General features: G+C 46.2%; 1 long non-coding RNA gene and 2 pseudogenes across 1 annotated transcript; 2 read left to right on the top strand and 1 right to left on the bottom strand.

Annotated features, from left to right (window-relative positions):
* The first annotated feature begins 23907 nt into the window (after positions 1-23907).
* On the top strand, positions 23908-27130 carry LOC116520279. The gene is made up of 3 exons (XR_004256745.1): positions 23908-24485; positions 26733-26952; positions 27089-27130. It is a non-coding gene; the product is annotated as an uncharacterized LOC116520279 (long non-coding RNA).
* A 26-nt stretch (positions 27131-27156) lies between these two features.
* LOC116520274 lies at positions 27157-64063 on the top strand (annotated as a pseudogene).
* Positions 49672-60314, bottom strand: LOC116519871 (annotated as a pseudogene).
* Positions 64064-71725: the final 7662 nt, after the last annotated feature.

The raw sequence follows: 71725 nt of genomic DNA, 5'->3' as shown, positions 1-71725 counted from the left end.
TAAAACTGTTTTAATTCCAGGAACAATGGAGCTGGGAGTTTTCTTTCTTGGTCATTGATGGAGGCACGCCTGACAGACATAGTTTGGAATAGGTTAGAACATTTAGATACCTTGGGGTGGTTTTCCACTCGCAAGGGGCATGGAAGGCACACCTGGATCACACATTGCAAGCAGCCAACAGGTCCTCAAACGCAATTAAACACTTCTTTTATACAGGTGGAGGTCAGTTAGTACCTGCTGCCTTAAAACTTTTCGAGGCAAAAACATTGGCTCAAATTCTTTATGGGGCACAAACAGGAATCCTTGCAAAGAGAGACTTGCTAGAAACCATACAAACTAAATTCCTGCGAGCCATCTTAGCTGCACCCAAAGGAACTCCAAATGCCCAGTTAGGAATTGAGACAGGCATGCCTCAAATTCAGGTAAGAGCCTGGAAGATGATGGTCATTCTTTGGCTTAGAATGCATTTCTTTCCAGAGGGACTGTCCCCACTAGTGTTGACTGACAATTTCCCCTCCCCCTGGAAACTGATTGATCACAAGCTGGGCTCTCATGGGCTCTCACTGGTATTCTCAATGTCCCCAGGCTTTGTTCAAGCAAAGCAAGTAGTAATGAATAGAATGAGGGACATGGAGTTCCAAGAAGAACTAAATAGGTTGCCTCTCCACAGTAGGGACAGAATCAAACAGGGTGTGTTGGAATCAGCAAGATATCTAAATGACCTGATCTCCCCAAAACAAAGAATAGCTTTCTTCAGAGCCAGATTTAACATTCTTCCTTCAGCACTCCTCCAGGGCAGGTATAAGAGAACACCTATAGCAGAACGGGTTTGTACATGTGGTAAAGGAGGCATGTACTATTACACAGGGAGCTACACAGAGCTTGTAGGTCTGCACATATTCTCCCCTTATTAGAGAGATTGCCAGGGAGGGCAGACCATTTTTATCTAGGCTTCCTCCTCCAGGACACTAACCCGGTTACCACGTATGCAGTGGCAAAGTTCTGTGCTGCTGCAATGTCCATAAGAAAAAAATTGGTTACAGAAGTATAATTGTCATCTTGTACCAATTATCTGGACATATCTCTAACAATCTCTGGACCACTGTATTTACTCCCATACTTATCGGCTTCTCACCCACGTAAACCAGGGAGTGACCTGAACAATTTGAGAACATGTGTGTTATTATCCACTTTTAACGTCAATACTTTTTAATTATATTTTAATATCAGTACTTTTTAATATATGGTAAAAAGTAATGTGTATTGCTGGTCTTTGAGAGTAATAAAGATTTATACTCTACGAAATCCAGGATGTTATTCTATGATGTCTGTATAAAAAGGAGCCACACCTTCTCCAAAGGGGAGTTCTTCCCTGCGTATCCTTGGGGTTATGTTGGGAACAACTGACCATCATGTCTTTAAGATTAAATGCTGATTGTTATTCAAGCCTCCCTTTAAGTCTCAGCTTTGGCTCATTGGGACTTGGATGTGTTCTCAAACTTCTATGGGTCTCAAACCTTACATTGTGAATTCACTCCCCCCCGCCTTTCCAGGAGAGTGGTTATGTTAAAAAAAGACTTTTTCTCTCTCTCCACATTTTTGGAACTTAGAGAAATACATAACTTTCTACGAGTTTTCTATCGATCAACTCTCAATGTAAGTCTTTTCACACAAAATAAAAAAATCAAAGTTCTCACCTTTCAACCTGGACAGGCATAAAATACATTTCTCTCTCTCCCTCTCTCTCTCTCCACTTACATATGCCAACAACTTTTCCAGCCCTCCCCCCTCCAGGTATTAGAAATGACAGAGAGACAAAGAGATAGAGACAGCTAAGGCAGCTTCTCTTCTTCCAAAGGGAAAACAAGGCTCTTTCCAACGTCTCTACTCAACATTATTCCTTGAAGCAAAAGAGGGGCTGTCCACTTAATTTCCCATCAGGTGGATGGATTTGGACAACGGACCAGCTTTTCTGCAGGGGGAGTGAAATCAAACTTCATTTAAGAAGTAGGACGTCATCCTCAATGGGACCAGAGGGAGGGGGATTCCTGAAAGACCTGGGATTTTTGAACAGAGGACAATTGATTTGATTTGATTTAATAAATTTATAGGCCGCCCAATCCCGAAGGACTCCGGGCAGCTTACAGAAAATAAATTTTAAAAAGTGAAGAGTTTAAAAAAATGGAGGAAAACAAATTAAAAAACCACATCATGCACCCAGTCTAATCGGGGCTGGACCTCGGTCAAGAGGTCAACAGCCCCAGGCCTGCCGGAATAGCCAGGTTTTGATAGCCTTTCGGAAGGCCATGAGAGTGGGGAGGGTCCGGATCTCTAGGGGTAGTTCATTCCATAGGGTCGGGGCGGCTACAGAGAAGGCCCTCCCCCGGGGAGCCGCCAGCCGACATTGTCTGGCTGACGGCACCTGGAGAAGGCCCACCCTGTGCGATCTTATCGGCCGTTGGGAGGTATGCGGCAGAAGACGGTCTCGCAGATATCCGGGTCCTAGGCCATGTAGGGCTTTAAAGGTAATAACCAGCACCTTGAATCGTGCTTGGAGACCGATAGGGAGCCAGTGCAGCTCACGGAGGATAGGTGTAGTGTGGGTGTATTTTAGTACACCCAGTATCACTCGCGCGGCTGCATTCTGCACTAATTCTGGACCCCTAAGTTGCGGACCCTCTCTGAGGGGAGCAAATTTTCTCCCTCTAGGCTTAGGGTGGGCTACCTGGGCTGTCCTTAGGGGGCAACATCCACAGCCACTCGGTCATGTCAGGATTGAGTGCGAGTTTGTTTTATTATTAAACATTTATAGGCTGCCCTTTTCCCTGAGGGGACTCAGGGCGGCTTACAATAATGGGGGAGGGGAGTGCAGGACAAAACACAAAAGAAAATGTGAGTAACAAATAATTTACAGTAAAAACACAACATTCATTCAACATTCGGGAGGGGCGAAAGTAAAGTCTTATCCCCAGGCCTGACGGGATAGCCAGATCTTGAGGGCTGTGCGGAAGGCCTGGACGGTGGTGAGGGTGCGGATCTCCATGGGGAGATTGTTCCATAGCGTCGGAGCTGCAACTGAGAAGGCTCTCCTTCGCGTAGTCGCCAGTCGGCACTGACTGGCGGATGGAATTCGGAGGAGGCCTACTCTATGCGATCTGATGGGACGAAGGGAGGTAATTGGCAGAAGGCGGTCTCTCAAATAGCCAGATCCACTACCATGGAGCGCTTTATGAGTGGTAAGTAGGACCTTGAAGTGCACCCGGAGATCAACAGTTAGCCAGCGCAGCTCACGGAGGATCGGTGTTCTGTGGGCGAACCGTGGTGCGCCCACAATCACTCACGCGGCTGCATTCTGGACTAGCTGAAGTCGCCGGATGCTCTTCAAGGGCAGCTCCATGTAGAGCACATTGCAGTATTTCAGCCTAGAGATCACAAGGGCTCGAGTGACTGTTGTGAGGGCCTCCCAGTTAAGGTAGGGCCGCAACTGGCGCACCAGGCGAACCTGGGCAAATGCCCCCCTGGTCACAGCTGACAAGTGATGGTCGAAACTCAGCTGTGGGTCCAGGAGGACTCCCAAGTTGCGGACCCTGTCTGAGGGAGATAAATTTTGACCCCCCAGCCTGAGTGATGGAACGTCGGCCGAATTGTTGGGAGGAAAACACAACAGCCAATCGGTCTTGTCCGGGTTGAGTACCAGTTTGTTAGCTCTCATCCAGTCTTTAACAGCCTCCAGACCCCGGTTCATCACGTCCACCGCTTCATTGAGTTGGCACGGGGCGGACAGATACAACTTTGTATCATCCACGTATTGATGGTATTTTATCCCGTGCCTCCGAATGATCTCGCCCAGCGGTTTCATGTATATGTTAAATAGCAGGGGGGATAAGACCGAACCCTGTGGCACCCCATAAGTTAGGGGCCTCGGGGACGATCTCTGCCCCCCCACCGACACCGACTGCGACCTGTCCGAGAGGTAGGAGGAGAACCACTGCAGAACAGTGCCGCCCACCCCCACCTCCCGCAGTCGTCGCAGAAGGATACCATGGTCGATGGTATCGAAAGCCGCTGAGAGGTCAAGGAGAACCAGGATGGACGCATGGCCTCCATCTCTGGCTCTCCAGAGATCATCAGTCAATGCGACCAAAGCGGTTTCTGTGCTGTAACCGGGCCTGAAGCCGGACTGGAAGGGGTCAAGATAGTTAGCTTCCTCCAAGGTACGCTGAAGCTGGAAGGCCACTCCCATCCAGACCCTAACAGCTTCCAGGCACTGGCACATCACTTCCACCGCTACCATGAGTTGGCATGGGGCGGAAAGATACAACTGTGTGTCGTCTGTGTACTGGTGGTGTTTAATCCCGTGCCGATGAATGATCTCACCCAGTGGCTTCATGTAGGTATTAAATAGGAGGGGGGGACAAGACCGACCCCTGCAGCACCCCATAATTAAGGGGCCTAGGGGTCGACCTCTGCCCCCCAACCAACACCGACTGTGACCTGTTGGAGAGGTAAGAGGAGAACCACCATAGAACGGTGTCTCCCACTCCCACCTCCTCCAGCCGTCGCAGAACGATACCATGGTCGATGGTATCGAAGGCCGCTGAGAGGTCAAGGAGCACCAGGATAGAGGAACGTCCTCTATCCCTGGCCCGCCAGAGATCATCGGTCAGTGCGACCAAGGCGGTTTCAGTGCAGTATCCAGGCCTGAAACCAGACTGAAAAGGGTCTAGGTAATCTGCTTCATCCAAGGTCCGTCGGAGTTGAAGGGCCACCACCTTCTCAAGAACCTTCCCTAGAAAAGGGAGGTTGGAGACCGGACGATAGTTTTTAAGAATAGCTGGGTCCAGAGAAGGCTTCTTGAGGAGGGGTCTTACCAACAGGGGGCATCCCTCAAGTATCATTGCAACCCAAAACGGGTTCCGTCTGAAGGTCTCCCTCCCATGTTCAAAATGTAAACGAAGGTCAACTCTTGGCTTGTTGAGTCTGCAAAAGAGTTGGACTCTTTTGCTCAAGCGCACGAATCGCTGGGAAGCAAGGCAGAAGTTAACCATGGTTAGTTAGTGGTCAACACCCACCCCCCACAGGGAGAAGGTTAAGTGCAATAAATTTAAAGAGATTTCCCTGGAAGAGAGTTTCACAACCCCACCAACTTTAAGATGGGGGGAGGGGGACTGGCTGGGGAATTCTTGGGAGTTGAAGTCCCCCCCTCTTAAAGTTGGTGAAGTTGACAAACGGTGGCCCAGAAGAAGGGGAAAAACTTTGTGATTTTTGATTCGTTTTTCAAAGAAAACTTTGGTATTCAAGCAGACACAGACGGATCCTGTCCTTTTGCAGGCTCCCCCTTACTAGAAGAAACATATGACAATTCTAGGACTTTTTTCCTTTTTGGCAGTAATAGATTCACTTCTTTGGCAGGTTTTAAACTTCCTTTTAAACCTTTGAGATAGAAAAAAGACCTCCCCCACCCCCTTAAAAAACCTGAAGCATCTTTAGCATATTTATATAGAGATATATAGATATAGATATATGTAATAAAGTATAAATTCTTGCATAGAAAATAACTTCTTTTAAAAATGGTTTCCTCTTTTTCTGAGCAGGTAAAGGACAGAGAGCTCCATAAAGCAGATTTGAGTGCATGTCGGGAACATCAGACGATTACATGAAGACCTGAGCTAATCTGATGCTGGAGCCCAGTGAGGCTTAGAGCGGTGGAGGAAGTTCCCTTCTCAGCTGACACAATAAGAACAAGCCAGCTGCAAGGGACCTTAGAGGTCTTCTAGCCCAACCCTCTGCTCAAGCAGCAGATCTCATCCCGAAGGTGCTTTTTCAGGAGGCAACTGGATTTTCTTTGCTTTCACTTCTCACCCAAGAAATGTCCTCCCTTAATAGGACAGAGCAGAAGGGAATTCTTTATTGGCCAAGTGTGACTGGACACACAAGGAATTTGTCTTTGGTGCATCACCTCTCACAGTGTACCTGAAGTAAAATAAAAGGCATCCATCAACATACAACACTTGGTGATAGTCGTAAGTTACTTATAAGCAATCAAATCATACTAAGAAAGAAACAGAACCATCTAAATTGTCAAGATAAAAGCAACATAGTCATCAGTGGGGAGAGACAGTTACCGAGAAGAGTAAGAAGAAGATAGTAATGCAGTCTTAGGAGGAGGTGTGGGAATTTGTTGTTGAGCAGAGTGATGGCAGGTGGGGGAAAGCTGTTCTTGTGTCTAGTTTTCTTGGTGTGCAGTGCCCTATGCACCCCAGAGACAGTAAGCACGGTAGTCAGCCAGCCCCTCCCCACTTTAGCTGCCTTAGCAGCCCCTCCCTCTCCACATCCACCTGCTCCTCCTTTTCAAAGACTGCAGCAGTGGGGGGAAATCCCCTCCAATACTGCCCCCTTCCTAGTTGCAGTTTTCAACCTTTTTGAGCCCTTGGAAACCGTCTCTCTGTGTGTGTGTTTTTCCTCCTACACCCTCTCCCTCTTTGGAGGGGACTCCTGTTGCGGCTGCTGCCTGTGCCACTGTGCCCTGCGACATAGCCCTCCACCCCTGGGTTGGCTCACCGTTGAGCCATTGGGAGCTTTGGATTTTCATATAGTGTTTTGCCCATCTTCTTCCCCGTTTTATTGTCCTCTCTTGTAAGCCACCCAGAGTCATTGGCAGTTGGGCTCCCCTTTGCTTCTCCCAAACTCTCCCCAATTCAGGCAATCAAGTTCTTTTCGGCTCCACACCAAACTTAGTGCCTCAGTTTGGAGAGTAAGATATGAAAATCCTGCGTGGCTTCATGATGCTGAATCCCCAAGGACAGGACCCTCTTTTGCCCATCTTCCAAATGTTGAAGGCTCCAGCAGCTGAAGACCCAGAAAGAATCCAACTTGGAGAATATCAGCGCTGAATGATTTCCTGTTTCTTTTTTCCCCCAACAATGAGACATTGATTTCTATGAGGAAATTCACTAGCAGGAGATTCTCCTCCTTAGCTCCTCTTTAACTGGAGACGGTCTCCTTTTGGGCATGAATTCCAAATTCAGATATCCAGGAAGAAAATGTATCCACGCAGTTGCTGTTTAAAGACACGCTTGTCTCCTCCCCAATTGGGGTCTGAGCCTGGTGTGGAAGCCAATGATGGACCCAGGCAGGAGGGGCAGGTTTTCTGATTGCTTTTTATTGGAGGACTCCAAGGAAAAATGTTCCTGGTCAAAAGGCCAAGAACAAAGGATTAAGAAAGCTTTATACATTTTCACTAAAGGAGAAGGCGGGACAAGGTGAAATAATAAGAAATATCCTCTAAAAAACACTTTAGCAATAATTCTACCATTTGTTCTATTGGTCTCTAGCTGCGCCATTCCTAAGCCTTGGCTAACGAAGGCCCCAGGAGTTCTCTAACAGGTGTTTCATTGGCTGCCGGCCATCTCGATTCCTCACTTTTTGCTGAGCTCTGCAAGTTGTCTAATTCTCCTTACTTTTATCCACTTTCTAGCTACCCATAATTGCTGCAAGCTTTACACATGCATATTTCCTGTTGATAAGCATTCTTTGTTCTTGTGATTATTTCAATTGCTTTTCAGCATTTAGATATTTTTGTGCCTCACTTTTGCCTTTGTGGTATTTGGCAGTTTGAGATATTTTATTTCCTTCCGCTACTGTTCAATAAACTGTTTCTGCATTTTCACTTTACACAAAAATTGTATTAAAAAACCCCTCACTGGCCCTAACCAAGATACTGCTGTTAAAAATTGTCTACCTTTACAAATGCATTTGATGATTAAAATATTAGCTAGGCCTATTTTAAATCAATATATTTCTTGGTGATTATAAAATTATTTCTGTATTCTTCAAACTTTGGGTTTTTTGCTTTAAAAAAAATCTGTTTCCTGTTTTTAACTTTTTCAGTTCCTCTCGTTTTTTTCAATGTTTTGTGGTTATTTGAGTAAATGAAATGAAATGGGACTTTGAATTCTTTATTTACTGCTCTGGACCTGCATTATGTTTGGGTATGAAATTGAATTTTTAGTCCTCTTAATTTAGACTATACTGTTAAGTAGCATATTCCCACAAAACATAAATAATGGCGTTATCTATATGTTTCTTATATTTTGTAAAGAAAAAATGCAGAAAATGTTTTCTATTTCTTGTGCTAGAATTTATTTCAAACTTATCTCCCTTTTTCTTGAGGTTCTCCAACTCAGCTTTTTTGGGTGGAGATAAAGTTCCACCGCAGTTTTAAATCTTTAAATCTGAAAATTATGATGAACCCAAAAAGACAAAACATTCATTTCAGTCCTGGTTTGAATCTGCTAGAAACACAGTAAAAACAACTTACCAGCTCTTAAGAAAAGCACTGAGAAGCAGAGTCGGAGAACAATCTTGTGAGACATTTCAAAGAAACTTTGTCCAACTTTTTCAAAATGTATCGTTGTCCACAGTTATCACTGTAAACAGGCTTCCCCTTTTGTGGGAGGGGAATGGAAACTTCAAAGTCAAGAAATCAGTTTACCACATTTTATTTAGTGATATATTCAATGTATGTAGCTGCCATTAAAATTAGAACATAAACAACCCCCCAATAAGCCCCCCAAATAAAATAACAATAAATTCATTGAAACTATTTTGTTAAAAAATATACAATAGAGTAAGTAAGTAAGTAAGCTATTTATTACGGTCAAAGACCAGCAATATACATTTGTCTTTACACTATATTAAAAATACTAACATTAAAATATAATTAAAAAGTATTGACATTAAAAGTGGATAATAACATTATGGTCCAAAGATTGTTAAAGGAATGTCCAGATAATTGGTACAAGATGGTACTATACTGTAGCCAATTTTTTTCTTATGGACATTGCAGCAGCACAGAACTTTGCCACTGTATACGTGGCAGCCGGGTTATTGTCCTGGAGGAGGAAGCCTAGATAAACATTGTCTGCCCTCCCTGGCAATCTCTCTAATAAGGGGAGAATATGTGCAGACCTACAAGCTCTGTATAGCTCCCAGTGTAATAGAACATGTGAATTATCTTCCACTTCTCCTTTACCACATGTACAAACGCGTTCGGCTATAGGTGTTCTCTTGTACCTGCCCTGGAGGAGTGCTGAAGGAAGAATGTTAAATCTGGCTCTAAAGAAAGCTATTCTTTGTTTTGGGGAGATCAGGTCATTTGGATATTTAGATATCTTCCCGCACTCCCTGTTTGATTCTGTCCCTACTGTGGAGAGGCAACCTATTTATTCTTCTTGGATCTCCATGTCCCTCATTCTATTGATTACTACTTGCTTTGCTTGATCAAAGCCTAGAGACATTAAGAATAATGATGAAAGCCCATAAGAGCCCAGCTTGTGATCAATTGCCTGTTTCCAGGGGGAGGGGAAATAGTCAGTCAACACTAGTGGGGACAGTCCCTCTGGAAAGAAATGCATTTTAAGCCAAGGAACGACCATCATCTTCCAGGCTCTTACCTGAATTTGAGGCATGCCTGTCTCAATTCCTAACTGGGCATTTGGGGTTCCATTGGGAGCAGCTAAGATGGCTCACAGGAATTTAGTTTGTGTGGTTTCTAGCAAGTCTCTCTTTGCAAGGATTCCTGTTTGTGCCCCGTAAAGAATTTGCACCAATGTTTTGGCCTCAAAAAGTTTAAAGGCAGCAGGTACTAACTGACCTCCACCTGTATAAAAGAAATGTTTGCTTGCATTTGAGGACCTAATGGCTACTTGCAATGTGTGATCCAGGTGTGCCTTCCATCAATGTTCCCTCTAATTTTTTTTCAGTGTGAGCGGAAAAGTATAGTGTTTGAGCAGCATATTTTCATGCCTGAGCACCTGATTTTTTTTCACAGATGTCACCTAAGACAACAACAAAATCAGTATTATTTGAAACTCAAAGTTATGTTTATTCAAGGTACCCTTAAGATCCCCCCCACCTTAAGATTCCCCTTCTATGAAATCTATTTTGCATCATTTGTACTAATGCCACATTTGTTTCCAACTTCCAAGTCCAGTTTAAGATACCCTGCTAGCATTAGGCTTTAGCATATAAACAGCTTGGGATCGTGCTATCTGAAGGGCCTCTCCTTCAGATAGCTTGATAGATGGCTATAGATAGTCCACCAAATTTTAAGCTGAACAAGTGTAGGTCCTGTCGTCTGGTTTCTGATAGATCAGAGAGAGATGGGCAAGCAGGTGGCCTATAACTAAGTTTTTGTTAACTTTAAAAAGATGTTACATCAGACTACAATACAAGTAATTAAATGAAGACTAAAATAAGTGTTTTGGCATATTGAGCTTTTTATATTTCTTTCTTATATTGCTTCCTTAGTTGAGAACTTGCTCCTCAGCTTACTTACGCATTAACTGTTTGTTGCTTTTATGGTTTATTCATTCACTGCTCCATCTTCAGTTTTTTTCACAGGGGGCAGGGCTGCCGTTGAAGACGCCAACGAGCCCCTGCCTCCACTAGAATAACTGCTGCCTCCTCCTCCTCCAACAGCAGATAGGCCGGTGATGGGAGTTAAAACACTCCTTTGGCCATAAGTGCAGGCAGGCTGCCAATCTGAACTTTGATCATGTGACTGGGGGACTGTAATGGTTTTAACTTATCTTTGTTGCTGGTGTTAAATAAATTCCACCAATTGTTAGCCAAGGAGCCACTCTAATCCAAGTGATTCTGTCCCTCTTATTGGGACTAGCGGAATTATCTACAGATCACTCCAGGTTTGCCTTTGTTCTGAGTCCACTGAAAGAAGAGGCTACTGAAAGGGATATGCTCCTTATTGAAGGCAAAAATCAATTGCTGAATTATTACCCATATTTCATGCAAAGATTTGTGATGAACTGGAAAGAACAACAACAGTGATTTGGGAAATTCACAAACTAAAGAAAGGTCATTGCAGAGTTGGTATTTATATATTGGATTTCCAGACACTGTCAGGGATATGGAATGGAATAAACTTGCTTTGACCAGTTTTGGAAGAGACTTGCTGACAAATTGAGAAATGAGTTATTGGCATATGAGAGGATTTGGAGAAATTGTTCCAATGTTGTGTTGTAGTTGATGGGCAATTAGAGGAGTTGAGAGACAGAGGAAAGAATAAGAGAAAAGAGCTTTTATAGTTCTCTTCTCTCTAGCTTCCTTAGACTTGAACACCAGAGAAACCATTCAAATAGAAACCGCTGCCCACAGCAGAAACAAACAGCAAGACAAACTTTGGTTTGTATTGCTACTGTAAAGCCCTGATATACATAGCCAAGACTTGCACTGCTAAAATACCAGTTGCTAAGTGCCCACTGCCCACCTGTGGAATTGCAGGCTATGTAGCAAGCAAATGCCTGGATTGCTTCAGAACATTATCTTCAGGAATCTTGGCAGGCTTCTATCCCAACAGCTTGGCAAGAGAGCCCTTATACGATTAAGAAGAGCTCAGGAAATTGACAACAGACTGGTGCATTTTATAATCTGTGTTACTCTTCATGTACTCTCAAGCTTAGAAATACAGGGGTGCTTAAAAATTGTGAACCCATCTGAATTTAAAATATTTCTGCATAAATATGACCTAAAATGTTTAGGTCCTCACTCTTTTAGGGCTCATCCCCTGGTTATTTTAATAAGCGGATTCACTTGAAGATCACTTTATTTTCAGAAGGTCAGCTCTCTATTACTGAATAGAGGGCCTTGTTCTGTGTGGTTATGAAAAATCCTGCAAAAAACATTAAGGAAAATAGTGAAAATCAATATCTTTAAATAAGCTTTATGCAGTTCAGTTAATTGTGATTTTAATTTTATTATTTTTTATTTTACTTTTATTTTCAATTGCTATCAGTCACTTGAGTGATTTATAAATAGAAAAGTGGGATATTTGTTTAATAAATAAATTACATCTTGAACTTCTAGCTTAAGACTATTTATAGAGGCTGGGGAGAGTGACACTTTTGGATGAGGGCTTAGGATTTCAGAGGTGCTGAGAGCAAATGCTTTGTTGGTTGTAGGATGTTGGATATGTGTGGCTGGATGGATGGATCCCCAGCTAAGGAAGCAAGAAGACCAGTATTGGGGAAAGGATGAAAGTTCTGGGAGCTCAGGGTGAGTTACAATGTTCAGGTGGTGATAGGCAGGGGATATTTCGGCAGGAGTCAGAGGGTGAACCAACACATTTGCTGCCAGCGCTGCTGCTGAGGTGAAGCCGGCAAAGCTCCCGCTGGCGCCCCCGCCCATGGCAGCGGCGGTGGTGCCTCCCCCTCCGCTCGGAGCAACTCACCTGGGCTTCGCATTACCCCTGCCACCTCCTCCTCCTCCATGCTTTTGAGAAGCCATGAGGCCTTTTTTCCCTGCTCCTGTCCCCTCCGTCGCCTTTCTACTGGCTCCCGTGGCCTCATGGCTCTTCAAAAGCATGGTGGAGGAGGAAGTGGGAAGGATAACGCGGGGCCCAGCTCGGGTGCTCCGCGTGGAGGGGGAGGCACCACTGCCACGGGCGGGGGTGCCGGTGGGAACTTTGGCAGCTTCACCTCAATTGCAGCATCGGGAGGCAAATCCAGCAGTACTGTTGGAGGAGGAGGCGGCGGCAGCAGATATTCTGGTGGCGGCGCGGGCTTTGGGGATTCATTTCAGGCGCAGCGCCGGGCTAGGATTGGCCACCCACAAAGGACCTCCCCGGGCTTGCTTTGCTAAACACGGGGCGACTGATGATAGTTTGAGCAGCTGCGGCGGGGGCAAACTACCATCAGTCGCTCCGTGCTCATCAAAACAAGTCTGGGGAGGTCCTTTGCGGGCGGCCAGTTCTAGCCAACTGCAAAGGACATCCCCACGTTTGCTTTGAAAGAAATCTCTGCGCGGCAGTTAGAAACTGCTGCGTGGGGTTTTCTTGCCATGTGCATGGCCGCGCAGCTGCGCACCTTAGAGGGAACAGTGCCTTCCATGTCCCTAGCGAGTGGAAAACCACACCAAGGTATCTACATGTTTTAACCTGTTCCAAACTATATCCTTCTATTTGCCAGGAATATTGGCGTGGTCTTTTAGCAAAAACTAAAATTTTTGATTTATCGAAGTTAAGGACCAGATTGTTTTGCCTGCAATAGCCGAGTGTTGCCCTAATTCTCTCTTCAGTCCTATGGGGGTTTGTGAAATGATAGCGGCGTCATCAGCATATAAGAGAATTGGCACTTTGCGTTGTGCTAGGTTAGGAGGATGGAAATCTGGGTTCTGTAAAAGGTCAATCAGGGGATTAATATAGAAGTTGAAGAGGGAGGGGGACAGGATGCAACCCTGCCGTACCCCTTTTTGTACTCTTACTGAGCCAGTTAGACTTCCTTGGGGATTGCACCTCACTTTCAGGGTGGAATTGGCATACAATTTTTGTATGAGGAAGAGGAGGCATTTATCGATCGTGGTGCATTTTACCTTCTCCCAGAGGGTGATCCTGGATATTGAATCGAAGGCCTGTTTAAAATCCAAGAAGGCCACAAAAAGAGAGGATTTTTTTTTTATGTGTGTATTTTTGTACTAAATGGTGGAGTACTAAGATATGATCCACCATAGATCTTCCTTCTCTGAAACCGGCTTGTTCGATTATCCCCGCTGATATTAGCAAATCCTGGAGTTTATAGTTTAGGTGTTTGGCATACAGTTTACTAATAACGCTCAGAAGACTAATGGGTCTATAATTGCCTGGGTCATTTCTATTCCCTTTTTTATAAATTGGTATGATAATTGCTACTCCCCAATCTCTTGGCATATGGCCTGTATTGTCTATAAATGTAAACAGTGGTGTTAAAAGTGGAGCCCACCAACTGGCGTTCTTTTTGATTATTTCTGGCAGGACATTATCAGCCCTGAGTGCCTTATTAGCCTTTAGGGCTCCAATCAACCGGGATATCTCTTCTGGTGTAACGGGGGGCCAGTAAGGAGTTTGGTCCAAACTAGCTTGGCTCTCCTTGGTTACATAGTCAGGATCTGTATAAAGCTCCCTAAAATACTCTTCCCAGGCATGAATCGGAACCTGATTTGTTGGGGGGTAGGTAGGGTGACCAGACGTCCCGCATTTGGCGGGACAGCCACGCTTTTTCATGAATTTTCCCGCGTCCCGCACGGTTCCTTAAAAAACACGCTTTTTTGGCGCTCGCAGCTCCCTCGCTCCCCCCCATCAGCTGCTAGCTCGCTGGGCTGGCTCATCGTTCCGTTCTATCCTACAAATTTAAGCCAGCCCAGCCTGCCGCTCACTGATTGGATTGGCCTGGACTCCAGCCAATCAGTGAGCTGGCTGGGATGGGAAATTTTCAGCACGCCACGTGCTGAAAATTTTCCATCCCAACCAGCTCACTGATTGGCTGGACTCCGTTAGCTGAGCACGCCTGCGCGAGTCTCCATTTCATTTCATCTTTTGGGGTTGCAGCTGCGCTTACTCACTGGTGAGTAATCATGTTATGAATTGGTACGGGTGGGAATCGGGAGGTGCTGGGGGGAGGAGACAGCCCTCCGCTCCTCCTTCTCCCCCTTTGCGGAGTTCATTTCACCTCCTGTGCTGCTCTCCTGCCGCGGCTTCTGTTTCAGTCTGTGCCGCCCGGGAAGAGAGGGAAAAAGAGGAGGTGTGGGACAGATCGTGGGATCGCTGTTTTCTGAGCTTGGTTGGCAAGGATCCCCCACCCCACCACCTCTTGAGGAAAGAGGAGGTGTGGGACAGATCGTGGGATCGCTGTTTTCTGAGCTTGATGGGCAAGGATTTCCCACCCCACCACCTCTTAGGGAAAGAGGAGGTGTGGGACAGATCATGGGATCGCTGTTTTCTGAGCTTGATGGGCAAGGATTCCCCACCCCACCACCTCTTAGGGAAAGAGGAGGTGTGGGACAGATCGTGGGATCGCTGGTTTCTGAGCTTGATGGGCAAGGATCCCACTATCTTACTATTTTATTTTTCTTTATGTACACTGAGAGCATATTCACCAAAGACAAATTCCTTGTGTGTCCAATCACACTTGGCTAATAAACGATTCTATTCTATTTTACTCTACTCTATTCGTTTCTATTTCAATTCTAACAAGGAGTTTAGCTTCTCTCTCTTGAAAATGTAAGCCAGCATAAGGCATTATAATGCAAGCTAGCCTTAACTTTCAAACAGTTCATTTAGTGATCAAAGTTACAATGGCATTGAAAAAAGTGTCTGATTACCATTTTCACACTTAGCGACCATTTTCACACTTAGCGACCGTTGCAGCATCCTCATGGTCACTTGATCAAAATTTTGATGTTTGCCAAGTTACAATTTATATTTGTAAATTGTAATGTTGAAATAAAAAAATATTACTATACTATTTTTGCCTTGTATGAAAATTTTTGTTGCTCCCTATAAATTTTTTAATCAAGCCCCCCCCCCTTTCCCCTCCTCCCCGGTCAAGGGTGTCCCTCTTTACCAATCTGAAAATCTGGTCACCTTAGGGGTAGGGGAGGTTTCCCCAATCCCCTGATGATGTACCAAAAAGGGATGTATTTTTTTGTCCTGACTGAAGTAATTAATCTATGTCAAGACTCCCTCCGAACCACACTTTTCTTTTCTTTTAGAAGCTTCTTATATTGTGCTTTCAGCTGCGTTAAGTAGTAAGTGTGCTCCTCGGAGGGGGCACCTTTACTTTTCTTGTATTCCTCATTATATATCTTTTTTAGTTGAACGCAATCTCTATCAAACCATTTTTTGCTTTTTGAAACTAGCATTTTGGGGTGAGCTAGTGATCTGTTACTGAGAACTGAATTCAAATTTAAAATTAAGGATTCAAACCTCTCTAGGTAAGATCCCCCACAGTTATTTCTTAATAGAGATGTACGTAACTCTAAGGTTTCAGGGGCTAACATCCATTTGGAAACTTCCTTAGCATTTTTCTCATTCCATTTAATTCTTATCTGGGTATTTTGAGTTTCTAACCTGGGTAGGTAGGCTGTGCCTGCCCTTAGAGAATTCTGGTGCAATGTGAGAGTAAGGTAAGGTGACCAGATTTTCAGATTGGAAAAGAGGGACACCCTTGACCGGGGGGGGGGGGGGGGGCTTGATTAAAAAAATTTTTTTTGCCAAAGGTCACCCCAGGACACTGAAACGAGCATAAATACGAATCTGTTGCCAAACAAAATTTTGATCACGTGACCATGAGGATGCTGCAACGGTCGCTAAGTGTGAAAAATGGTCGCAACGGTCGCTAAGTGTGAAAAATGGTCGCAACGTTCGCTAAGTGTGAAAAATGATCATCAGTCACTTTTTTCAATGCCATTGTAACTTTGGTCACTAAATGTTTTCCCCCTCCTCGAGACTCCTCACTTCTTCCTTCATTCCTCTTGCTGATCTACCTTTACCTTATCTGTCTTCTGCTCTTTCCCTCTCTTCCTTCCTTCCTCCATCCTTCCATCCTCTTCTTTCCTCACTCACTCCCTTCCTCCTTTTTTCTCTTCCTTCCTCCTTCCATTCTTTATACGATATAAAATTCAATGAGGGTGAAACACACCAAATCTGGCAAAGCTGCCTTGCACCAACCTGGCCTGCCCATAGAATAGCAGCCACTTTGAGACACATAAACCTGGTCTGAACATATTGCATCACAAAGATTTGCAAAGATCACATTTGCAAAAAGGAACATTTCTTGTAGTAAATACATTTTATAAACAATTTAAAAGTAAAAATCCCCCCAAAATAATAAAAAAGGTATTCTATAAATAAAAGAAATCCTTAAAAACCATTGTTAAGTATTACACCAGCAATAATTTATACTGTCACCATTTCAAACTATCATCAGAAATACGAATCTGTTGCCAAACATCAACATTTTGATCGCATAACCATGAGGATGCCACAACGGTCGCTAAGTGTGAAAATGGTCGCTAAGTGTGAAAAATGGTCATCAGTCACTTTTTTCAATGCCATTGTAACTTTGGTCACTAAATGTTTTCCCCCTCCTCGAGACTCCTCACTTCTTCCTTCATTCCTCTTGCTGATCTACCTTTACCTTATCTGTCTTCTGCTCTTTCCCTCTCTTCCTTCCTTCCTCCCTCCTTCCATCCTCTTCTTTCCTCACTCACTCCCTTCCTCCTTTTTTCTCTTCCTTCCTCCTTCCATTCTTTATACGATATAAAATTCAATGAGGGTGAAACACACCAAATCTGGCAAAGCTGCCTTGCACCAACCTGGCCTGCCCATAGAATAGCAGCCACTTTGAGACACATAAACCTGGTCTGAACATATTACATCACAAAGATTTGCAAAGATCACATTTGCAAAAAGGAACATTTCTTGTAGTAAATACATTTTATAAACAATTTAAAAGTAAAAATCCCCCCAAAATAATAAAAAAGGTATTCTATAAATAAAAGAAATCCTTAAAAACCATTGTTAAGTATTACACCAGCAATAATTTATACTGTCACCATTTCAAACTATCATCAGAAATACGAATCTGTTGCCAAACATCAACATTTTGATCGCGTAACCATGAGGATGCCACAACGGTCGCTAAGTGTGAAAATGGTCGCTAAGTGTGAAAAATGGTCATCAGTCACTTTTTTCAATGCCATTGTAATTTTGGTCACTAAACAGCCATGTTCCTGACTTAACAACCACCATGGTTCACTTAACGTGGCAATAAAAGGTCGCAAAATGAGGCAAAAATCATTTAACAAACGTCTCCCTTAGCAACAGAAATTGGGGGATCAATCCTGGTCGTAAGTCGAGGATTACCGGTAGCCAATTGCAAAAGGCAACTTTACTTGGAACAGGTGAGATTGTGCCCGGATCCCTTTCATGCCAACATCCCATCCTGTCCATGGGGAGAACTCCACAGGCGGACAAAAGCCCCAATCCCCTCTCAACCTCCAGCTGACTCTGCCATCCGCCATAACCACACATGCCCCTCAAAGGCAAAACTCAGGGGGCTGAATTCTACAGGGGGAGGAGTAAAGGGGGGATTTGAGGGGCAGCCCAAAGCACCATCTGTCTAAATTTGCATCAGGCAGGCAGTAACATTTTCATAGACCATGATCAGAGGAGCAGCTGATCCTATGGAGAGACTCCTCCTGCATTCAGTCCCAGGCCTACAAGTGGAAGTACCCTTCCTTCCTTCCTCCTTTCACCTTCCTTCCCTCCCTCCCTCCCTCCCTCCCTCCCTCCCTCCCTCCCTCCCTCTTTCTTCCTTCTAGCCTTCCTTCCTTTCCATTCTTTCTCCTTCCTTCCTTCCTCTTGCCTATCTGCCTTCTGTGTTTCTGCTCTTTAGATCTCTCTTCCTCCTTCCTTCCTCTTTCCATCCTTTCACCAAAAATCAGGATGTTTTATTAGCATCAGCATCATTCTGCTGAAAATGCCAGATTCTGTGGTACTTCTGGATGAGATTTAGAAAATTACAGAGACATGAGGAACCATTATATAATTTCACTTGGCAAAACTCTGATTAAAATAATAGCAACAAAATGTAAGGTTTTTTAATTTTAAAACTCTAGCAAAACATAGATTTATTTCCAGTTTAGTTAATTAATGCCATTATAAACAGGAATGCAATTGATTAAATAAAAATGACTTTTTCTTTTATTAAGAATACTTATTCTACACTAAACTAGAAAATATTTCATAGGCCCTTCAACAAGTTTGTTACAAATTTTCAGGATTGCATGCATTCTTGAAACTGATACCATGTAATGTTAAAAAGCAGATAGCTAACTAAGTACACTAAAAACCATGTTTAATTATTTGCTACTTGAGGCCAATAGCAATGATGAAGAAATTTCTGTCATCCTCAGTGACAATATTTTTAGGGCCAAAAAATAAAACTCTGTATATTGGATCTGTTGAATGGAGAAAGGCCTGCCCCCCCTCCCCCAAATGAGACACCTTCCATGATAATAGGAGAGGAGAGCCTGGAGACAGCAATCACAAGGCAGAACGTAGCTAAGAGAACGGAAACTTGCCTCTTGGAAGGAATGACCCGGTTTGGCTCCCACTTTCAACAATCGAACAGAGAAGCGAAGAGGCAGGACAGACGAAGCGGGAGCCAAGCCGGGCTAGAGTGTTGGGCTGAAGGAAGGAGGGATACACACACTCGTGTTCTCCCCCTTCCTCTCTCTCTCTCTCTCAAATGGCAAATCCGAGCCCGGTCCCATGCCTTCTCCCAACCCCCGCCCTGTTCTCTTAGCTCTCCTCTCCTATTATCGTGGAAGGCGTCTCATTGGGGAGGGGGAAGCAAGCCTTTTTCCATTTCAAGGAGCTGCTGCTCCTCCCCCCCACCTCTTAGAAGTCCAGCCAGCTGCCCACCAAGCTCTCCGCAGAGACTCACCCAGAGTTTTCACCGCGATTTGCCTGGTGAGGGGAGGCGGCAGGTTGATGCAGACCAAATCCACAGTATAATAAATACAAGTATAATAAATACTTGTATTTATTATACTTGTATTTACTTCCTCCTCCTTCTCCTCGCTGCGATCTGGTTGCTTCCCTTCACATCTTTGGAACGGCTTGGCTCCTTTTTTTTTTTTTTAGGGCGCCCCTCCGTTGGGAGGAGGTGGAGGATAGGCTCCAACTCTGCCCAGAGAAGGAGCCCGAGCGCTCCGGGGAAACGCGGCAAGCAAGCCAGCACTTCAAAGTCATGTTTCGCTGAATGACGGGCAAGTTCTAAACTGCCGGCATGACTTTGAAAGGGCTGGATTGCCTTCTGCATGGGCCGACGTGGAAGGCAAGCGGCAAGCCAGCCCTTCAAACTCATGCTGGCACTTTAGCGTGCCCCTCAGCCGCCATTCAGCGAAACATCTTTCGCTGAATGGCGGGCGAGTTCTAAACTGCCGGCATGACTTTGAAAGGGCTGGATTGCCTTCCGCGCGGGCCGAAGTGGAAGGCAAGCGGCAAGCCAGCCCTTCAAACTCATGCTGGCACTTTAGCGTGCCCCTCAGCGCCATTCAGCAAAATATGTTTCGCTGAATGGCGGGCAAGTTCTAAACTGCCGGCATGACTTTGAAAGGGCTGGATTGCCTTCCGCGCGGGCCGAAGTGGAAGGCAAGCGGCAAGCCAGCCCTTCAAACTCATGCTGGCACTTTAGCGTGCCCCTCAGCCGCCATTCAGCGAAACATCTTTCGCTGAATTGCGGGCGAGTTCTAAACTGCCGGCATGACTTTGAAAGGGCTGGATTGCCTTCCGCGCGGGCCGAAGTGGAAGGCAAGCGGCAAGCCAAGACTTCAAAGTCGTGCCGGCAGGCAGGGCTGGAGCGAGCGTGCTCCGTCCCGGTGGGTGCATGAGCGGAGCACTTTTCCAGTGCTCCTGTGCCTGGAGAGCTCCCTCTGCATATGAGCCCGGGATCCACCATTTGCGCTCCCTTCCTCTGCCTCGCCACCCGCCTTCCCTATCTAGGGACTCCTCCAGCAGAAATAGCAGAGTCGCGTGGAGCGCCGCTCTGCCTTTCTCTGTGCTCTTCCCGCCTGGACGCCCAGAGCCTCCCAGCCCGCCTGGCCCGGGGTGAGTCAGCTGCAGTGCAGCGGGTGGCGATCCCGCCACCCCCCCCTCACTCGCCCCGCCCGTCACTTACTCTGAGTTCGGAGAAGAAGCGGCGGCCCCAGGTGGCACTTTTCGCAGAGGTTTTTCCTTGTCCGGAAGTGGAGCTGGAAAGGCGAGCTCGCTCCCCGCTCACTCGCTACGCTACCCCGCCCATGCGAGCGGCAACGGATGGGCGGGGGACTCATGCGGCATGCTAAGCGGACTCCAGCCAATCAGTGAGCTGGCTGGGATGGAAAACTTTAAGCATGCCGCGTTTTCCATCCCAGCCAGCTCACTGATTGGCTGGAGTCCAGGCCAATCCAATCTGTGAGCGGCAGGCTGGGCTGGCTTAAATTTGTAGGTAGGAGGTAGGATAGAGAACAGAACGATGAGCCAGCCCAGCAAGCTAGCAGCTGATGGGCGGGAGCTGCGAGCGCCAAAAAAAGCGTGCTTTTTAAAAAGGCGGGCGGGACGCGGGAAAATGCGTTGGAAGGCGGGTGTGTCCCGCCAAAAGCGGGACGTCTGGTCACCTTAGAGTAAGGAGTATTGTATTATGATCACTTTCCAATCGCGAGTCTACCTCTATCTTCTGTAAGAACGTCAGGAGGTCATAAGATATTATCCAGTAGTCAACTGTGGATTTTCTTCCTGCTCCCCGGTAAGTATATTCTGCTGGAAAATCGCTCCATGGGGACCCGTTAAGGATACACAGATCCAAATGTTCAGTCATTTGTCTTACACATAACCCTGCCCGATTAGCTTTAGGGTCTTTAAATTGTCTGGCATGCAAAGATTCCTCTGTTACATTTTCATCATAATAAATCTTAAACTGCTTATATAATGCTTGATCATTTGGACCCATCCTAGCGTTTAAGTCCCCCCCTATAATTATTGCAGCTTTGGGGAATTTGGCTGAACAGCCAAGAATAAAATCTTCTATGCTGTCCCAAATCTTGTTAATCTCATTATTCTTATTAAGTGGAGGAATATAGATATTGAATAGCAAAATCTCCACCTGTTTAAATAAGAGTAATGTAGTTACAACCCATGAGTGGAAAGGTGGCAGTGGTACACATTTAAAATGCAAGGATGTATTAACTAACGTCACAATACCCCCTTTAGCTCTCCCCCCCCACCTTGCTTGGAACAGCCGGAATTGAGTTGACCCAATAGCCATCTAACTGAATCTCTGTGGAGGTCCAGGTTTCCTGCAAGAAGAGGATGTCAAATTGTGTTATATAGTCAAAAAAGAGTTGGTCTTTTGATGGGACGGACCAACCTGCTATGTTCCAGGTTATAAGGGAGAGTGGGTCAACTTTTGGAGCTCATCAGGAAACTTGATTTATACACAGGGAAGTTGTCTGGTTGTTACCATGGGTTAAAGTGTCATCGCACACTGCATTGATCTTCTTTAAAAATAGGGAGGACCCGTCTAGGTCATGTGTAGACTCCTGAGGAACTTCTTCAGGGGGTGAGGCTTTAGCACCAGCTAACACAGCTTGCCATTCCGAAGCCTCTTCTCTGGTTGTAGGGCAAGGTGTTATTAGGTCATCTTTCATTTTTTGCAATGGTGGCTCTTTCGTGAGTCGATTCTCAGTATCTTGGTTTGGAGCTGGCGGTGATGAAGGTGTCGTGGAATTTTCATACAGGGATGAAAACATCTCCATCTCTTCTGGGGCCTCTAATACCCCCTTTGGGTCTTGGCTTCTATTTTCTATGATCTTGAATTCATGCAATCTCTTGCCCTCTGGGGGGGGTGAAGTGAGAGGCTCAATTATTGGGGAAACCAAGTCTATAAGTGGCTCTGCTGTGTCCATTGTGACCAATAAGGATTTCTTTAAATTTTCTAGCTTGAATAATATATTGTCTTGTTCTTTCCTTGGGAGAGCGCCAAAAGCGTTAATGAGGCCAGCTTCTGTGCTGTTAAGTATCTCTTCTCCGGGCAGGACTGGTTGACTCCCACTATCATTCTCTTTCTCTTCCAAGGTTGAAAATGAGGTGGTGTCATTCGCCTTGGAGGCTTGCATGTTAGTTATTAAAGGGTTAACCCTTTCCTCACCAAAGACTCTGATGGGAAAGATTTGGAAGGAGGCTAAAAATGCCTTCATCTTGAATAACATCTGAGGAATGGTGGACTGTTTGAAAGACAGAAGGATCCGCTTCCAGTTTGGGGCCTCAGGTAACCACTCCACAGCACGGAGATCAATCATGCCCTGTGACAGTGAAGAAGCTGGCTTAGGGAATTTAATAACCCACTTCTGGAATTCCAACGTCCATAATTAAGTCTGTTCAAATGGATTCTAAAAGCAATCCTTTGTGTTTGTAGCGAGCGATGTGATTGTTGTGATTGAGGGAGGGATGCTTTCCTGATTTCTTCTTTTTTGATACCTTTTCCTCTCGTTGCCTTGTCTGGGGGGGGGATTGTTTTTTTGAGAGGGCTGTCTCCTTTTATCTGTCTCTTTAACTGTTTCTCTGGCTCTTTGTTCTATTGCCTTTTCCTTATCCTGCGAGTGGGAGTTAATCAAATCTTCTGCCTGAGCTTTAGTGGGAGTTCTTGGGGCCCGATATTGCATTTGAAGAAAAACAGCTAAATCTTTTTTCAGTGACTCTACATCATGTTGGATGGCATTTAATTGTTCAAATATTGAGACCACCGTTTGCGCTGTGAGAAGGCATTGCCATAAACTCGGTTGAATTTTCCCAGGGTAAACTCTCCATACTCTGAATTAACTTAGACTCAATAAAGGAAGTTGTTGGGCTAGTTGTTTGTGATAAAATCTGGCAGACATTTTGTTCCCCCTCCACCCGATTGGAGAAGTCTAGTAAATGCTGATTTGCCATATCTTTTTGCCAGTCCTGTTCCAATCTCTCCAGATTGTTGGGGCTGGGAGGGTTAGTTTTACTTACAGATCTCTTGCCAACAAAGAGCTCCTCAATTCGTGGCTGTTTTGCTGTCTTCACTGAAGGAAGAGATCCTGGGCTGGTGCCATGGCGTTTCTTTCTTTTTCCCATGCTTATTTAATTCTTCAGCAGCAACAAAAGTTTTTGTTTGTATTATGTTCTGCACTGTTATCTCCATCAAAAAATGTTAATTAGATAAAAAAGAATCGGGTAGGAGTACTAAAAATTGATAAAATAAAATAAAACCGGGCGGCATTACTGCAAACACGCTCCGGCTGCACCGGCTGCAGCTCCACTTCCACTCAAGGATTTCTTTTATTTATAGAATATCTTTTAAAATTATTTGGGGGGGGGAACTTTATTTTTTAATTGTTTATAAAATATATTTACTACAAGAAATGCAATATGTTCAGACCAGCTTTATGTGTCTCAAAGTGGCTGCTATTCTATGGGCAGGCCAGGTTGGTGCAAGGCAGCTTTGCCAGATTTGGTGTGTTTCACCCTCATTGAATTTTATATCGTATTAATAGTATTAATTATACGATTATAAAATCGTATAATTTTAATTTTGTTTTAGATTATTAACACAATGAGTAAGAAAAAGAGGATGCATATTACAATACTATTTTTGCGTTGTATGAAAATTTCTGTTGCTCCATATACAATTTTTAGTCAAGGCCCCCCCCCTCTGGTCCATGGTGTCCCCTCTTTACCAATCTGAAAATCTGGTCACCTTATACAAGACCTACAAGCGCTGCCTGGTGGGAAGATGCCCCATTCTGAATTTTGCTATCTTTTTCCTTCCATTTTTCTATTGTATATTTTTTAACAAAATAGTTTCAATGATTTTATTGTTATTTTATTTTGGGGGCTTATTGGGGGGTTGTTGATGTTCCAATTTTAATGGCAGCTACATACATTGAATATATCACTAAATAAAATGTGGTTAACGGATTTCTTGACTTGAAGTTTCAATTCCCCTCCCACAAAAGGGGAAGCCTGTTTACAGTGATAACTGCGGACAACGAGATACATTTTGAAAAAGTTGGACAAAGTTTCTTTGAAATGTCTCACAAGATTGTTCTCCGACTCTGCTTCTCAGTGCTTTTCTTAAGAGCTGGTAAGTTGTTTTTACTGTGTTTCTAGCAGATTCAAACCAGGACTGAAATGAATGTTTTGTTTTTTGGATTCATCATAATTTTCAGATTAAAAGATTTAAAACTGTGGTGGAACTTTATTTCCACCCAAAAAGCTGAGTTGGAGAACCTCAAGAAAAAGGGAGATAAGTTTGAAATAAATTCTAGCACAAGAAATAGAAAACATTTTCTGCATTTTTTCTTTACAAAATATAAGAAACATATAGACAACGCCATTATTTATTTTTTGTGGGAATATGCTACTTAAATTAAGAGGACTAAAAATTCAATTTCATACCCAAACATACTGCAGGTCCAGAGCAGTAAATAAACATTTCAAAGTCCCATTTCATTTCATGTAGTCAAATAACCACAAAACATTTTAAAAAAATGAGAGGAACTGAAAAAGTTAAAAACAGGAAACAGATTTTTTTAAAGCAAAAAACCCAAAGTTTGGAGAATACAGAAATAATTTTATAATCACCAAGAAATATATTGATTTAAAATATGCTAATATTTTAATCATCAAATGCATTTGTAAAGGTAGACAATTTTTAACAGCAGTATCTTGGTTAGGGCCAGTGAGGGGTTTTTTAATACAATTTTTGTGTAAAGTGAAAATGCAGAAACAGTTTTTTGAACAGTAGCGGAAGGAAATAAAATATCTCAAACTGCCAAATACCACAAAGACAAAAGTGAAGCACAAAAATATCTAAATGCTGAAAAGCAATTGAAATAATTGTAAAACTACTTTGGGATTGGATGCGGAAATGCTAATACACTAAATTACCAAATTGTTAGGTTGAAATCCGAGTGTGTGTAATGGACCCTCTTCTGACCTCCTTTTTGAATGCAGCGTCTGGGGCTTTCATGAGCCCCCTTACCAGGGGTGGTTGCAGATGATACGGCCTGGTACGGGCGTACCGGAGCCTGCCTGGAGCACCGGGTACCGTTCCGGGATGGTGCTCCGGAGGGCCCACCCACCTGCCCGAGCTCCTTACTGGTGCTTTAAGCCTTCGGCACTTCCATGCACACGCATGGCACATACAGCACCTGTGCGATGCTCCGCCAAGCAGCTGGAGCGGCGTGGAGGCCTGTGGGGGCATCGCAGGCAGTTACGACGCATGCGCGTGTCCATGTGGACAATGCCAGATCCGGAACCCACCACTGGCCCTTAACCATTTCTGGAGTGGTATTGGAATCAGAGTGAAGTTGGAAGATCCACCTCTGTTATTCTGTAAGGATCTCCTGCTTGAGCAAAGGGGCTGGACTAGAAGACCTCCAAGGTCCCTTCCACCTCTGTTATACTGTAAGGATCTCCTGCTTGAGCAAAGTCCCCGGCACTGTGTCCGATAGGCGTCTTGCGTTTATGGCGGACATCAACGCGAGGCGCCTGTCGGACACAGTGGCAGGGGTGTTGCTTCTTGCCGCCGTCGCGCTCCACTGCCTTGCCCCCCGCCTCCTCCGATGAACAATCCTGCTGCCCTGGCCTGCAGCCAGCCCACCTACCCCTCGCCCGACCTGCTCCCTGCCTGGACTCACCGCTCTTCTCCTCCTCCTCCCCGCTCGATGCTGGGCTTTAAAGGGGTCTCCTCTCCCCAGCCAGCCAGCCCACCCAGCCAATTCCTCCCCCCACCACCACTGTGTCCAACAGGCCAGGTGTCTCGCATTTATGGCAGACATAAATGTGAGACGCCTGGCCTGTTGAAACACAGCGGCGAGAACGTCCCTGCCGCTTCCGTGCTCCGCCGCCTCGCCCCCCTGCCTCCTCCGACCCCACCGCTGTGAAGAAAGAAAGAAAAAACACAAACAAACCTCACAATAAAAATTAAATTTTTTATTAAATTACAAATTACAAATTAAATTACAATAAATTTGAACCCCCCTCTCCCTCCGTCCGATCCACCTTTTCAAGCTGTGGAAACTCTCTCAACTCTCCTCTTGTCCGCCCAACGTAAGCGTGCTCTTAAGGCATGATTCGCTGCTCCCCGATCAGGAGGCGGGAGAATCAGTGCCTCTTTTGCATCTGAAAGTGTTCGCTTGTTAACTCCGCCTTAACTTTTAAAAGGCGAAAAATTCCTTAAGCAAAAGAGGCCCCGAGTTCTCTGGCCTCCTCCCATAGTTAACACTGAGAGCAGACACCAAGCCACTGTGACTTCGAATCTGGTAGCAACTACCCTGGCTTTAATTATTTTTTTAAAAAAATATTTAAAATTCTTCCTTTCCCTCAGGAGACTGGTGAGGCCCCGCCTCCCCTGCCTCTAGTGACTGCACGTCCCTGGTTCTAGCGGGTCCCTTTCTCTCCTTCAGGGGAACGACAAGGAGGTGGTGCCTGGAGAGGAGGAGGCGGGGCTACGCAGGAAGGAGGGGCTGGGAAATGGAGCGCCTTCACTTTCGGAACCAGAGAGCTGACGGAAGGAGCGGTTCCCTTCGGAGGCGGAGAAACCGGAAGTAAGTAGAGCCTGCTGAGACGGAGTGGCAGCCTGCGAGGGTCTCCTTCGGGTCCTCAGGAGGGGAGGCCTCGGCCTGGGCCTCTCCTGCGGTGAGGGGGACGCTGCCGTGACCCGCCTCTCTTTCTCCCCTGCAGGAGGACGGAGGAGCCCGGCGGGGGAGGGAAGGAAGGAAGCGCCACCCGAGAGGAGGAGGAGGAGGAGAGCGGGCCCCGCGGAGCAGCCCCGGGAGACGGCGGGGAAAGGCCGGGGGGCTCCGGAGCTGCAGGAGGGATGAGCCCAGGGGGAGCCCGGGAAAGGCAGCTGCCTGGAGGGCGATGCGGGGAGGAGGAAAACGGGGAACACGCTGAGACGGGCCTGGAGAACGGAGGGTCCTTCGGAAGACCCCGGAATCCCCAAAGGATCCAGGAGGAAGAAGAGAGATATCAGTGCCCGGAATGTGAAAAATTATTCAAGGGAAATCAGTATCTTCGAAAGCATCTAAAGATCCATTCAGGAGGAAATCCTCATAAATGTCTGGAGTGTGGAAAGAGCTTCAGCCAGAGGAGCACCCTTTATGCACATCAAAGGATCCACACAGGAGAAAAACCTCATAAATGTCTGGAGTGTGGAAAGAGCTTCAGTCAGAGGAGCACCCTTTATGCACATCAAAGGATCCACACAGGAGAAAAACCTCATAAATGTCTGGAGTGTGGAAAGAGCTTCAGTGAGAGGAGCAACCTTTATACACATCAAAGGATCCACACAGGAGAAAAACCTCATAAATGTCTGGAGTGTGGAGAGAGCTTCAGTCAGAGGAGCAGCCTTTATAGACATCAAAAGATCCACACAGGAGAAAAACCTCATAAATGTCTGGAGTGTGGAAAGAGCTTCAGTCGGAGGGGCGACCTTTATGCACATCAAAGGATCCACACAGGAGAAAAACCTCATAAATGTCTGGAGTGTGGAAAGAGCTTCAGTGAGAGGAGCAACCTTTATAGACATCAAAGGATCCACACAGGAGAAAAACCTCATAAATGTCTGGAGTGTGGAAAGAGCTTCAGTCAGAGGAGCGACCTTTATGCACATGAAAGGATCCACACAGGAGAAAAACCTCATAAATGTCTGGAGTGTGGAAAGAGCTTCAGTCGGAGGAGCAACCTTTATACACATCAAAGGATCCACACAGGAGAAAAACCTCATAAATGTCTGGAGTGTGGAAAGAGCTTCAGTCAGAGGAGCAGCCTTTATACACATCAAAAGATCCACACAGGAGAAAAACCTCATAAATGTCTGGAGTGTGGAAAGAGCTTCAGTCAGAGGAGCAGCCTTTATAGACATCAAAGGATCCACACAGGAGAAAAACCTCAGCCCAATCCCAGCATTCGGGCAGGGGGAGGCCGAGGGTCCCTCCTGGGACTGCAGCCGTTCCCTCTCTCCGGGGTCCTCCCCTAGGCAAGGTGGGTTGGGAGGTCTGGGGGTGCAGCCAGGCGAGCAAAAGCTGAAGGGGCCACGGAGTTTTCTGCCCTTTCAATGCTCTCCTCGTTTTGCACTGAAGACCTGAGCTAATCTGATGCTGGAGCCCAGTGAGGCTTAGAGCGGTGGAGGAAGTTCCCTTCTCAGCTGACACAATAAGAACAAGCCAGCTGGAAGGGACCTTAGAGGTCTTCTAGCCCAACCCTCTGCTCAAGCAGCAGATCTCATCCCGAAGGTGCTTTTTCAGGAGGCAACTGGATTTTCTTTGCTTTCACTTCTCACCCAAGAAATGTCCTCCGTTAATAGGACAGAGCAGAAGGGAATTCTTTATTGGCCAAGTGTGATTGGACACACAAGGAATTTGTCTTTGGTGCATCACCTCTCACAGTGTACCTGAAGTAAAATAAAAGGCATCCATCAACATACAACACTCGGTGATAGTCGTAAGTTACTTATAAGCAATCAAATCATACTAAGAAAGAAACAGAACCATCTAAATTGTCAAGATACAAGCAACATAGTCATAAGTGGGGAGAGACAGTTACCGAGAAGAGTAAGAAGAAGATAGTAATGCAGTCTTAGGAGGAGGTGTTGGAATTCGTTGGTTTTTTTTTTTTTTTATGTATATTTTATTATGTTTTCATTCTATACAATCACATATTCACTGTGCTTGATCAGGGCATATAACATTGAATAATAAACACGGCCCTCATTTATATAGAAAATGCCCTCTACAATACAAACCCAGTATACCACCTTGGCCTGCCATACACCCTCTTTCAACCCCCTCCAACTTTCATTCTTCCTTCTCACACACCCCTCTACGCCTACTTCCCCTCCCCTTCTTTCTAACCCTATCACTCCCTCTCCATTCCCTCCCTCCCTTCTCCTCCTCCTCTCTCTCACCCTCTCCACCCTCCTTCTTCTTTCACTCGACTCTTTCCTTCGGTATCTATTACCTTCCAGTATATTCGGTTTGTACTATTTTCGCACTAACATTGAAAAGCCACAGTATACAAATACAATCATGGAATTTAACACATATTGTATTTCCCCCCTCCCCCCTCCCCCTAAATCCCCACCTCCCTTCCCTCCCCCCGACTTCCCAAAGACCATACGTGGTATAATTTTTGAACAATCACAGTCTGAAATATCTCTACATTGAACTCAGCTTCTTACTGTTACCCAAATTTTAAACAATTTAAGTTATTACCGATACTAAGCATAAGCTATCTGGAGTTTTTTAGTCCCATATTTACTTTTTATGTAATCAATCCACTTTTTCCAGTCTCTTTTGTATCTCTCGTTTGAATGTTCTTTGAGATATGCTGAGATTTTGGCCATTTCGGCTAAGTTCATAACTTTCAAAGTCCATTCTTGAATTGTGGGTAAATCTTTCTTCTTCCAATACTGCGCCACCAAGAGTCTTGCTGCCGTTATTAAATACAGGATCAAATTAGTCTCTGCTACTGTAAAATCAATGCATATACCCAGTAAAAACAGCTGGGGGGTAAATTTTATCCTTCTTTTAAAGATGTTTTGCAGGATCCACCATATTTTTATCCAAAATGCCTTAACATTACGACATGTCCACCATATATGAAAATATGTAGCATCACAAGAACCACATCTCCAACATTTAGGTTGAACATTTGGATACATAGAGGCAAGCTTTTTAGGATCTAGGTGCCATCTATAAAACATCTTATAAAAATTTTCTCTCAAGTTTTGTGCTTGTGTAAATTTCACATTCCTTACCCAGATTCTTTCCCATGTTTCAAGCATTATTGGTTCCTCGACATTCTGAGCCCATTTTATCATACAATCCTTAATCAGTTCCGTTTCAGAATCCATCTGTACTAATACATTATATATCCTCTTTATATGCATTGAGCTTTGATCTCTTATTTGTTTAGACAAATTATCCTCAACTTTTACAAAGCCAGTTTTTTGATCTGTTTTCCACCTAGCTTGTAGTTGACCATACTGAAACCACGTTTGAACTACCTTCTCTTCTTTAAGTACCTCTAAAGATTTTAGTTCCATCACCCCTCTTTCTGAGATAAGAAGTTGTCTATAGGTGGTTCTATCGTGTTTTTGTTCTACATTCATATTTTCAATTGCATGTCTAGGAATTGCCCACATGGGCACTTTATCATTTAGTTTATGTTGATATTTTTTCCAAACCCGCAATAAAGCATTTCTTAAGATGTGATTTTTAAATTTCTTATCCGTTTTTTTGTTAAATAACAGGTAAGCATGCCAACCATATAACAAATCATATCCCTCGATATTCAAAATTCTGTCATTAGTTAGATGAATCCAATCACTAATTGCAGATAATGCCACTGCGTCATAGTATAATTTTAAGTTAGGTAATTTCAATCCTCCTCTTTCACGTGCATCTTGCATTATTTTCATCTTTACCCTCGGCTTCTTTCCTGCCCACACAAATTTGTTGATACCCTTCTGCCATTCTAAAAGATTCGCATCTCTTTTAAGTATTGGTAACATTTGAAAAAGAAATAAAAATTTTGGTAAAATGTTCATTTTTACTGCCGCTATTCTACCCAGCAAGGACTCCAAGATATTTAACTTTTTTAACTACCTCACATCTTAGCATCGCCCCCAGTTCTTCCTTCTGTTTGGTAGTCATATTTATAGCTATTATTTTGGTTTTTCCTAGATTTATTTTAAATCCCGAGACTTGACCATATTGATTGATCGTGTTCAATAATACCCTACTAGATTCCTGCGGTTGTTCCAATATTATAACCAGATCATCCGCAAATGCACGAATTTTATATTCTTGCTGTCTAATTTTGATCCCTTTTAGACCGCCCAGGCCCCGTATCTTATTCAACAGTATTTCCAAAGTTATAATAAACAATAATGGGGACAGAGGACAGCCCTGTCTTGTACCTTTTTCAATTTGAAAGGAGTCTGTCAGACTTCCATTGACAATGATCTGGGCTGTTTGCTGCTGATATATTGCACCAATTGACCGTAAAAAGCCATCTCCTATCTGCATTTTTTGCAATGTCTTCAGCAGGAATTGCCAATTAACTCGATCAAAGGCTTTCTCCGCATCCAAAAATATGAATGCGGCCGGGATTTGATTGTTCTTTCCCAGGTATTCTAAAGCGTTGATAATTAATCTAACGTTATCCTTCATCTGTCTGCCCTGTATAAAACCAGTTTGATCGGTATGTATCAGTTGCTGAGTTACCCCCATTAGCCTATTTGCTAATATTTTAGTAAAAATTTTATAATCTACATTAAGTAATGAAATAGGTCTGTAATTTTTTGGTTGGGTGAGGTCTTGATCTTCTTTGGGTATCAACGATATGAACGCAGTCTTCCACGAGGGAGGCACTTTCCCTCCTGATTGAATTTTATTGAATAGTTCTCTGAGGGGTTCTACCATTTCTAACTGTAGATATTTATAATAAACAGCTGTTAAACCATCTGTGCCTGGTGCTTTCCCTAACTTTAATTGTTTAATTGCCTGCAAAATTTCCCCAGAGGTTATAGGTTGGTTCAGCTTATGCCTATGTTCTTCTCTGAGTAGGGGGATTTTCTCTTTATCTAGGTATTTGTCTATATCTCCGTCCTTAATTTTATCCCCTTTATACAACTCTGTAAAAAATTCCCGAAATACCTTTTGAATCTCTTCCTGTTGAAACACTTCCTTCCCTCTGTGACACAATTTGGTTACATTTCGAGCTTTCCTTTTTTTTCTAATCTGATAAGCCAACCACCTACCGGGTTTATTTGCATTGCAGAAAGTATTATGTTTAGCATATAATAAACTAGTAGCTACCTGGTCAGAGATCAGCATATCAAACTGAGATTTTAATATAGCAATTGTTTCCCTAATCTTTGTATCTCCTGGATTCAATGTTAATTCTGACTCTTTCCCTTTAATTTCCTCTTCCAATTCTTTTCGTTTTTGCCCTTGTTTGTATCTATGTATTTTATTTATATTCATTAATACTCCTCTCATATACGCTTTGCTTGCATCCCATACATATTCCAAAGATGTACCCTTGTTCATATTGAAGACAAAATATTCTGATAGCAATTTTTTACAGTCATTAACATACTTTTCATATCTAAATAAGTTTTCATTCAACCTCCAGGACCTTCTTGCCTGGGCTACCCTTCCCAATTCCATCCAGACTGGATTATGGTCTGAAAGAACTCTCGCCATAATCTTTGTCTTCTTCACCCTACAAAGTAAATCATTTGTAATTAGTATAAAATCAATCCTTGAAAGAGATTGATGTCTATTGGAAAAAAAGGTAAAGTCATATTCTTCTGCATGCCTCTCGCGCCAAGCGTCTCGCAATTCAAAGTCGTCCAGCATGTCAAAAAAGGGTTTGGGTAACTTAGCTCGAAATTTGGTGTTCGGGCGAGCTGTCTTCTTATCTCTTTTGGTGTCGATCACGCCATTCCAGTCACCCATTAATATACAAGACTCAAAATCCCACTGTACTAATTTAGCATGGAGATTTCTATAAAATCCATCTTGTTGTTGATTAGGAGCATAAATTCCCAAAAGTAACGTCTTTTTCCCTTCTAAGATTAAATCTAATGCAATATATCTTCCAAAGGGATCTGCTTCAATTAGCTCAGCTTTAATGTCTTTTCTTAAATATACTACTATGCCATTTTTCTTTTCCATGGCTGAGGTCGCAAAATGTTGGCCCAGTTTGGGGTTAAACAAATATTTTTGATCGGTTGATTTGATATGAGTTTCTTGCAAGCAAATTATGTCATTCTTAAACTGTTTAAGATAATGAAATATTTTCTTTCTTTTCTGAGGAGAGTTCAATCCGTTAACATTCCATGTCAAAATCTTAGTTGTCATTTTTGGTTGCCTGAAGCTTTTTTAGAGCCTCCCGCAAGGCCTGTCTCACCTTTGGTTTGGCTCCTCTCACAGCTTCTGAGCTTGTTGCAGTAGCTCCTTGGTCAGTGGCCAATGATTGTTGAGATTGTTGCATAGTAGCTTGTTTATCCGTTTGTCTGGTGGTCTTGCGGTTGGATCTTTTTTCCTTGACTCCTTGCCCTTCCGGAAGAGGGAGATGATACATTTTATCTGATGGTTGTGTGGTTTGCTGTTTATCTTGTTTGTCTCGTGATTTTTCACCATATCCCGAAGGTTCAGGATATCCCATCTTCAGAATCTTATGATAGAAATCACGAGCTTTCCATACAGAGCTGAGACGATATCTTTGTTTGTCCATTGTAACTATGATACCGAATGGGGCATCCCATCTGTACTGTATCTGGCGCCTTCTGAGCTCTTCCACCAGAAAAGCATAATCTCTTCTGGCTCTTAGCATCTGAGGCGGTATTTCTTTCAGAACAATCAGGTCCTGTCCACCAATTTGAAGCTTAGTATTGTAGGACTCTTGTAGTATCATATTTCTAGATTCTCTTGTAACAAAGTATATTACCACGTCTCGGGGAAGTTGCCTTTGTTTTGCCGCCCATGAGTTAACACGAAAAATCCTGTCAATCTGCCAATCAAAATTGGATCCCGGTTTTCCCACCAGACGGTCAAAAGCTTCAGAAAACATTTGCTTTAAGTTCTCCTGCTTTTCTTCACGCAGCCCCCTCACTCTTAATGCAAGCTCCATCTGCTTGTACTGTATCATAATAATTTGTTTTTCAGCATTATCAATTTTTTGTTCCACCACTTCAGTTTTGGATATCAGGTTAGTTTTAGCTTCATTGAGAGTTTCTAAATTATCTTCCATTCCAGAAATATATTCTGTTATCACATTTACAATTCCCATCATATTATCATTCATTTTAGTGACCCTGGTATCGAATTTGTCATATAGAACTTCCATCTCATTCCTTATTTCATCTTTGAAATCTTTAATCATTTCTAGATTCTGTTCTCTGAATTCTTTAAACATTTCTAAGTTCTGTTCTCTGGATTCTTTGAACATTTCCAGAAAAAATTCTTTTGTTAGTACATCTCCACTAGGGGGCATAGATGGTGGGGGCTGCAACTTTGTGCCAGGTATGGGAGACGTTTTCGGAGGTAATTTAACAGAGGTTGATTTGGATGCCATTATATTTTGGTTTTAATTATTTATTCTAAATTACTAATCCACTGTGCTATGTGGAGAAAAAGAAATTCCTCCCCCCCCTTTTTTCCCTTCTTTTTTTTTTTTTTTTTCTTCCAAGGGGTTTTACGGAGGATTTCAAAAGAGAAAGTCCGTTTAGAATGTTTGGAATGTGTCTGAATCAACAAAGAGTCTTGAAAGCTTTAAGGGAGTAGCTCTAATTAAATTATAAGAGATTATTTCTTTACCTCTGTAGCAGGAAGCCGGAGATAACAGATGCAGAAGCTGTAAACGCCATTTTGAAGACAGTTAAGCAAAAGAGGTTTTTATAACATTGAAGCTGGTATTTCAGATAGAGAAAAGGTTTTAAAATTCACAAGTTGGTCTTTGCTCGTATTGACTTTTAATAGTCTCTTTTCTAAAGATTGTCCTGAGGGGGAGGGGATCCTGTCTCGTGCTGTGAATAACAGCTGCGAAGTTCAGGTCGGAGTTGAATGACTCAGCTTTGGGTTGATTCTCCCCCTCCGTCCACAGCTCACAAAGAAACAAACTGTGAACTTCAAAGAAGATTCTTACCAGCTGAGATTCCTCACTGCTTTTTTCTTGTCTGAAAAAAAGAGTTATCTTCTTGATATTGAGTAGATAACGATCCTGAATTCTGGGGGCAGCTCTGTTAAGCTGCCGACCGGCGACAGGCCACTCCCCGGAAGTCGGAATTCGTTGTTGAGCAGGGTGATGGCAGGTGGGGGAAAGCTGTTCTTGTGTCTAGTTGTCTTGGTGTGCAGTGCCCTATGCACCCCAGAAACAGTAAGCACGGTAGTCAGCCAGCCCCTCCCCACTTTAGCTGCCTTAGCAGCCCCTCCCTCTCCACATCCACCTGCTCCTCCTTTCCAAAGACTGCAGCAGTGGGGGGAAATCCCCTCCAATACTGCCCCCTTCCTAGTTGCAGTTTTCAACCTTTTTGAGCCCTTGGAAACCGTGTCTGTGTGTGTGTGTTTTTCCTCCTACACCCTCTCCCTCTTTGGAGGGGACTCCTGTTGCGGCTGCTGCCTGTGCCACTGTGCCCTGCGACATAGCCCTCCACCCCTGGGTTGGCTCACCGTTGAGCCATTGGGAGCTTTGGATTTTCATACAGTGTTTTGCCCATCTTCTTCCCCGTTTTATTGTCCTCTTTTGTAAGCCACCCAGAGTCATTGGCAGTTGGGCTCCCCTTTGCTTCTCTCAAACTCTCCCCAATTCAGGCAATCAAGTTCTTTTCGGCTCCACACCAAACTTAGTGTCTGAGTTTGGAGAGTAAGATATGAAAATCCTGCGTGGCTTCATGATGCTGAATCCCCAGGGACATGACCCTCTTTTGCCCATCTTCCAAATGTTGAGGGCTCCAGCAGCTGAAGACCCAGAAAGAATCCAACTTGGAGAATATCAGCCCTGAATGATTTCCTGTTTCTTTTTTTCCCCAACAATGAGATATTGATTTCTATGAGGAAATTCACTAGCAGGAGATTCTCCTCCTTAGCTCCTCTTTAACTGGAGACGGTCTCCTTTTGGGCATGAATTACAAATTCAGATATCCAGGAAGAAAATGTATCCATGTAGTTGCTGTTTAAAAACAGGCTTGTGTTCTCCCCAATTGGGGTCTGAGCCTGGTGTGGAAGGCAATGATGGACCCAGACAGGAGGGGCAGGTTTTCTGATTGCTTTTTATTGGAGGACTCCAAGGAAAAAGGTTCCTGGTCAAAAGGCCAAGAACAAAGGATTAAGAAAGCTTTATGCATTTTCACTAAAGGAGAAGGCGGGACAAGGTGAAATAATAAGAAATACCCTCTAAAAAACACTTTAGCAATAATTCTACCATTTCTTCTATTGGTCTCTAGCTGTGCCATTCCTAAGCCTTGGCTAACGAAGGCCCCAGGAGTTCTCTAACAGGCCTTTCATTGGCTGCCGGCCATCTCTATTCCTCACTTTTAGCTGAGCTCTGCAAGTTGTCTAATTCTCCTTACTTTTATCCACTTTCTAGCTACCCATAATTGCTGCAAGCTTTACACATGCATATTTCCTGTTGATAAGCATTCTTTGTTCTTGTGATTATTTCAATTGCTTTTCAGCATTTAGATATTTTTGTGCCTCACTTTTCCCTTTGTGGTATTTGGCAGTTTGAGATATTTTATTTCCTTCCGCTACTGTTCAATAAACTGTTTCTGCATTTTCACTTTACACAAAAATTGTATTAAAAAACCCCTCACTGGCCCTAACCAAGATACTGCTGTTAAAAATTGTCTACCTTTACAAATGCATTTGATGATTAAAATATTAGCTAGGCCTATTTTAAATCAATATATTTCTTGGTGATTATAAAATTATTTCTGCATTCTCCAAACTTTGGGTTTTTTGCTTTAAAAAAAATCTGTTTCCTGTTTTTAACTTTTTCAGTTCCTCTCGTTTTTTTCAATGTTTTGTGGTTATTTGAGTAAATGAAATGAAATGGGACTTTGAAATCTTTATTTACTGCTCTGGACCTGCATTATGTTTGGGTATGAAATTGAATTTTTAGTCCTCTTAATTTAGACTATACTGTTAAGTAGCATATTCCCACAAAACATAAATAATGGCGTTATCTATATGTTTCTTATATTTTGTAAAGAAAAAATGCAGAAAATGTTTTCTATTTCTTGTGCTAGAATTTATTTCAAACTTATCTCCCTTTTTCTTGAGGCTCTCCAACTCAGCTTTTTTGGGTGGAGATAAAGTTCCACCGCAGTTTTAAATCTTTAAATCTGAAAATTATGATGAACCCAAAAAGACAAAACATTCATTTCAGTCCTGGTTTGAATCTGCTAGAAACACAGTAAAAACAACTTACCAGCTCTTAAGAAAAGCACTGAGAAGCAGAGTCGGAGAACAATCTTGTGAGACATTTCAAAGAAACTTTGTCCAACTTTTTCAAAATGTATCGTTGTCCACAGTTATCACTGTAAACAGGCTTCCCCTTTTGTGGGAGGGGAATGGAAACTTCAAAGTCAAGAAATCAGTTTACCACATTTTATTTAGTGATATATTCAATGTATGTAGCTGCCATTAAAATTAGAACATAAACAACCCCCCCAATAAGCCCCCCAAATAAAATAACAATAAAATCATTGAAACTATTTTGTTAAAACATATACAATAGAAAAATGGAAGGAAAAAGATAGCAAAATTCAGAATGGGGCATCTTCCCACCAGGCAGTGCTTGTAGGTCTTGTATAAGGTGACCAGATTTTCAGATTGGTAAAGAGGGGACACCATGGACAAGAGGGGGGTGTGTGGGCTTGACTAAAAATTGTATATGGAGCAACAGAAATTTTCATACAATGCAAAAATAGTATTGTAATGTGCATCCTCTTTTTCTTACTCATTGTGTTAATAATCTAAAACAAAATTAAAATTATACGATTTTATAATCGTATAATTAATACTATTAATACGATATAAAATTGAACAAGGGTGAAACACTAAATCTGGCAAAGCTGCCTTGCACCAACCTGGCCTGCCCATAGAATAGCAGCCACTTTGAGACACATAAACCTGGTCTGAACATATTGCATTTCTTGTAGTAAATATATTTTATAAACAATTAAAAAATAAAATTCCCCCCAAAATAATTTAAAAAGATATTCTATAAATAAAAGAACTCCTTAAAAACCATTGTTAAGTATTACACCAGCAATAATTTACACTGTAACCATTTCAAACTATTCCACAAAGAATAAGTTGAAGTAAAACCATTTTAAAAAATTCTATACTCAATACTTTGAAATGTATTGTGCATAGAATTTTTAAAAATTCTATTCTACCAAAATAAATTGAAATAAATCATTTTTAAAAATTCTATGCACAATATTTTGACACACTTCCCTCCTTGCTAGGTTTTTTTAAAATGGTCCCCATTACTCTTCATTGCAAGGCAAGAAGAACATTACTATCTAACTATGATTTGGAGACTCAATCTCTGCTTTTATCTAGTTATTTTACTGTTAACATTAAGTAGCTTTTAGGATTCTTTCCATCAACTTTTCTCTCCATCTAAAGCAGTGCTTCTCAACCTTGGTCCACCTGAAGATGCGTGGACTTCAGCTCCCAGAATCCGCCAAGCCAGCTGGCTGGGGAATTCTGGGAGTTGAATTCCATGCATCTTCAGGTGGACCAAGGTTGAGAAGCACTGACCTAAAGGAATCAGATGCTATCCCTGGCTGCTCATCCAAGGAGACGTGATGTCAATCCACAGGTGCAGGAACCAAAAATGTTTTGCTCCCCAAGACACACACACCCCCCGCATTTGAAGCAGTGAGAATGACCATGCCAAGGTGGCGCAGTGGTTAAATGCAGCACTGCAGGCTACTGCTAGATCAGCAGGTCAGCGGTTCAAATCTCACCGGCTCAGGGTTGACTCAGCCTTCCATCCTTCCGAGGTGGGTAAAATGAGGACCCAGATTGTTGGGGGCAATATGCTGACTCTCTGTAAACCGCTTAGAGAGGCCTGAAAGGCCTATGAAGCGGTATATAAGTCTACTGCTATCGCTATTGCTATTGTCTCCAGAGAAAGGGTGGTTAATGTACAGGTAGTCCTTGACCACAGCTGAGCCCAAAATTTTTGTTCCTGAGACATTTGTTAGGTGAATTTTGCCCCATTATACCACCTTTCTTGCCACAGTTCTTAAGTGAATAACTGCAGCTGATAAGTTAGTAGCATAAGTGAATCTGGTTTCCCCATTTGACTTTGTCAAAAGGTCACAAAAGGCAATTACATGACCCTAGGACACTGAAACCTTCATAAATACGAATCTGTTGCCAAACATCAAAATTTTGATCGCGTGACCATGAGGATGCTGCAACAGTCGCTAAGTGATTGGGTACTTGAGAGACCGCCTGCTGCCAATTACCTCCCACAGACCCATTAGATCTCACAGGGTTGGCCTCCTCCGGGTGCCATCTACCAGCCAATGCCACCTGGCTATTACCAGGGGGAGGGCCTTCTCTGTGGCAGCTCCGGCCCTCTGGAATGAACTCCCCGCAGGGATTCGGACCCTCACCTCTCTCCAGGCCTTCCGAAAAGCCGTCAAAACCTGGCTTTGCCGGCAGGCCTGGGGGTGATGAGTTCTCTCCCCTCTCGACATGTATGGTTGTGCGACTGTTGTCCACTTTTATTATTTGTATTTTGTCTTTTATGTTCCCCCTTTTTTCTCCCCTTTGAATTGTTCTCTGCCCTAAGTCCTCCCGGAGAAGGGCGGCATACAAATAATAAAATACCAATACCAATAAGTGTGAAAATGGTCGCTAAGTGTGAAAATGGTCATCAGTCACTTTTTTCAATGCCATTGTAACTTTGGTCACTAAATGAACTGTTTGAAAGCTAAGGCTAGCTTGCATTATAATGCCTTATTAGAATTGAAATAGAAATGAGTAGAGTAGAGTCGAGTAGAGTCGAGTCGAGTAGAGTAGAGTAGTTTATTAGCCAAGTGTGATTGGACACACAAGGAATTTGTCTTTGGTGAATATGCTCTCAGTGTACATAAAGAAAAATAAAATAGAATACATTCATTAAGAATCATAAGCTACAACACTTAGTGATAGTGATAGGTTACTAATAAGCAATCAAATTATACTAGGAAACACATTACTGGATTTTTAAATTACTGGATTTTCTTTCAAAGAAACTCAGTATGTGCTTCCTGATTATTAAAAGTGCAAATTCAGTGTCAATGACTCCTGACTATTTAAAAAAAGATTTTATCCAAAATAAATGGAAATAAACCTTTTTAAAAAATTCTATGCACAATACTTTGAAATGTATTGTGCATAAAATTTTTAAAAACGGTTTATTTCAATTTATTTCGGATAGAATCTTTTTTAAAATAGTCTAAGACAATTTAAAAAAAGAATCCACGCAGAATAAATTGAAGTAAAAAATTTCAAACTATTCCACACAGAATAAATTGAAATAAACCATTTTTAAAAGTTCTATATTGTGCATAGAATTTTTAAAAATGGTTTTTTTTTATTTATTTTGGATAGAATCTTTTCTAAAATAGTCTAAGACAATTTAAAAAAAGAATCCACACAGAATAAAACTATTTTTAAAAAATCCTATGCACAATAAATAACATATTATTTTAAAATACATTGAAAAAGGAAAAGAAAAAAACCCGGCTCCCTTACCAGCAGGCAGAATCAGCAGAACTCTGATGCGATGGATGGAAGGAACAGGGAGAGGCAGGCAGAGAGGCAGCAGGAACAGATAAGACACCGGACTGGACTGTGGAGGGACAAGAAGGGTCGCTAAGCAGGTGTGGAGAAAGTCTGCATGGTCCGTCCGTCCATTGATTTTGATCACATGACCATGGAGATGCTGCAACATTTAGAAGTGTAGAAACTTGTCATAAGTCACTTTTTTCAGTGCTGTTGTAACTTTAAATAGTCACTAAATGAATTGTTGTTGAGTCTAGAACTACCTGTAGTTTCAAGTCTTTGTATTGTCTTTGTGTGCATCTTTTTGGTATCTCAACATTAAATAATAATATAGAGCAGTGGTCCCCAACCTTTTTATCGCCGCGGACCAGTCAGCCTTTGATAATTTTACCGTGGCCCGCTGAGCGTGCGCAGGGGCGCACGGGGCTCTCTTCCCTGGAGCCTTTGCGCACGGCCCAGGAGCTTTTGCGCACGGCCCAGGAGCCTTTGCGCTGAAGCCTGGTCCTTCGCCTCCCCCCCCCGGAGAAAACCGGTCCGGAGAAAGCCAGTCCCCGCGCCTCTCACTCCCACACGCGCCACCTCCGAGCGTCACAGCCCCACCAGCCCCGCATAGAGCGAGCGAGCAGCTCAAGGTCACCTCCGGACAGCGGCAGTGGCCCCTTCCAGAAAAACCTGCAGCAAAGGCGCCAGTTAACCACCACCTGCTTACCAGGGTTGGCTGCCTCGGGCGCTTGGGCAAAAGTGGCCCCGAGGAGGCGGACGCGCATAGCTGACGCGCGTCTTTCCGAGCTCCACAAAAAACCCCAACGGCCCCCTTTCGGTGCGGGCTGGAAGCCAGGCGGGAAGTTCCCGTTCTCTTACTTGGGCTGTGACGACTATTGGGGAAGTGTGCAGCGCCTCAGAAGTAAAGCTGCTGCCGCTGCCGCCGTTCCTTGGAAGCGACGGAGCGGCTGAGGCAGGAAGGCGCGCGGCGGTGGCAGCTGTTCAGCCAGCCGCCTCGCAGGAGAAGAGCCGCTCTTGGGTTTCGCAGGGGGCGGCGGTGGCGGCGGTACCAGCAGCGCCCGGGGATTCCACCAGCGTGTGCGCGGACCTTTGGGCAGCTGTTCAGCCAGCCGCCTCGCAGGAGAAGAGCCGCTCTTGGGTTTCGCAGGGGGCGGCGGTGGCGGCGGTACCAGCAGCGCCCGGGGATTCCACCAGCGCGCGGGCGGACCTTTGGGCAGCGGTTCAGCCAGCCGCCTCGTAGGAGAAGAGCCGCTCTTGGGTTTCGCAGGGGGCGGCGGTGGCGGCGGTACCAGCAGCGCCCGGGGATTCCATCAGTGCGCGTGCGGACCTTTGGGCAGCTGTTCAGCCAGCCGCCTCGCAGGAGAAGAGCCGCTCTTGGGTTTCGCAGGGGGTGGCGGTGGCGGCGGTACCAGCAGCGCCCGGGGATTCCACCAGCGCGCGCGCGGACCTTTGGGCAGCTGTTCATGTCCCCCGGCTGCTGCGCGGCCCGGTGCCAGGTACTCCACGGCCCGGCACCGGTCCGCGGACCGGGGGTTGGGGACCACTGATATAGAGCATTCACACCTAGATTTTAAGAAAATAGCTTATGGGCAGTAGAAAAGCTACTGATATTAATCCCTACAGTCTTATATTATTAGTTAGCATAATTATTATATATTTAACTACTTCAGAGTAAGCCTTAATCATTCCATAACCGATTAGGGGTAATTTTGTTGGAATCTTTTTTTCAACCTGGTCTATTTCATGAACACTTTGCAGGGAAAAATCTGACTTAACATTTATTTTTTAGATATATATTCCTTTTTTCCATTTAGGAACTCAAAGCATCACCTCCTTTCTCCCATTTTTCCAAAATACTTTCAGGAAGTAGGTAGAGCTAACAGAAAATGACTTGCCCCAATCCCCCAGCAGAGCAAAAGAAAACTTGAAGATGAATTTCTCTATTGTATTTCTACTCTTCCACCTTAATGATTCATACTCCCTCTCTGGCAGAGCGCTTTTAGACATCCTTTGTAATTCCAGAAGAGGAATCTTTTAAATTTGGGGAGAATATTCTGGCTATTTCGCAAATAGGGATTTATCCTTTCATTAATAGATTTTGTGACATTGCTGGTCACAAAATTTTCTTGCTCAGAAAGAAAACTCTCACAGCCTCTAGCTCTATTCTCAACCACAGAAACTCAATACAGGAGGTGACTTTGGTTATTCCTCTATCTTCACTCAGCTTAACTCCGACAGTGATAAAAAATTGGAGGAGATGGCACCATCCAGGCCACCTTGAGTTGGGGGGGGGGGAAAGCAGGATATATATTTAATTAATGCATAAGGTAATAGCTTGTAATTTCATACTGACATTTCTATTTTTATAAATCTTTGCTCTGTGCATTTATTAGCCAGAGCACATTTATTCCTTTAGAGTACTATACTATTCTGTTCATTTGTCCAATTTCCTCTCCCAGCTTTCATTCAAAGGTTCTTGGTGTACATAAACTTCTATCTTCAGAATAAACCTACCTACCTACCTACCTACCTACCTACCTACCTACCTACCTACCTGTCATCTATCTATTGAAAAGTAGCACCAGCTGACGCTACATTAGAACAATTGAGGCTGTGTGTTGAAACTACCAAGTAGGAGTGTAACAACTTTTTTATTCTATTGATATGCAGCAAACATCATCACTTTAGTGACCAAAGTTACAATGGCATTGAAAAAAGTGACTGATGACCATTTTTCACACTTAGCGACCGTTGCAGATGCCATAATTAAAAAGATTTATCAGTGTGCAGAAATGGACAGAATGACGGGTTGGCTGAGGGACAAAGGAGAAACGGAACATTATCTGAGTTGGAACCTGTGGTTTATGTGGGCGACAAAGAGAACAGCAGGGACTTAAAACGGGGAAAGTTAAAATAGCAGCTGTTAACAATGGGAACTAAAAGTGAACTATTGTAACAGATCCTTGAATTGTGTAACAAGAAGATGCTGGTTAGAGACTAAACAATGAGGAAGAAAAAAAATGTTGGGCTGTGAATGTATGTTTAAAGTTGTATTTGTATTTGTATGTCTTATTAAAAAAATGTATAACCAACAAAGATTATTTAAAAATAATAATATTCAATACACAATTAATTAAAACCCTTAAAATATTCTATGAACAATAAATATTTTTTTTTAAAAAAAACATTAATGCATAAAGGGAAAAAAGCAGGCAGAATCAGCAGCTCTCCGATGTGATGGATGCAAGGAGCAGGCAGGTGAGCAGGCAGCAGGTAAGGTGGCCTGGCTGGCAGGCTTAGGCAACCAGGGGAGACTGGGGGACTGGGGGGGTGGGGGGTGGCAAGAGAGGCCTCAGCTGGCGATTCTGGGGCCCTTCCTCCACTGCAGGGCTCCGAGGCTCCGGAGGCTCGGTCAGCATAACGGTGGCCATGTTTTTAAGCCAGCAGCCACCTGGAGGCCTTCTTTACTGGTGCAGCCGCTTTTGGGGCGAATAGGGCTTCGGTTTTCAGCCCGACAGCCCCAAAAGCCTCATCTGGGCATCTATTGCAGTTGCGAGGTGCCAAGGAGGGTAAACTAGGACGTAAAGTGAGATTTGGACATTAAGTGTGAAACCTACTGGGTCAGGCTGGACAGCCTCTCGGGACCCCTTTACTTCTATATTAAAAAGCCACATAGGCAGAGTTGCAGCTTGCAAAAGAACAGGAAGCCGGTGCCTAACCACAAGATGTTCCAGCCAACGTCCCTATGTCAAAACCTATGTCAAAAGTCCAAGGTTCAATTAAAGTTCCTTAATGGCACGAACTCCATAAACAAAAGGAGAAGTAAGACCCCGTCTCCTTCTAAGGCTTCTCTCCTCAAGGTAACCACTAAGAAGTGAGTTAAGTGTTTCTGTGTTGCATTGCTTTTGAGAACGTATAAGAACGCCTGCTTCGATAATGAAGGGTGTTCAGAACTTGCGATGCTAAGCCATGGGCTCCCTTTCTGAACCTGGCTGCCAAATAGACTTTTCCTGTATCCTGAGAAGTCTAACGCCCGTCATTTTCTGCAAGAAGGGCATGGAGAAGAGCGTGAAGATTCTCGGTGCTCGCGGCTTGGTTTAGCCTCACTGGATGTCACAGACTCCTTTGTCCAGTCCTGGCCATATTCTATGTTCCCTACGAGGAAGGACCTCCGTGGGAGGCGGAGGCTTCGGCCTCTCTCTCCCCCCTGCAGGAGGACGGAGGAAGCAAGGAAGGAAGCACCGCCCAAGAGGAGGAGGAGGAGGAGGAGGGTCCTTCGGAAGACCCCGGGGGCCCCAAAGGATCCAGGAGGGGGGAGGGGCTCCTTCCAAGGCTCCTGAGCAGGTTTGTGCAGGTAGACTGCCTCTGTCCAGGGAGGCTCCACTCATTAATGTGCCTCTGGATGAACTTCCCATCGCCTTCCCTTTCTTTTGCCAGGCTCTTTTGTGTTTTGTTCCGTCACCCCAGGTGAGCTCCCTCCATCGTTTCTGCTTAGGCGAGAGAACTTTTCCTGAATCCCCAAGTAATACGGCCATGCAGGACAGGAAAAAGAAATCCTGTCTCCCTTGAACAATTTCTGCCAAAAGAAAATCCTGCGTGGCTTCATGATGCTGAATCCCCAAGGACATGACGCTCTTCTGCCCATCTTCCAAATGTTGAAGGCTCCAGCAGCTGAAGACCCAGAAAGAATCCAACTTGGAGAATATCAGCGCTGAATGATTTCCTGTTTCTTTTTTTCCCCAACAATGAGATATTGATTTCTATGAGGAAATTCACTAGCAGGAGATTCTCCTCCTTAGCTCCTCTTTAACTGGAGACGGTCTCCTTTTGGGAGGATATGAAGCTGAAGAGATAGAGAGGAGTAGGTGAGAGGAAAGGGAAAGAAGAAAGAGGAAAGGAGAGGCAGATGGGGAGGGATAGGAAGAGAGGAGAGAGGATATGAAGGGGAAGAGCTAGAGAGGAGTAGGGGAGAGCAAAGGGAAGAAGGGAAAGAAGAAAGACGAGAGGAGAGGGGATATGAAGGGGAAGAGGTAGAGAAGAGTAAGGGAGAGCAAAGGGAAGAAGGGAAAGAAGAGAGGAGAGGGAGATGGGGAGGGATTGGAAGAGGAGGAGAGAGGATATGAAGGGGAAGAGGTAGAGGGGAGTACTGGAGAGCAAAGGGAAGAAGGAAAAGAAGAAAGAGTAAAGGAGAGGGAGATGGGAGAGATAGGAAGAGGAGGAGAGAGGATATGAAGGGGAAGAGAGAAGAGTAAGGGATGAGTGCAAATGAGGGCGGGAGACTCTGATTTGCAGATCTAATGACTCCGAGGCCTTTATTTCAGAAAACAATCCTTTAGGTATCATTTAATGATTGAATTACTTGGTTTTGCTCTTGAGTTTTCCATAGTCAACAAAGTCACAAACAAAATATTTTTTTCTATCCTCTTTTAGCTTTGCCCCTTTTTCAGATTTCTCCTTTACGCTTTCCAAGAAATTATAGCCAGGGAACATTATACATTTAACTTTATTTGTTGATTGCATGTTAAAGAAGAATTATTATTCAAGTGTTCAAGTATATACATAAATATCGTAATGGAGCTTGCCATCAAGGTCATAACTAGGGACGGACATAAAGAGGGTTGGTCACCTGACCAACCAGAACGTTACTGGGATATTTTAAAGGGCTTTGCTGATGGGTCCCCAGCCAAGGGGGCAGTTTTAGACAGAGCCACGTGGGGCCACGTTTCCCACCTTAGAAAGTGTATTTCTGATTTATGAAGCCCCAATGTGGAAGCGGTTCACCTTTGCTTCTTCCAGGCAGAGTGGAGATCTCTTTGTGGTCTCCTGTCCCTTCCACAGCCAATTGGGCCCATTTCAATTAGAGGCCAGCTGGCAGCTGCCACTCACGGGGCACGCTTGATGTGGGATGACCTTTCCCATGATCCCTAACTGTCCTTTCTGGAAAACAGGCCACTGCAGCCCCTGAGCATGTACAGAGTTTATTTGCACCCTCTGCTCCCACCCTGCCTTCTCCGGCCCCTGTTTGGTCGTAGCCAGACTTTGTCCGGAGCTGGGGGGCCTTTTTGGTCTCCTCGGCTGGGACGTCCAGCGGCTCATGTGCCACGGGGGGCCTCGGGGTCTCCTCCGCTGCAGGGTTGGGGGTCCCTGTGGCCAGAGGGCCTCTTCAGCCGCAGGGGATCCGGTCTAGGGGATCCAGTCCAGAGGACCCACCGAAGCAGAGCAACTGCAGGAGCCTCTCCAGCTCCTTCTCCAAGGGACCCAGAGCTCCCCCCACCCCGTGGCTGGTCTCCCCCCTGCTCAGCCCAAAAGGGAGAGGGGTCCTTTCCCCCCCCTGCAGGAAAGGATGGGGGGTGATCCCCTCCTGGGATCCGCTTCTTTCCACCTTGTCCCCGATCCCCTCCCTTGGGATCCCTGGCTTTCTTGTAAGCCACCCAGAGTCATTGGCAGTTGGGCTCCCCTTTGCTTCTCTCAAACTCTCCCCAATTCAGGCAATCAAGTTCTTTTCGGCTCCACACCAAACTTAGTGCCTGAGTTTGGAGAGTAAGATATGAAAATCCTGCGTGGCTTCATGATGCTGAATCCCCAAGGACATGACCCTCTTTTGCCCATCTTCCAAATGTTGAGGGCTCCAGCAGCTGAAGACCCAGAAAGAATCCAACTTGGAGAATATCAGCGCTGAATGATTTCCTGTTTCTTTTTTCCCCCAACAATGAGATATTGATTTCTATGAGGAAATTCACTAGCAGGAGATTCTCCTCCTTAGCTCCTCTTTAACTGGAGACGGTCTCCTTTTGGGCATGAATTACAAATTCAGATATCCAGGAAGAAAATGTATCCATGTAGTTGCTGTTTAAAAACAGACTTGTGTTCTCCCCAATTGGGGTCTGAGCCTGGTGTGGAAGCCAATGATGGACCCAGACAGGAGGGGCAGGTCAAAAGGCCAAGAACAAAGGATTAAGAAAGCTTTATGCATTTTCACTAAAGGAGAAGGCGGGACTAGGTGAAATAATAAGAAATATCCTCTAAAAAACACTTTAGCAATAATTCTACCATTTGTTCTATTGGTCTCTAGCTGTGCCATTCCTAAGCCTTGGCTAACGAAGGCCCCAGGAGTTCTCTAACAGGCCTTTCATTGGCTGCCGGCCGTCTCTATTCCTCACTTTTTGCTGAGTTCTGCAAGTTGTCTAATTTTCCTTACTTTTATCAACTTTCTAGCTACCCATAATTGCTGCAAGCTTTACTCATGCATATTTCCTGTTGATAAGCATTCTTTGTTCTTGTGAGACAGACAGAGCCCCACACCCCAATTCCAGTCTCCCCGCTTTACTTTCAAGTGTGTGCTATGACCTTGCTTTAGCCCCCAGCCCATCATCCCCCCCCCCTTTGAATCTGAAAATGATCTCATTTTCCAAGGTTCACCCAACAGCAATATCCCTGAACTGGGAGACCTCCTGGTTTACTTACAGGTGGGGAGGCAAAGCAGAAGGCATTGTAATGCACAACAGGTGATTAAGAGAACAATGACTTTGCCTGCCAGGGTCAATATTAGGTCCTTAACCAGTGAAATCAGGCCACCCTCCTGTCAGTCAATGCCACTTCTCTTTCCATTCCTCCATGGGGGAGGGGGGGTTGCAGCTCTCTTTGTGATGTGTGTAGTTCAGCTGTGGAATTCCAGGATTTCTCCAGAATCTGCACACAGCATTGTTGTCCAAGTAGTGCACACCCATCTCCTTAGGCTGCCAATATCATATCTAGAGCTATTCTATTCTGAACTGTCATTGTCCAAATGGCTTCTTGTTCTTTGGCTGCAGCAATAAAAAAACTCCCCAGTCTCCTTGGCTAGGATTTCCCCCACCGCTTGTATGTGATACAAAGCATTATTGAGGGACCAGAGTCCACGGAGCAAAGAAAGGGGTTCAGGTACTTTCTGAATTGTTCAAGATTCCTGTGGTTTCCAGTCTTCCTTTCAGGTAAAGTGGGCATAACATAGGTACCCACCTATATGGGAAGAGCACAGATACATCACAAAATCATGTGGTCTCATCCCAAAGGTTGTTAAGTTTATTTGTCTTAATATCTTAGCCTTCATGCACACAGACGCACCAATCAGCTAGTGGTAATAATTGGGTAACTCCTAGCGTGGGTAGCTACAAACACCTTTTGGGGAAATGTTCTAATTGAGAAAACACCTACGGGAGATGGCAGTTCTCCTCTCACACAACTATGGTTCCGGAGGCTTTTGGTTCCAGAACAATAACTTCAGTCCCAGTTCTGCTACTGAGAAAGTCACAGGCTGCGCAGTCCAGGAATCCGGACGGGCAGATCGTGGGTATTTCTTCACTCTGGAAGTGATCAATCCAAGATGCCCGGCCTTCCACTTTTAGGGCTGTATGGGTGGTCTGAAGCCCTTGAAAGGGTCCCTTCCACTGCTGATCCAAGGAGGTTGTTGGTCCCCGCCTCTTCACAAGCGTCCAGTCTGCAGGCTGAAACGGATGCCCTGGGTGATGCAGTCCTGCAGATAACGAATTTTGTTTTAAAGGAATCCTTAGAGGTGCATCTGGTAGAATAACTTTGCTCTCTACCTGCCACCCATCGTTCCCCTCCTTGCCTCCGATAAACTTGGCCCATGCCCTGTGCCCGGGTGTATAAGAGGCCAAGGAAGGGGGTATGGATGGAGACATGGGAATTTGGGTAGCTGTTCCATCTGAGTGTCGTAGGGCAGCTTCCTTAGCAGCTCTATCTGCAGCCCGGTTCCCTTTCGCGTAAAGGGTGTCTTCCTTAGAATGCCCCTTGACATGTATGACTGCTACTTCTTTTGGCTGCCAGACTGCTTCCAACAATTCTAAAATTTGTGGACCATACTTAATAGTTGACCCCTTTGCATTTAACAATCCTCTTTCCTTCCATAAAGCTCCATGGGTGTGCAAGGCTCCAAAGACATGTTTGCTATCTGTGTAAATATTTACTGTTAGTCCTACAGCCAGCTGTAAGGCTCTAGTTAAAGCCACCAGCTCAGCCAGCTGAGCAGAAGTCTTTACTGGTAGTGATTCGGCTTCTATAACTTCCCACAGTGGGACCACTGCATATCCCGCCTTTCTCAGACCTTCCATCATAAAGCTACCACCACCTGTAAACCATTCACAGTCAGCATTTGGGAGAGGCTGAGCACTAAGATTGGGTTTACTATCATATACAGACTCTTTACGCAATCCTGATGCAATTCAGTATCCACCTGGGGCAAGAGTGTAGCTGGATTGAGGGTATCGCACACCTCTAATTGTATGTCTGGGGAGTCAAGCAGGATAGTCCGATACTTGGCTTGGCGGCCCCCAGTCATCCAAAAGGCTCCCTTCGCTTCCATAATCTCCTGAACCCCATGTGGGACTTTGACTATTAGATGTTCAAGGCGATAACTCTCAACTCCCAGGAGCTTCGGTTTTGCTTTCTCCAGTGGTGAGATAAAGAGATGAAGGTGGTTGAAGTGGGTTTGGCATCCCATGGTCCATTTTAATGGTTGGATAGGTTTTGGCTTATCCACCACCTTAGTCTTTAGTAAGTTGGTGATCAGGAGGGCCATCTCAGCACAGGAGGGGATGCAAACCTGTGATGTAAAAACCCAATTATGAAATCCTCAAACACAGAGACAAGCCCGGTTCACAATTCAAAAAGGTTTATTTATAGAAAAATAAAAAGCGTTTGCAAAGGTGGCCTCCAAGTGTCCTCTCAAGTGGATGGAGTACAAGGAGAGCAAAGAATAGCATTCAAACAATGCATTTTATACACTCTACTCCTAAGAAACTCTCCCCCTCCTGCTCATTCATTTATGTCGTTTCTTTCGTCATCCCATACTCCAAAGGGTCAACTTGAGAATTTCTTGAGAGGCATCCATCTCTTATTTGGCTTTTGTGGTGCCTTTTGTCTGAGCAGATGGCTTCCTATCTATCTTGTACGTAGGCGCCTGTAAACGGCTTGGAATAACAAAGGTTATCTTGTCCTGTTTACTGAACACATTTTGTGGTTAGGAAAAGCACAGTAACTTATTATTGGGAGATATTTCCAATCTACTAAATACTGAGTGGCCCGATGGCATTTCCTGGGATCTGTTGTGTCTTCTACGACATCCCACACTTTCATGTCCTTTGTGGAGGATGATTAACTGCTCTGGACTTCCTGGATGGGGGCTGTCCCTGCATGAGCAACTGGGGTGGGAGGACAGAGTTTGGGGTGGGGAAGGGCTGCAGAGGGAATGTCCCCAAGTTCCATCTTCCCCTTGGTACCAGGTTGGTGTTTTCTGTTCTGTTGTATACAGGGGTGCAGTGGTGGGATTCAGCCAGTTCGCATCTATTCGGGAGAACCGGTTGTTAACCTTCTAAGCAGTTTGGAGCCCCGGTTGTTGGGGAAAATCTCCTTTTGTTTTTTCCCACTTTACAGGGCTAATCTGTAAGGAAGGCAGGAAGGAAACATTCTGCTGTTGTTTCTAGCCTGATCTTTACTGTCCTGCTTACAGAAACTGCCTCTCCGGCTCACCCTTATTCCCTTGTAACAGCTAAGGCGAAGTGCCCATCGACATGAGTGACCTTGATTGGCCAAGCCCACCCAGTCACATGACCAGCAAGCCCCACCTACCCAGAGGGTCATTAGGGCAGAGAACCAGTTATTAAATTATTCGGATCCCACCATTGCAGGAGTAGGATCCTACCGGTTCGGACTGGTTTGGGCGAACTGGTAGCTCTAGCAAGGGGGCCTGCCCACCCCTGCACTTCCTCTACCTTTATCTTCTCAGCTGAGTCGCCACGTGGCAGAGTGGATTGCAAGTAGAAACACGATTGTTAAGTGAATCATTGCAGTTTTTAAATTAGTAACATGGTTATTAAGTGAATCATTGCAGTTTTTAAATTAGTAACACAGTTGTTAAGTGAATCACTAATTTATAAATTAGTAACACGGTTGTTAAGTGAATCACTAGTTTTTAAATTAGTAACATGGTTGTTAAGTGAATCACTAGTTTTTAAATTAGTAACAGGGTTGTTAAGTGAATCATTGCAGTTTTTAAATTAGTAACACGCATGTTAAGTGAATCACTAATTTATAAATTAGTAACAGGGTTGTTAAGTGAATCACTGCAGTTTTTAAATTAGTAATGCAGTTGTTAAGTGAATCACAAGTTTTTAAATTGGTAACACGGTTGTTAAATGAATCAGAGTTGGAAGAGACCTTAGAGGTCATGTAGTCCAACCCCTCCCCTCCCCAAGCCGGAGAGCCTACAGTGTAGGTGGGGCCAGGGCTACAGGAAGGGAAGGAATGCCAGAAGAACAGGAAGGGAAGCGAATGCCAGCCAGCATTCCCGCCTTCTTCCTCCGAGAGCCGCTTCTTTGCCAGCCTCTCAGCTGATCGGTGCCAGGCAGCCCCCGTGACACGCGGACCCTTTGCTGCCGCGCGGGGCGAGCGCTGCCGGGGGGAGATCCGGGGGCGAGGAGGGAAAAGGCGTCCCGAGCAGAAGTTTCCCTTCTCCTCCCCCTCCCTCCTGCTGACTTCTCCCCAGCAGCGCTCGTCTCCAGCCGCAGCAGCCCTGGCGGCCCCCAGGGAGACTGAAAGGGGCGCAGCGCTCTCCCAACCGCAGAGGAAGGCAGAGGAGCCGGCCCTGGGCTGTTGGGAGAAGCGCCCTAACCCTCCCTTCCCTTTGGCAGCCGCCTGGCAGAACGGGGAGATTTCTGACATTCTGCAGCTGGAACCAGCCAAGCGCCCTGCGCACATCGGCCGCCCGGGAGCCCCGAGGCTCACCACCACCGTCTCCGGAAGCACCCACGGCCTCCCGGAGAAGCCGGGCGTGGCTCCAGGGAAGCCCCCGGAGGCTGCAGAGGGCAAGAAACGCCCCCAAAGGGCCACCTGCAAGTTCGGACATGATCTGTCTCTGACTTCCAGGGGGCATCTAGGAGGGCGGGGAGGCCATTTCTGCCCCCCCCCCAAGGCTTCAGGAACGTCTTTGGGAAGAGGAAGTCCATGCGTTTTCTCTCTCTCTGTATATGTGTGTGTGTGTGTGTGTGTGTCTCGCATGCGCAGTTGGGTAAAGAATTGAGTAGACACGTGAGGAACCAATGGGAATTCTCCCTTCTGCAGCGTCATCGGTCTCCGGGCAGAGTTTTCCTTGATTTCACCAATCAGAAATCAGAGTTCAGAAAGGAGGGAAAGGGGATATTTCCAGTCACATTTAAAGACATTAAAAAACACTGCGCTGCACTTTGAAACTTGTGCCCAGTGTTTCTTTGTTACTTGCGCGGCCGCTCACGGGCGCAGCTTAGAGGGAACGCTGACTCCCCCTCCCCGTCCTGGCCGGACCCCGGGGGGGGGGGGGCTGCGAGGCTCCTGTGGCCGGAGTGGAGAGAAGCGCCGGTGGGACGAGGCTCTGGCGGGCAGCCTTCCCGATGGGTGGACTTCAACTCCCAGGATCCCCCCGGCAGCCGCTTCCAGATTTGGGGGCCTCCCGGACTCCCCCCCCTTTTCCCTCCATCTTTGGAGGCAGCTTTTGCGGCGCCCCTCCGAAGGAAGCCCGGGGAACGCCTGCCCTCTAGTGGCCGCCTGTGGGAAGTGCCCGGGGGACCCTCCCAACATTCAGGCTGCTTGAAATGGGGAGCAAGGCGGGCGGGGTGGGGGCAGCAGCGCTCCTTGCCCTCCATGGAGCCCCCCCACCCTTTGCCCCGCCCACTTTCCCTCCCCACGTGCGGGGGGGGGGCGCTTTGTGCGTGCTGCGCTTTCTGTATTGGCACGTGGCGTTTTGCATCCTACCCCCTTTGTCCAAACAATCATCTTTAAACAATCTTGGGCGTTTGTGTAGTTGTGTGTCCAGTGGGTGGGGTGGAAAATGGCAAAACTGACTTAAAGAATGTCTCTAATTTGGTTTCGAGTTGGAAATCGCTGCTGAGCTTTTTGCTCGAAGCTGGAAGAAAATATGAATCTTTTTTTATTTTGGATGATTAGGATGATTTTGTAAGTGTAGAAAGAGCTTGAAATGTTGTTGAGAAGCAAAAAGCTTCCATTCTTCCCATTTCAGGCTTTGATTAAGAGGCCTTTGTTTTGTATTTCCTTTCAGTAGCCGTGAATGCTGGGGAAGGTTCCACCCTGTGATTCCCCAGATCTGCTCATTTCCACCCACTCCACACAGAGTCTGTGACACGGATGGCCGGTCAGTTTAGTCCATGAAATGAACAATAAATAAGGACTGGCTTTACTCCATTTATTTGGCCCTTTTGTTTAAAAGAAGGAGAGGCAGGCAAGGATTTCAGGGGTCCTTGGTGCTGCCGGAGCTTCCTTCAAACGTCTGCAAGAAAAAGGGCAAACTCGGGGAGCCCCCCAGGATCCCTCGTGTCAGCTCTGAGCTACAAAAGATTCTCCTTTCTTGGTATAAATATTTCAGTTTCTACACCTGAGAATAATGAAAACTATTGTTAAAACTGAGGCTGAGTTCGGCTGTCTGCTTGCCTTCACTGTCACTGGGGGCCTCTGAACGGACTCTTAATCTCCGTTGCAGACAAACAGACGGAAGAAATCCTGGGCACAACACGGTCACACAAAACCCCAAAATTTCTCCCGGGGGAGTCCTGGCCCCACAGCCAGAGCCCTTTGCTTTTGGGAAACACCCCACCACCACCACCACCCCCGGATGGCTGCTGAGTTGTGCTTGTTCCCCATGGAAGCCAGCCCTCGGGGGGCCCTCCGCCTCCCCCCAAAACTCACGTGGTGGTGGTGGCCGTGGGCGCCATCCTCGTCATCCTCTTCATCGTCATCATTGACAACAACCGTGCGCACCAGCTTCCGCATGGCCACCTCCTGCAGGGAGGGAGGAATGAGGGGGCTGTTTCTGGTCCAGCCCATCTCAGCAGGATTTGGGAGGGAAAGAGCCAGGAAGACAGGGCCTTCAACCCAGGACCCCCCCTCAGCCAAGCCAGGAGGGGAAAGCGCCTTCCGTCCTGGCACCCCCAAGAAAAGGGCCAGGATGCCTCCATTGGCACCCCACCCCCCCAACTCATTAACCCCTTGGGTCCTATGTGTCACACACACACACAGAGCTGTAATTGTTTTTGCATGCTCTGAATTGTCTCCAAATTAAACAGGAATTGAGAGAGTCACCAAGGCTCCGTATCTGGATTTCCAGAATTGATTTAGGGGGGAGGGGCATTTTTAGGCAACAAAATTAGGGGGGGGAGCCTGAATCCCCCTGATCAGGGAAAGAGGAAACCCAGAGGGGCAAAGAGGAGCGTAGCCCACCCACCCCCAGCCTTTTTACAGTTATGCAGCCAGAATAGTCCATTTTTTTTTTGTTAATTATAACTCCTCCTATATTTCTCACTGTTTTTCTAGCTCTGTTTTTATTGTATTTATAAGCCACCCAGAGTTACTCTGGACAGGGGCGTTAATTCCGCAATCCAGAGTTAGGTTAATTGAATTAATTAATTCCATAATGCTCTGTCCCCTTTCCGGCACCAAGGTTGACCCCCTTTGCCCACCCACACAACGAAGACGCCGTGGGGCTGTGCGCCCACCCAACCCCCGAATCCCAGCCGCCTTACCTCCCCGCTGGAGGTCAGCAGTGCTGTGCGTAAGCTGTCGCCGGACCCCCAGGAGCTTTGGTTCTTCCAGACCATGTCCGTGGGGGGGGTTGTGGGACACCCCTGCGCCCGCAGCCCAGATCTTGCAGGGGAAGGAAGAGAAGAGTTTAATAGATTTAATAGATTTGTAATTTAATAGATTTGTATCCCGTAAGACTGTGGTTCCCAAACTTGGCAACTTTAAGACTTGTGGACTTCAACTCCCAGAATTCTCCAGCCAGCAGAGTTGAAGTCCACAAGTCTTAATGTTGCCAAGTTTGGGAACCACTGCGTTGATGACCCTTGCAGAGTACCTCCCCACGGCTGGCATGGGCACCAGAGGGACGGGGGGGCTCCCAACCATTCCTGCCCACCAAGCCCACCGTTGCTGCTCACCGTGACCAGCTGGCCGGCCTTCAAGGTGAACTTGGGAGGGAACCTGTAGCAAATGGGTGCGTCTTCTCCATTCTGGCGCTTGATCTGCCAATTTCCCAGGGACTGGTCCTAAGGGGGGCATAAAGGGGGAGGCATGGCGGGCATCTCACGGGGCTTAGGTGGCCCAAGAGATGCCAGGCAGGCTGGGGGGGGAGGAGGGGGCTGTGCCAATCAAAAGGAAGGCAGTTCTGAGGGTGGGAAAAGAAATAGAAGGCTGCAACCAGAGAGTGAGAAGCCAATTTACATTTGTCAAAGAAAATCAGAAGTTTAATATTTATTTTATCTTCTTTTTCTGCACTCCTGTCTTTCTCTTTTTCTTCTCTCCTTTTTCCTTCTCTCTCTACTCCAGTAGTTCTGGTTAGTTTTCATCTGGCTTCTTCAAAAGTTTAATGAAGTTATATATAAAAAGCTTCTCCATTCCTCTTGACCAGGAGCCAGAGAGAGATTCCACTGGGGGGGCCACAAAGCAAGGCCGGCTCTCTCTGAAGCAGGGAAGGGCGCCTGGAATCTGCCTTCGGCTCCAGCCAAACTCCAACCGTCACAGGAGGTGACCATTGCAAACTCAAGGAGACTCTCCATGGGCTCAGAGGGAGGGAAGCCACCGCCTTTCCCAGCTCCCAGGTGGCTGGGGGGGGGGGGGGGCACTTAGCTCTAAAAAGTAGCCATGAAGCCTCAACAAAACCTGCTTTGTGGGGTCCTGGGTGCCCTCTGAGCTTGGTGGTTTTCTTGCAGATGTTTCATGACCCAACTAGGTGACCTCATCAGACCAAACACATCCCCTCTGGCAGGCAACGCCCAGATAAGCAGGTATTCACCCCAGACAAAGAAGCAGAAAACAATACTTCAATCAAGGAACCACCAAGGAGACAGACGCCCCCCACCCCAGAATCCCTGGCAGGGCAGGCTGCTGTTCATGAACAGAGACCAAAGCCCACTTCCATCCAGCACTGATGATGTTACCTAGTTGAGTCACGAGACGTCTGCAAGGAAACAGCTCAGCTCAGAGTTCAACTCTCAGCTGCAGGGATTCTCTGCTATTAAACCCTAAATTCTTCCATTTATCTTGGGTGGGCAACACATTTAAATAAAAAAGCACCATCTTCAAACTAGATGAGAATTTGCTGTTCTCAGCTGTTGCGTCGCCTCCCTTTTCCATCCCATCCGACTCTTAGGGGGCCCCCTGAAAAAGAGGGGGGGCTGCACGACAGGATCTTGGGGGGCCTCTTGCAGCTCAAAGGTCAACTGGGTGACTTTACGCCCCCCCTAAGCCCCCCCTCCAGGAGCAGACGGCTTCCCCGGCCCTCCTTGCCCAGGACTTCTGGACCTCCGGCCACCAGCACCCACCTCGCTGGACTTGTTCCTCAGCCGGACAAACTTGCCCTCCAGGTCCACCTCCGCCACAGCCACGCGGCCGCTGGTGCGGGCATGCTGGGAGAAGCTGGTGCGGCTCTCGCCGTCCTCCAGCTTCCTTTTCTTGGTGGCGCTTTGTCCAGAGGAAGAGACCCGGATGCGGGAGCCGCTCTTCTGGGACGAGGGGCTGGGGGAGAGGCGCAACCTGGGGGGGGGAGAAAGAGAGGCCGGGGGCTGAGCCAGAGGCCGCTTCCCCAGGGATGCCCACAGTAGGCAGGAGGGCTGCAGTGCCCACCCTCGGTGCCAGGGGAAGCAGCGCTCGGGCCAAGCGGACCTTGCTGCCCGAAGGGTCTCTGCCCCACCTGTCCCAGAAGGGCCCCCAAACGCTCCCCCCGAAGGAGGGGCAGCCGGGCAAACCCCAGATCTGGACCCCAAGGCTTTCCGTCTCCTCAGTGAGGGGGGCGACCTTTTCCCAGCAGACTCTCCAGGTCGCCCCTGAAGGTCCCAGGCTGCCTGTGCTGGGGGGGGGGCTGCCCAGCTTGGCAAAGCCCCCCCCCCCAGGCCAAGGTGGTCTGCCTAGCTTGCAAAGGGTGCCCAGGTGCCCACCTCTCCTCCAGGAGTTTGCGGTAGGCGTTGATCTCCATGTCCAGGGCCAGCTTGATGTCCAGCAGCTCCTGGTACTCGTCCAGCTGCTGCTGCATTCGGGCCCTCATCTCGGCCATCTCCCGCTCCTTCTCCGCCAGGATACGGCGGCTGGTATCCCGCTCCCGGGCCAGGGAATCCTCCAGGTCCCGCAGCTTCGCCTCCTTGGCTGCCAGCTGGGGGGGAGGAAGGCAAGAGAGGGGTGGGGGCCTCGACGGGAGGGGGGGGGAGCAGACCCCTGCCCCAGATCCCCAATCCCTTTCCATCCCAACCCAAAAGGGTGGAGGGCAAGCAGAGTCTCCTCCTGCCGCAGGGCTTGACCCCAAAGATTGCAAGGGGGGGGCACTGGATGTCCTCCCCCAGGGAGGGAAGAGGGGAGGGGGGCCCGTAAGGTGGCCAACGGGACGTTGCTCCCCAGAGCCAGTCCTCCACATACGACGCTTCTGCCCATCGGCTGATTTATTATTATTATATATATTTTTATTCTTTTTCTTAAACACTGAACAAATGGTTGTAAGTCCAGGACCACCAGCACCCCCAAACCTCCAAAGGGGGGCCCAGAACCAGGTGCCACAAAGGGACGGCCCTTCCGAGCGGCCGTGGGAGCAGCCCCCCCTCCACCCCCGCGGGGCCCCTACCTGCTTCTGCAGCTGGCTGAGCTGGGCAGAGAGGCTGTCGATGCGAATCCGCGTCTGCTGAAGCTCCTCGTGAGCCGTCCCAGCCAGGCTGCTGTTCCTCTCGGCCGACTGCTTGGCGTTTTCCAGCTGCAAAGGCCAGAAAGAGGCTTATGGCAAAGGGGCTAGTCCTCAAGGCTGCTCAGGCTGCTCTGCAGGGCAGGAGTGGGGACCCCCCCCTCCAAGGCCGAGAGCTTGGCCCCATCCTGCCTCAGTGCCCCCACCCCCCATCCTCTCAAGGCTGCGGTGAGGGGGAGCAGGGGGCCTTCCCTGCACTCCAGAGCACCTGAAAGGGAGGGGGCAGCAGACGGATGCCGGCTTGGGGAGGATGGGAGCGGGAGTCCTCCCCCCAACCACCCCCGGGTGACCTACCTTGGCTGCATAGGTCTTCTCCAGCTCCTCCTTGTAGAGCCGGACCTGGGCCTCGTGCTGCCCACGGAGGTCCTGCAGCGCATCGGCCAGTTTGTTCTCGAACTCCCGCTGGCGCCCGTTGTCGATCTCCACCAGGCGCGTCTCGTGGCGGCGTTTGCTCTCACGGAGCTCCTGCCGGGGGCAGAGGGTGAGCAGGGCATCCCAGGACTGGCAGGGAGGCACAATCCCCCCCCAACCACAACCCCTTTCCCCCCCCCAGCCCCACCCTGCAGCCCCCAGGATCCCCAGCTCCTCTGTGGGGCCGTTCCCAGGTGTGGGGAGAAGAGGCTGCAGGAGCTGGGCTGACTGCCTGGCCCAAGGCAGGGTGGCGAGTTCAAGTCTCCCATGGAGAGGGGCTCTCTGTCACTTAGGTTCGGACGATCAGTGATTAGCTATTATTACTGAAATGGCTTGAAATATTGGGGAGTGTAAAGTGGGGGGGGATTCTTTGCCACTGTACAGGTAGTCCTCAACTTACGGCCACTGTTGAGCCCAACATTTCTGTTGCTAAGTGAAACGTTTGTTAAGTGAGCTTTGCCCCATTTTATGAGTTTTCTTGCCGCTATATGAATCGCTTCAGTTAACAACCTAGGTTGTTAAGTGAATCTTTGTCTGTCAGCAGGTTGCAAAAAGGGCTGAGGAAAGAAGGGCCCTGGGGACGGAGGCCACCGTCATGCCCGGGAAGGACAGACCCACACCACGTTTTTCAGGGCTGTTGTAACTTTGAGCCGTCACTAAACGAACTGCCGTAACTCCAGGACTTCCTGCATGGAAAGAGTTTGAAGTCTCCACTTTTTTCTCTCCGTCTCTCTCTCTCTTCCTTCTCTAACTTCTGTTTTTTCTCTGTTTTTATTTCATAAGGAAACTTAACAATAAGCTTCATTTTAGAATGGGTGGGTCTTTTACGGAGGGAGACCCCCAACTCAAAGTAAGGGGGAATTCGTGGCTGTGAGAGGTGTGGAGCAGCAGGGTCCCCTTTCAAGCCAAGGTGGTGTAGGATTCCTGCCCTAGACAGGGCTAGATCAGTGTTTCCCAACCTTAGCAACTTGAAGATGTCTGGACTTCAACTCCCAGAATTCCCCAGCCAGCGAATGCGAATGCGTAAAATGCAAATACAAATGAAAATAGTGAGAGAGCAGAGGAGGAGAAACCGGGGGATAAAAGGGGGAGAAGGAAGAAAAGCATTGACTTCAGGCTCTTTTTAACGCAGCAGAATAAGGTGAGCCTTTTAGCGTATCTATTTTTCAATATGCAGTCATTCTGCCCACTCTGAGAATCTTGGGCTCTGGGTCGCAAAAGCAAAGTGGCACTTCTAGTCCTCATGACCATTCCTCCACACACACAGAGCTTCTTTGCCAGAAACGGAGATGGGGACCTTCGAGATGCCAACAAAGAGGTTGCCAAGGAGACCTTCGGGCTGTTTCTCAAAAACATCATCACAGCAACCCCTCAGCCACAATCGGGATTTGCCCGCCCAAGGAAGTGGAATCTCAGAGTCATTCATTTTTATGTCACGAGGCTTTTCAAAGAAGGTGGGGAAAAAGGACTTTCTATTTTGGGTTTGGGAACTTCCTCTGCTGCTGAGTTTGCAAAGCTGGCCCAGAACCAGCGTGGCGGGGCCGATCGCAGACCATCAGCCCCCTTCTCCCCACACCAAGATTACGAAAGAAAGGAGCTCCCAGAGGGCTGCAGAATTGGGATCGGCAGAAAGGGAGCAACAGAATATCAGAGTTGGAAGGGACCTTGGAGGTCTTCTAGTCCAACCCCCTGCACAAGGAGCCTAGACCATTCCAGACAAATAGCTGTCCAGTCAATTCTTGAAAGCCTCCACTGATGGAGCCCCCACAACTTCTGAACTGTTCCACTGGCTAATTGTTCTGTCAGGAAATTCGTCCTTAATTAAGTTTCCATCCGTTGTTCCTTGTCGAGCCTTCAGGGGCTTTGGAGAATAGCTTGACCCCCTTCCTCCTCTCTGGGGCAGCCCCTCAAATACTGGAAGTCAGCTCTCATGTCACCCCTAGTCCTTCTCTCCATCAAAGTAGCCATGCAACCGTTCCTCATATGTTTTAGCCTCCAGCCCCTTAATCCTCTCGGCTGCTCTTCTCTGCACACTTTCGATAAGGTTTCAGCGTCGTTTTGGAATTGTGGTGACCAAAACTGGAAAGGCAGCAGAAACGACAAGTCCTCTGGAGGAGAAAGGGAGCTCCCCTCCCCATTATCCTATGACTCATCTGCTCCGCTCGTAAAAGCCAGGAGGAAAACATGCCCGTTGCCCCCCCCAGCCTTGCAAGTCGGAGCAAAATGCCAGGCTTCCGTTTCCAGGACGCTGGGAAAGGGGATCCGGTCTAGGGGATCCAGTCCAGAGGAGCCACCGAAGCAGAGCAACTGCAGGAGCCTCTCCAGCTCCTTCTCCAGGGGGCCCAGAGCTCCCCCCGCGGCTGGCCTCCCCCTGCTCAGCCCCAAAGGGAGGAAGAGGAAGAGGGGTCCTTTCCCCCCCCTGCAGGAAAGGGTGGGGGGATCCCCTCCTGGATCCGCTTCTTCCCCCCCCTTGGGATACCTGGCTTTCCTCCCACCGAAGCCCCGCCCTCCCTCCGCCTGTCCGTGGGGCTGGCTGTGGGCCAGAGTGGGGACAGACGCGCAAGCGCAGAGGACGCTGGGAAAGCACCTCCCTCCCAGCGACGGCGCTCGGTGGGCGGAGCTACGTAGGCCGAGAGTGACCGTTGCTGAGGCGGAGAACCAGGCGCGGAGAATGAAATAAAAGGAAGGAACGTGGCGGCGAAGGGAAGGCTGCAGCCCAATTGGGCGCTTGGGGGTCACCGCCGCAGGAGGAACCGTGTCGAACGGCATCAGGAAGGCCGAGAACCGAACTATTCTGGCGGGTCCCTTTCTCTCCTTCGGGGGAAAGGACAAGGAGGCGGTGCCTGGAGAGGAGGAGGCGGGGCTTCGCAGGAGGGAGGGGCTGGGAAATGGAGCGCCTTCACTTTCGGAACCAGAGAGCTGACGGAAAGAGCGGTTCCCTTCGGAGGCGGAGAAACCGGAAGTAAGTAGAGGCTGCTGGGACGGAGGGGCAGCCTGGGAGGGTCTCCTTCGGGTCCTCGGGAGGGGAGGCCTCGGCCTGGGCCTCTCCTGCGGTGAGGGGGACGCCGCCGTGACCCGCCTCTCTTTCTCCCCTGCAGGAGGACGGAGGAGACCGGCGGGGGAGGGAAGGAAGGAAGCGCCGCCCGAGAGGAGGAGGAGAGCGGGCCCCGCGGAGCAGCCCCGGGAGACGGCGGGGAAAGGCCGGGGGGCTCCGGAGCTGCAGGAGGGATGAGCCAAGCGGGAGCCCGGGAAAGGCGGCTGCCTGGAGGGCGATGCGGGGAGGAGGAAACGGGGGGAGACGCAGAGACGGGCCTGGAGGGCGGAGGGTCCTTCGGAAGACCCCGGAATCCCCAAAGGATCCAGGAGGAAGAAGAGAGATATCAGTGCCCGGAATGTGAAAAATTCTTCAAGAGAAATCAGTGTCTTCGAAAGCATCTAAAGGTCCATTCAGGAGAAAATCCTCATAAATGTATGTAGTGTGGAAAGAGCTTCAGTGAGAGGAGCCACCTTAATACACATCAAAAGATCCACACAGGAGAAAAACCTCATAAATGTTTGGAGTGTGGAAAGAGCTTCAGTCAGAGGAGCAGCCTTTATACACATCAAAAGATCCACACAGGAGAAAAACCTCATAAATGTCTGGAGTGTGGAAAGAGCTTCAGTCAGAGGAGCCACCTTTATACACATCAAAAGATCCACACAGGAGAAAAACCTCATGAATGCCTGGAGTGTGGAAACAGCTTCAGGCGGAGGAGCCATCTTAATACACACCAAAAATTCCACACAGGAGAAAAACCTCATAAATGTCTGGAGTGTGGAAAGAGCTTCAGTCAGAGGAGCAACCTTTATGCACATCAAAAGATCCACACAGGAGAAAAACCTCATAAATGTCGAGTGTGGAAAGAGCTTCAGTGAGAGGAGCAACCTTTATAGACATCAAAAGATCCACACAGGAGAAAAACCTCATAAATGTCTGGAGTGTGGAAAGAGCTTCAGTGAGAGGAGCACCCTTTATGCACATCAAAGGATCCATACAGGAGAAAAACCTCATGAATGCCTGGAGTGTGGAAAGAGCTTCAGGCGGAGGAGCCATCTTAATACACACCAAAAGATCCACACAGGAGAAAAACCTCATAAATGTCTGGAGTGTGGAAAGAGCTTCAGTCAGAGGAGCAGCCTTTATACACATCAAAAGATCCACACAGGAGAAAAACCTCATGAATGCCTGGAGTGTGGAAAGAGCTTCAGTGAGAGGAGCAGCCTTTATGCACATCAGAGGATCCACACAGGAGAAAAACCTCATAAATGTCTGGAGTGTGGAAAGAGCTTCAATCAGAGGGGCAACCTTTATAGACATCAAAGGATTCACATAGGGGGAAAAACCTCATAAATGCCTGTTGTGTGGAAAGAGCTTCAGTCAAAAGGGAAACTTATTCAGCATCAAATAATCCACACTACAGAGAAACTTTACCAATGCCTGGAGTGGGGAAAGAGCTATACTGAGCGTAGAGGCCTCCATCAACACCAAATAATTCTCAAGGGCGTGGGAGAAGTCACAGAGTGTATCTCGGGAATTGAATTTTGCATCCAATTTGGCCAATTGTGAATTGACACGCTAGGGATTTGTCCCAAGTGCACAAACTTCCAGTGTCCTAACAAAGCAACAGAATAATGATATCCATGATAATTGTAATTCCAGTAAGGGGGTTGAGTAAAGAGGAGATTAAGAAAAGTAAATAGTTGCCAAATAAGGGAGTTTCCCAGGCTGATTAAGAAAGGACTTTTTCAAGTGTACATGCTAGATGTTTTTACTGGCTACAATGAGATGCTATTTCTCATGTGAATGTTCTCTTCTGTAATGCAATTCTCATTTCAGTGCTGGTGCTTAATATTATGGGATGTTACTGTCGACGTCTCTGATATAACTGTAGCTGAACAGGATGATTTCTTCCATGCTTTAAAAACAGACTGATCTACATTTATAAATATATGTTTTCTATATTTTTTTTAAAAAAATCTTATTTCTTCCATACAATCAATTTTTCTTTTCTACTTTTTCTACTGTGTTGAGTATAAAATGAAACCCGGTTCTGTTTCCTCTTTGGTTGAGGGAAATCTGTTTGCTACAATACTCTAATAAATTGCTTTTAAATTGACATCCCACTTGGTGCTTAATTGGAACAAGTGTTCTGTCATTATTTGAGTCGCTCTATATGGGTTTTCCAAATGTCCGAACCATGTAAGACCATCTCCAGACATCTGACACTCTTGCCAGTTGGATCCCCAGAATGGTCCCCTTGTCTTCCAGCAGAAACCGCTACAAGGGACTCTCTTAAGGCCAAGAAAACTTCATATTCTCGTATCTCACCTCTTCGACCTCCCACCAGGTGCAGCGATTAGGTGTTTCCCAGTTGTCAGGATGGTTAAAGTCCCCTATTTTTATGCTTCCTGTTAACCAGCTAAATGATTAGCAAAAGGTTCTTCTAGTTCCTCTGATTGGATAATCCGGAGTTTACACCTATGGTAACCACATTCCGTTTTCCTTTCATAATAACCCAAGTGCATTTAATGAGGGATTTGGGGGGGGGGGTTAGTGGGGTTTTTTTGCAATTCTAAAAAGGGTTAGCTGTTGATGTGTAACTTCACCTCTTCTTCTATTGCGTCTGTTTTGAAATTTTTAAATGCTTCTGGGTTTCATCCCACCAGGTTTCAGTAATGGCAAGAATGTATTTGTTCTCATGCACTAAGAGAAAATTTACTCAATCATTGGATTGAACAACATGGATGTGCTTTAAAAAATACACGGCTAATAACTTTTGTCTTAGTAACAATTGCAGTTGAACTTATACACCGCTTTACAGCCTTCTCTAAGGGGTTTACAGGAGTTAGCATATTGCTCTCAACAATCTGTAAGCGCTTTCCGGCCCAGTCCCTGAACTCCTAGAGCAAATCTTTTGAGTAGATCTCTTCAGGAAAGAGCCTCTGCAATGCATGGCCTTCCTGAAAAGAGGATCTATGCTGCTGTCCTGAAAGTGGGCACCATTCTGAGAGCTCCTGCAATGATTTTTGGCCACTCCAACATGGCAGCCACTTTGTGGACAGCACTCCGTGGCTTCCACTCTCTAGGGAAGCTGAGGGCCAAAGCAGCTGCTCTCTTCCAGCATCCTCCTCTATTGGGATTCTGGAGATCCTCTTTGGAAGGACGTATGAGCCACAGCCCTGCCTTAATGGAACTTCCACATGCAGGGAAGTAGGCAGTGGGGCACCCCGAGGGTCTCCCTGGGGCCCAATACTCTTTCCTTAGGAATACCAACTAGCATTAATTATTAGGTAAGCGGGGAAGGGACGGAAGGGAGCAGGAAGGGACCTGGGGGGGGGGGTCACTTAGTGTGACAGCCAATTGATCGACAAACACAAGATGTGAGACCAGAATATTCTTTTATTTGGTACCAGGATAGAAGGACCCTGGCCTTGAAAGCCTCCAAGTCCCAGATTACAGTTTTACACTCAATTTGTATACTCCCAGGTGAATCACACACCCTCCCTTGCCCTGCCAATAATGCCTGTAGTATTTATTGGTTAGCTGAGTTACAGTCCCCCCCCCCCCAAAGCTTTTACACTTGTTATTCTTAAATAGCTACACCTCAGGCCACCTGTTGCCTATCCCAGGTCACAGGTATCTTGCAAAGCTTCTAGTTTCATGTTCTAGTCATGTGGTTTTGGGGGCTTTCCTGTAAGGGGGCTATTCTTGCATTCAACATCTTGGCTAAGTGGTTTCTGACAGGTAAATTGTTTCCTTCTGTGGAAGCCCAAAGATTCAGGAAACAATTGCAATGGAGTCCAAGGCTCCAGAATGAGAAGTGAGGATGGAAGGTGGAATAAATTATGATTTCGCTCAGGTACCACCAAGAGTTTCCCACAAAAGGAAAATAAGGCCAGGAGAGAAACTACACAGAGGTTCCTGGACTACAAAGGGGGGGGGGAGAGACACCAGTATTCTAAAATCACTTTTATCTTCTTCCCTGAAGGATTTGACCCTCCCAAATGCAGGCGACCCACAACAATCAAAACGTGCTTTAACATTTGCAAAACCGCCCGGAGCCTCCGGGGTTCAGGTGGCCGGGAAATTTCAATGGTGTTGATTATAAGACCCGGAAGGATGGCGACTGATTCAAGGCTTCTTTCAGGCTGGCAACAGCCATCGCGACCTCGCCCGCTCCTCCTTCCAGTGGGGTGGGAGGAAGGGGGTCTTGGTGCCAGGGGGCCAGCAGCACCTGGACCCAGCTGCAACCCCCCCTTCTCCTCCCACCCGCCCCAGGAGGAAAGGGGGCCACGCGGAGATGCCCAGGGGCTGCAGGCTAAATGGGGCGGGGAAGGGAGTAGCTCCGGGGAGGCAGAAAGGGTTCCAGCACAGGAAAGCCGAGGCTGGCCATGGGACCCTCCCTCCGTTCCCGTCCATTGCAGCCCCTTTGGGAATCCCCCATTCGCCCCCATCGCCCCCCGCCCTCTTTACTTTCGCTAAGCCGGGCGAAGGGGAGGGAGCGGCGGGGCGGAGCCAGCGGCGCAAGGGAGGAGCCAAACGAGGGGAGGGAAGGCGGACGCTGCAGAGTCGAGTAGGGGGTGTGGCCCGGCGGCAGCCCGCCAATGGGGTGGGGCAGAAGCTGCTCCGATGCAAATGAGGCGAACTGGCGGGAAAAGCGCAGGGGGCGTGACTAGAAGAGGAAGAGGCGGGGCTTGGCTGAAGAAGGAGACCCTCACTTTCGGATTCTATGCAGCCGCTGAAGGACTTTCCCGATTCGAGTGCGCATGCGGCCTGATGCAGGTGGGGGGGGGGGGAAGCAGGGGATGCATTTATTAGCCAGAGCACATTTATTCCTTTAGAGTAGTATACTATTCTGTTCATTTGTCCAATTTCCTCTCCCAGTTTTCATTCAAAAGTTCCTGGTGTACATAAACGTTTATCTTCAGAATAAACCTACCTACCTACCTACCTACCTACCTACCTACCTACCTACCTGTCATCTACCTATTGAAAAGTAGCAAGAGCTGACCCTACATTAGAACAATTGAGGCTGTGTGTTGAAACTGCCAAGTAGGAGTGTAACAACTTTTTTATTCTATTGATATGCAGCAAACATCATCACTTTAGTGACCAAAGTTACAATGGCATTGAAAAAAGTGACTGATGACCATTTTTCACACTTAGCGACCGTTGCAACCATTTTTCACACTTAGCGACCGTTGCAGCATCCTCATGGTCACGTGATCAAAATTTTGTTTGGCAACCGATTCGTATTTATGCTGGTTTCAGTGTCCTGGGGTGACCTTTTGACCAAATATAAAAATTTTTATGAAGCAACACCCCCCCCCCCCCCGTCAATGGTGTCCCTCTTTACCAATCTGAAAATCTGATCACCTTAAATTAGTAGAAACCAAGGGGGGAAAACAGGAAATTATTCATGTTTTTTTTCAGCAACTATATAGTAGAGAGGAAATTTCTGAGGACCAAATTAAGGAATTTTGAGATAATGCAAATCTACCTAAGATCTCAAATGAAGCGAAAGGGATACTAAACCAAAAGATAACAATAGATGAATTAGAAAAGGCAGTCAAAAAAAATGGAAAACAACAAAACTCCTGGCATGGATGGTTTGCCAGTTGAAATTTATAAAACTTTTTTGGAAATCTTAGGACAAGAGATGATAGTAATATTGAATGCTGTCTTGACGGATTCTTTCGCATCGAAATCGTGGGCTGAGGCCTATATAACCCTTTTGCCTAAAGCTGGAGCTGACCGCACCCAAATTAAAAACTATAGGCCCATTTCACTTTTGAATGTGGATTATAAAATCTTTGCAGCTATACCGGCAGATAGACTTAAATTCTTCCTTAGCAAATTTATACATCCTGATCAGAATGGCTTGGCACAAGACAAGGATGCTCGTTATCCCCCCTGCTGTTTATCCTCACATTAGAACCCCTTCTTAGAATAGTCAGGAGTGATATACAAATTAAAGGGTTACAAACTAAAGCTCAGGAATTTAAGGTCCAGGCTTTTGCCGACGACCTTGTTTTTATTTTGGAGGATCCTATGGCTTCTGGGATACAGCTTTTACGTAAAACAGAGGAGTACAGTATGATAGCAGGGTTACGTATAAATAAAAAGAAGGCAAAACTGTTATTTAAGAATATGACTTTGAACCAGAAAAGGGAAGTACAAAGCCTGTTAGGGATTAACATGGCCCATAAAGTACAATACTTGGGAATTTGGCTTACGGAGAGATGTTCCTCTATCAAGGTAGATAATTATATGAAATTATTACAACAGGTATCTAAGGATATGACTAATTTGATGGGCAGGATTATGACAGTTAAGACACATGTACTACCGAAATTTTTGTTTTTGTTTCAAACGGCACCGACTAAATTGGACAAAAAATTTTTTAAATCCTTGGAGACAATAGTGGCTCGATTTATATGGCAAGGCAAGAAAGCACGAATTAAAGCCCAAATGTTGCAAAAACGTAAAGAACTGGGAGGTTTCGGAGTACCCAACTGGGAAGCGTATTATAATGCAGCAATTATGACATGGGTGAAGGATTGGGTGACGTTGAGTAGAAGGCGCCTATTGGCTATAGAGGGACATGACCTCCCCCAGGGATGGCATGCCTCCCTCTGGCAAGAAAGAGATACCCCCCCCCAGAGGTACTTCAAGGGACATTATATTCAGAAGATTTTGATGGGGGAGTGGGAAAAGATGAGGAAAAAGTACTATCTTAGGGTTCCGTGTTGGTTGGCACCATTGGAGGCCTTAACGCATCCCAGTGTATTTAATTGGACAAGAAACATAATATATAAAGACATTATGACAGAAGATGTCAGCATGAAAACAAAGATGGAATTAGAGCAACAGGGCAGGAATCTGGAATGGTGGGAATATTTACAGATTAGAAATAGGTTTAAAAGCGATAAGGTAAGGTTTGGGATCTACCCAAACCTTCAGGAGTTGGATAAGATTTTGTTTGGCAGAGATAAGAAAATGTTATCGAAGATCTATCAATTTTTGACCTGTCAAGATGCTAAAGAAGAGATGGACACAAGCCTTCTAATAGCATGGGAGAGAAAGTTTGGCTATGAGATTGAAATGGGCAAATGGTGGGATCTATGGAGTAAGACTATTAAACTTACGATACCTACAGCGTTTAAAGAAAACATATACAAGATGGTTTATAGATGGCACTTTCCCCCAACGAGGTTAGCCAAAATGTTTCCTGGGTTATCCCACTGTGTTGGAAATGTGGAAGAAGGGATGGCACATTCTACCATATTTGGTGGTCCTGTATTGAAGCCACAAAATACTGGAGAAGGATTCAAAACTGGCTAAGAAAGGTTACCGGGGCAAGTATGGAATGGAAACCCGAGACTTTTTTACTAAGCATAAAAGCAGGAAACATGAGTAAATCTATATGGCATTTGAGCCTACATATAATTGTGGCCGCAAGAATAACCTATGCGCAATTTTGGAAATCTACTTCCATGCCATCGGAAGATGCCATAATTAAAAAGATTTATGAGTGTGCAGAAATGGACAGAATGACGGGTTGGCTGAGGGACAAAGGAGAAACGGAACATTATCTGAGTTGGAACCTGTGGTTTATGTGGGCGACAAGGAGAACAGCAGGGACTTAAAACGGGGAAAGTTAAAATAGCAGCTGTTAACAATGGGAAGTAAAAGTGAACTATTGTAACAGATCCCTGAATTGTGTAACAAGAAGATGCCGGTTAGAGACTAAACAATGAGGAAGAAAAAAAAAATTGGGCTGTGTATGACTGTCACCGCGGGGGGGGGGGGGTGTTGTACGTTTAAAGTTGTATTTGTATTTGTATGTCTTATTTAAAAAATTTATAACCAATAAAGATTATTTTTAAAAAATAATATTCTATACACAATAAATTAAAATAAAACCATTAAAATATTCTATGCACAATAAATATTTTTTCTAAAAAAACATTAAAAGCATAAAGGGAAAAAAGCAGGCAGAATCAGCAGCTCTCCGATATGATGGATGCAAGGAGCAGGCAGGTGAGCAGGCAGCAGGTAAGGTGGCCTGGCTGGCAGGCTTAGGCAGCCAGGGGAGGCTGGGGGACTGGGGGGGTGGGGGGTGGCAAGAGAGGCCTCAGCTGGCGATTCTGGGGCCCTTCCTCCACTGCAGGGCTCCGAGGCTCCGGAGGCTCGGTCAGCATAACGGTGGCCATGTTTTTAAGCCAGCAGCCACCTGGAGGCCTTCTTTACTGGTGCAGCCGCTTTTGGGGCGAATAGGGCTTCGGTTTTCAGCCCGACAGCCCCAAAAGCCTCATCTGGGCATCTATTGCAGTTGCGAGGAGCCAAGGAGGGTAAAGTAGGACGTAAAGTGAGATTTGGACATTAAGTGTGAAACCTACTGGGTCAGGCTGGACAGCCTCTCGGGACCCCTTTACTTCTATATTAAAAAGCCACATAGGCAGAGTTGCAGCTTGCAAAAGAACAGGAAGCCGGTGCCTAACCACAAGATGCTCCAGCCAACGTCCCTATGTCAAAACCTGTCAAAAGTCCAAGGTTCAATTAAAGTTCGTTAATGACACGTACTCCATAAACAAAAGGAGAAGTAAGACCCCGTCTCCTCCTAAGGCTTCTCTCCTCAAGGCAACCACTAAGAAGTGAGTTAAGTGTATCTGTGTTGCAATGCTTTTGAGAACGTATAAGAACGCCTGCTTCGATGATGAAGGGTGTTCAGAACTTGCGATGCTAAGCCATGGGCTCCCTTTCTGAACCTGGCTGCCAAATAGACTTTTCCTGTATCCTGAGAAGTCTAACGCCTGTCATTTTCTGCAAGAAGGGCATGGAGAAGAGCGTGAAGATTCTCGGTGCTCGCGGCTTGGTTTAGCCTCACTGGATGTCACAGACTCCTTTGTCCAGTCCTGGCCATATTCTATGTTCCCTACGAGGAAGGACCTTTTCTGCAGAAGTTCCTCCTTGGCAAATGGCCCTGTGGGAAGTGCTGGGGGTTGTGTCTGAGTGACCACCGGAGCATTTGCAGACAGACTCAAGGAAGTTTTTCACAAGTGCAAGGAACATCTCACCACATCTTCCACCTGCCATTTCGGAACTTCTAAGGATGGAGGCCTCCCTGAATGCTTACCCATGTCAGTGTTTCTCAACCTTGGCAACTTGAAGATGTCCGGACTTCAACTCCCAGAATTCCCCAGCCAGCATTCGCTGTCTGGGGAATTCTGGGAGTTGAAGTCCAGGCATCTTCAAGTTACCAAGGTTGAGAAACACTGCCTGTGTCCATTGTAACCTATTAACACCCACTTGTTTGAGAAGAAGAAGAAGAGATTGGAGAGGAAGGGATTAAAAGGGAGCCAACACAATTTGGAATACACTGGGCTGTTTGTATAATGGGTTTGGAGATGTTGGTGCCGCTGTCGGCCTTTCAACTGTTATTCTGCATTGTGAGTTTGCTTACTCTCTTGTAATCCCTTCCTCTCCTCTCCTACCTAGGGATAGGGAAAGAAAAGCCACAAGTGAGGATAATGCATACCAACTGTAATGTTAATCATGTAAGTGAAAAATGCTGTGAAATCATACATGTATCGATTGTAAAGTTATTGTTACAGCACCAGCATAACTTCAAATAGTTACTGAACAAATTAATTAGTCAGTGAGGTTTTGATGTCACTCCGTTTCTCAGAGACGTATATTACTATAAAAGATCCCAGCTTTGTATGTTGGGAATTACTATTAATGAATTGGTTCGACAGTCTTCAATGATCTTCCAGGTTGCCTGACCACCTCTG

Source organism: Thamnophis elegans, chromosome 17 (assembly GCF_009769535.1).
Source record: "Thamnophis elegans isolate rThaEle1 chromosome 17, rThaEle1.pri, whole genome shotgun sequence".
NCBI lineage: Eukaryota > Metazoa > Chordata > Lepidosauria > Squamata > Colubridae > Thamnophis > Thamnophis elegans.
The sequence above is the reverse complement of the archived record's forward strand: the minus strand, read 5'-3'. Positions and strand labels throughout refer to the sequence as shown.